Here is a 72,089-nt window from a genome sequence, read left to right as displayed (position 1 = left end):
ATTTAAGGTTTTGTAAAAACAGTTTACAAAAAGCAGATTACTCACATTGCTGTTTTAGATTTTCTGTAAGGATTTCCCCGGGAATTATCTATAAATTACACGACTGCACACGTGTTAGTATAATAACCCATTTTAACATTAGTAATACCCTCCCCGAGACGACATTCCAACGACTACGTCAGGCAGAACCACGACAGCCGTTACGTAACCCTGGATCAATCGGGCAGAGTATCTAATATGTATCCAGGGGTTATGATACTTACAACAAAGCAGAATTTCGTTATTTAGGGGGATATTATACCCGAGTATAGTGCCTACTATCAGAAAATTCGAGAGAGAGAAAGAGTTCGTGAGCGATTTCTGACTGAAGGTCGATGCCCTCTACTTATAGGGCCTGATTTTGGGTTTTACGCGGCCCGCGTAAGACGTAGCAAGAGGCTACGCGGCCCGCGACGTAGGGTAATAGGGCCTAGGGTTGATTAGTCAGCGTTATAGGGTCGACGGGTGTTGTGCCACGTGGCAGCCTGGGGTTGCGCCAGCCGTCCCCCGGTCGCGGCCCGCGTAGGCTATAGCCAAAGGCTACGCGCCCCGCGACAACCTCAATTTTCTTGTTTTTAATTAATTTTTAATGATATTTCATATTTTGGGCTCGGTTTTCACATACGGTGTGTATTTTTAGGAAATATTAAGATTATTTAATATATTTTAGGGCGTTGAAAAATTTAGGAGGGTGTCGGTTTATTTTAGGGTTGTTATATGTTAGTACAAGTCTGATACTGCAGTTAATGAGGAAGAGAGAGAGAGAGATGGGCACGGGGCCGTGCCAGGCGGGCACGGGCCATGCTGAAGCTTCTGATTTCAGCTATAAATAGAAGTGCTTGGTTCCACTTCAACTCATCCCTTGGCAAACCACTTCTCTCTCACTTGCCACCACTCCACCACCACTACAACACCATCATCCACCACCATCATCCATCCAACTGATCGGAATGTCGTGCTCCAGTCAAAGATAATATTTATATGCTCAAATTACCCTTAACAAATAGTTAGTGGTAGCAAGGGGTTGAACCACGAAGAGTATGTGGTTTGCGAATGGATTCGATTGAATTATAACAAATGTCACGACTTATGAAGCTTGATAGAATATCTTTTTGTATTTTTGTTTGGTTGAAAGATATGAATTAGACTAAAAGAATTGATTTAATTGATTAATGACTACGAATTAATGATTGCATGAAAACTTGATTACTAAACGATAATGAGAAAAAGCGTTCACACCCGGTTTCGGTAATTGCCAACCTAGGGTTTCTACAAGTTTTAGATTCAACTCAATTGTATACGATTAGCGGATTTAGTGTACCGTGACTTAGGTGCCAATAACTATCAACGTTTTGAAAAACGGACAAGAATGCACTTTGTAATCAACACAAATAAAACCTAACCAAGACAATGCATAACTACACATAACCATTTCGCAAAGTCATAGCTTTATAATCGCTCGACAATTTACGTATACGAAACAAATGTGAACTATTGTCAATGGTTTCAAAAATCAAAACAAATTGTCACAAAGTTGAATCAAGAACAATTCAAAGCCCTAAATTAAACAACTACCTACACCGGGGTGAAACCAAGGTGATTAGCCGCTCACGGTTGATGAAACTTGATCACCGGATGCTTGGAACTTGAATGAAGTTATCTCAAAGCTTGAAGGATGGAATAATGAGGTATAGGGTTTGTAATGGTGAAAGGTTCAACGGATGAATGGATATTAGGGTTTATGAATGGATTGAAGATAGTGAATGATGATGATGATGATGATGATGATATTCTTGATGATTCGGGTGATATGTGTGATAGGAGATGGATTGGATGTGAATGGTAGGTGGTAATGGCTCCAAGATTGAGATTCAAACTCCAAAACAAAGTGTAACTCCTGGATTAATGGATTGAGAGCCAATAAAAGTCGGTTTTAACTAAAAATCCCAAGAATTTGCGTTTCTGCAAAACACAACCCGTCGCCGACGGCCTGGGACACGTCGGCGACGGCCTTCCAAAAACGGGTTTCTGGCCGACGACCTATATGTCTGGATATGGGTACTTTGCTTACGGGCTTCACCATAGGGCGACGCCGACGACCCCTATAACTTGGGTTTCCTGTTTTCTTGTGTCTTGAGTTCCGGGTTGATCGTAATGCGTTCCGGTTGATCGGTTTTCGTCCCGGTGTCTCATAAAGCTCCCGAAAAGCTCTTTAAACTTCATTAAACATGCAAGAACACAAATCTAATTAAAAGTAGGCTATCCGAAATTAAAACTTATGTAAAAACATCAAGTTATACAATAACGTGCACCGGTTTTCAACCACGTATCACCAACTATTGAACAAACCTCGAACTTCCCTTGTTTCTTTCTAAACGCGGACACATACATAAGTATATATATAACTATATAAACTCGGACATATGGTATTGTATATACATAAATTCAGGCACATCAATAACCTCGGACCCCACACATTCACAAGTAAACTCAGAAAACATGATGAAACTCGGACGCACGTTTTGTTTATATAATCTCCACATCAACTACATGATTAAACTCGGACCATAATATTATATAACCCGGATTCCTTTTATTATCTATAGCCCGGACTCATTATATTAATCGTAAACTCAGAACAAGCAGGACATCATGTGTTAAACTCAGATCAACATAAACTTGGAACCATGTATTTATTCGGAACAATTATATCCGAAACATATATAAATTCATATTCATGTTAACTTGGAACATTTAATAACCTCGGACATGATAATCTCGGACCTTGTGACTTCACAAAGTTTGACAATTATCTCCAGACTAACCATCGCACACTAACACAAAATAAGCAGATATCAATGTAAAAGTTGTAGTTTGCAGTTCTACGATCAAAACCCTAATCAACAATGTTACAAAACAAAACAACAGTTTAGCAATTCTAACATGTCAATAGCATCCTAATATCAGGAAAACAATTACACATTCATTCATAAACCATTGCACATTCAATCAGACATAATTCAACTAAACACAGAGAAATTATTTGGATGTCTAGGGTTTGCATGAAATCAAGTGAACAGAGATATCAATTTATAACATAAAACATTACTGTAGATTTGATCTAGAGTTTGTTCTTGATGGATTGAAAGATCAGAATCGCAAATGATTGTGTGTGAGATTGGTGTAGCCAGAAATGATTAGAGAGAGACTGTCGTACACTGATTATGGGGAATGTTTAGGGTTGTAGTAGTTTTATTAGAGTTTCAATATTAACCCTAAACACCCAAAACTATATCATTATTACACAAGGCACATAACATCTTGCAGTTCACTGTTAAAACACATAATTCACGTATTTGTCATGCAATGTATAAGTTTTGTATAAACCGTCCGTTTATAATCATTATTCGAGTTAGTCACCAACGAGGAATTCACATTCCTGAACGCGTCCCAAAGGACGAGGAATTCTCATTCCTGAACACGTCCCAAGGACGAGGAATCCCTATTCCTGAACCCATTCCCATTCCCACCGGGAATTACCATGCTTTGTAGAAAAGTGTGAACTCACCTCGGTTTGCTTGGTTAGATTCTCAAATATAGCTAACAGTCAAGGTCGGTCAATCACGTCCTAATATGATTACCAGTTAGTCATTTAGTGGTTTCAAATAGAGCACAAAGTTCCTACACGTATCTACTACATAACATGCATTCACTTTAATAGTTCACGCTCATATAAGCATTCCACCTATAGCTACTCATGAACAAGCATACGATATTGCACATATTACTTTCATTGACGTATAACATGTTAGATTATCCTCAAATAACATACTCGACATTTAGACACGCAAATTACTACTTATGTCATTTCAACTTAAATATCCAAAACTGGGCTGTTTTCGGGCATTTTAATAAAATAGTTAACTTAATCCAAAAATTCCCAACTTTTTACAGAAGGTGCTAAAGGATCCAAATATTATTATGTAAAAATTTCGGGACCCAATTCATTACCAATATTTTAAAAAAAAATCATTTACCGGACTGCAATCAGATTCATTACTTTCTAACTGCAGTCCACGGAAATATTAAAAATTCATCGTAAGTCCGATTAACGAAATTCCAGTGGGTGAATTACAGCGACAGCGTGTCCATCTACAATACAAATTTCATGACCTAATTCTACCCAGATTTCAAGTTATGATGAAAAACATAACACATATTTTCTGCAGTAAAAACGCAGCTTGAGCTGCTGTCCAAAAATAGATCTTTAAAAATAGTAAACGAAGTCAAAAAATTATGATTACAGTGCCATTAGAACCGTATTTCGAAATAGCCTGTTATAGACTCCAGAAAATCAATTTTTCGTTAAATATTGACCTGTTTACAGCCAACTGAAGTTGGCTGTAAAAGCTTGGACAGAAGCTGTTTTCAGCTTTTAGCTTTCTAGCTTGTGTTCGATTGATTCCGTTAACATGTTTAGTGATCACAACAACATCAAACATCAATATTTACAAGCAAATCATCAGGTAATCAACAAGAAACAAAACAACTTCATATTAACATCACTTCATCACCTTTCCTTTTTATGTAAACATTATGTTCATGTTTCTAGTTCAAGTTTTTTTGTGTTCTTTAAATTTATCATCATGTAACTTACTTTAACCACTTAAATAACATGAATAATGAACGGATCTAAGTTCTTACCACTAGTTCAAGACTAGGAAAGTTCAAGTGAAGAAATGTGGTGGTTAATAGCAAACGAAGAAGGTCTTTCCACTTCCGAGAACATCGAGCTTCGTTGTATGCCTTCTAACACCTTTGTATGCTTGTAGAATGCTTGAAAGTGATCAAGTGATGGTGGTGGTGGTGGTGCTACTAGGGGGCGGCCGAGACAAGGAAAGGAGAAGGGAGAGAAGTGGTGTTGAATGTGTGGATGGTGAAATGAGGCTTATGTTCACAAGATTACTCTTATAACCATTTCGTGTGTTCATCCATTGTGTAATGTGTCATAGATGGGGGAACAAGATCTTATATAATATTGAAAGAAAATCCAATGGTGGGGGCCATGTTGGGCCGATTACTAGGTGGGGGGGGGTCCTAGGTGTAGGTTGTAACTAAGTTAAATTACATAGTCAGGAATCAAGTAATCTAGTTAGGGATTTAGTTAGTTGTTATTTATATAGTGTGTTATGATGTTTGGGGGCCATAAGTAGCTTAGAAAAATAAAAACAATGCTTCTAGCATTATTTTGGTGTTCCGGGTAATGTCCGGTTGTTCGGTTTGATACTGTTCCGTTAAAGTGGTTAATTAATCCGTAAAGTGTCCTATATATATATTTTTGTAACATTTTTAATTTTCAACACTCAGGAAAGCATACCGGACTATTTAGTAACTTTTCTGTACACTACTAGTTTGTTAACAGCACATGTAAGTATAACACAGAAATCATAGAGCAGTTAAATGATTCAGCACAGTCATCAAGCACTTTAATTATCATTAATAAATTTTACGGATACATGGGATTATGAGGGTTGTTACATTCTCCCCCTGTTAAGAAAATTTCGTCCCGAAATTTAGCACGTGGTTACTAAGGAAGCTAGTTATGTTGCGTTGGTTTCCTGGGGTGTCACATCATCCCCACGTTGATTTGGAATTTCGTCCCGAAATTCTGCAGTAGCTTCAGCCTCAGTAGTGGTTGCACTTTTCTTAAACAGCTGGGGATACTTGAGTTTCATTTGGTCTTCTCGTTCCCAGGTATACTCTGGGCCACGACGTGAATCCCAACGGACTCGAACAAGAGGTATTCTGGTACGCTTGAGAATCTTTACATCTCGATCAGTAATCTCTACTGGTTCCTCGACGAATCGCAGCTGGTCGTCGATTGTGAGTTCCTTTAAGGGAACTATGAGGGTCTCATCTAACAGACACTTCTTCAGATTCGACACATGGAAAACATTTTGAACTCCGCTGAGTTCTTCAAGTAGATTCAACCTGTAGGCTACCTTGCCAATTTTCTCAATGATTTCGAATGGTCCGACATAACGCGGATTGAGCTTACCTCATTTGCCAAAACGAACTACACCTTTCCAAGGTGAGACTTTGAGTAGCACTCGATCCCCAACCTGGAACTCGAGTGGCTTTCTTCGCTTATTAGCATAGCTTTTCTGACGGTCACGAGCTGCCGCCATTCGTTGTCGTATCTGAGCAATCTTCTCGGTTGTATCTACTACAAGTTCTGGGCCAGTGAATTGACTGTCACCAACTTCTGCCCAACAGAGAGGTGATCGGCATTTCTGTCCGTACAACGCCTCGAACGGAGCGGCCTGGATGCTGGTGTGGTAGCTGTTGTTATACGAAAACTCCACTAGCGGGAGGTGCTTTTCCCATCCATTACCAAAATCGATTACACATGCCCTAAGCATGTCTTCAAGGGTTTGGATGGTGCGTTCAGATTGCCCATCCGTCTGTGGGTGATAAGCGGTGCTCATATCTAAACGTGAGCCAAAAGACTTGTGCATGGCTTGCCACAGTTCCGAAGTAAAACGCGCGTCACGATCAGAAATGATGGAGGTTGGCACTCTGTGCCTTGATACCACTTCCTTTAGGTAAATGTCTGCTAGAGTAGAAAACTTATCCGTTTCCTTGATAGCCAGAAAATGTGCAGACTTGGTCAGTTGATCCACAATCACCCAAATGGTATCGTTTCTGCGTTGAGATCTGAGCAGGCCAGTAACGAAATCCATGGAAATTTGCTCCCATTTCCATTTAGGTATCTCTGGTTGTTGAAGTGGACCTGATGGTTTCTGGTATTCGACCTTGACCCTAGCACAAGTCAAGCATTTACCGACGTAGGTTGCTATGCTGGCTTTCATACCAGGCCACCAGTACGTAGTCTTTAGGTCGTGGTACATCTTATCCGAACCAGGATGTACTGAATAACGAGAATTATGTGCTTCATCCATCACAAGCTCACGTAAGTCTCCATAAAGTGGAACCCAGATGCGTCCGTTAACATAGTAGGCACCATTTTCCTTTTGTTCTAGCCGTTGCCTCGATCCTCGTAGGGACTCAGCCCTGATGTTTTCTGCTTTCAATGCTTCAACCTGAGCATCGCGAATCTGAGCGGGAAGGTTAGATTGGATGGTAAGCTGTAACGCACGTACACGCTTAGGTATAGTATCCTTTCGACTGAGAGCGTCGGCCACAACATTGGCCTTGCCCAGATGATACTTGATCGGGCATTCATAATCGTTCAAGAGCTCGACCCATCGGCGTTGACGCATGTTTAACTCCTTTTGCTTGAAGATATGCTCGAGACTCCTGTGATCGGTGTAAATGGTGCACTTGGTACCGTACAGGTAATGTCTCCATATCTTAAGCGCGAAAACAACTGCTCCCAATTCCAAATCGTGCGTAGTGTAATTCCTTTCATGAACTTTAAGTTGGCGCGATGCGTAAGCAATGACCTTGTCACGATGCATCAACACGCAACCAAGTCCTTGGATGGAAGCGTCGCAGTAAACCACAAATTCATCTGTGCATTCGGGCAATGAGAGGATAGGTGCGCTACAAAGTTTATTTTTCAAGTGTTGAAATGTGGACTCCTGTGCATCACCCCAACGATAGGTGACACCTTTCTGAGTCAGTGAAGTGAGAGGTTGCGCAATCTTTGAGAAATTCTTGATAAACCTTCTGTAATATCCTGCCAAACCCAAGAATTGGCGGATTTCTGTTGGTGTGCGGGGTGCAGGCCAGTTCTTGATCGAGTAACCTTGGATGGATCTACATGAATCCCATCCTTGTTTACCACATGGCCTAGAAAGTGGACTTCGCGAAGCGAGAAGTCACATTTCGAAAACTTGGCATACAACTGCTCTTTTCGAAGAAGTTCCAGAATAAGCCTCAGATGTTGCTCGTGTTCCTCCTGACTCTTAGAATAGATTAGGATGTCGTCGATGAACACTATGACAAACTTATCCAGGTAAGGCTTGCACACTCGGTTCATGAGATCCATGAAGACCGCAGGTGCATTCGTTAATCCGAAAGGCATAACTAGAAACTCGTAATGGCCGTAACGAGTTCTGAACGCTGTTTTGGAGACGTCCTCCTCTCGGACTCTCAGCTGATGATATCCCGATCTCAAATCAATCCTAGAGTAATAACTCGACCCTTGCAACTGGTCAAACAAGTCATCAATGCATGGAAGTGGATAACGATTCTTCACGGTCACCTTGTTGAGTTCGCGGTAGTCAATACACATTCTGAAGGTACCGTCTTTCTTCTTTACGAATAACACTGGAGCTCCCCAAGGCGAAGAGCTAGGACGTACGAAACCCTTTTCCAAGGGTTCCTGTAGTTGCATAGACAGTTCTTCGAGTTCTGATGGAGCTAGACGATATGGTGCTCGAGCTACTGGTGCTGCTCCAGGAGCTATCTTGATTTGAAACTCAACTTGGCGATGAGGCGGAAGACCAGGTAATTCCTCGGGAAATACCTCGGGAAAGTCGCGTACAATAGGTATATCTCCTATCATCCTTTCTTCCGTGGATGAATTAGAAATGAGGGCTAGGATAGCGGTGTGGCCCTTTTGCAAACACTTCTGGGCCTTAAGGAAAGAGATGATGCCTACAACAACACCACTCTTGTCGCCACGAATCACGAGGGGTTCTTTACCAGAACGAGGGATACAGATGATTTTCTCCTTGCAAATAATTTCCGCTTGGTGTTGAGATAACCAATCCATCCCAATAATAACGTCAAAACTACCCAGAACGATAGGAATAAGATCGATAGAGAAGGTCTGACCAGCTAGGACGAGGTTACAGCCCTTAACTATGTGTGTGGCTTCAAGACTTTTACCTTTTGCTATCTCTACCGTGTGTTTGGGGTTCAGAAGTGTTGGAGTGCGCTTAAGCATTTAACTAGCTTTTAAGAACACATAACTAGTATCGGCACCCGAATCAAATAAAACAGTAACAAAGAAGTCGTCCAGAAGAAACTTACCCATCACAACATTGGGAACGTTCCTTGCATCACCCTGACCAATCATGAAGGCACGACCTCGGGCGCCGTTGCGATTGTTGTTTCCCCCATTGTCGTTTCCATTCCCCTGATTGTTGTTGTTCTGGTTCTGATTTAGCTAGGGGCAGTCCTTCTTGAAATGGCCCTCAGCACCACATTGAAAGCACCCTTTGTTCTTACCTTGTTGTTGTTGCTGCTGGCGTTGGTTTGGTGGGGTTTGCTGATGCTGTCGGTTCTGATTTGCTGGACGCTGACTCCTGCAATCCCTTGCAATGTGCCCAGGCTTGTTGCACCGATGACAGTTGCCTTTATTACATGGCCCGCTGTGGTGCAAGTTGCAGCGATTACATTTGGGGTGATTCCCCTTGTATCCACCCTGCCCTTGATTTCCAGAAGACTGCTGACCGGGGCTCCTATGGTCCTCAGTCCTTCGTTGCTGAGACTGGGACTGAATAGAGGTAGAGCCTTTACCCGAATTTCCATCCCATTTTCGCTTGTTATCATTGGGGGCATCAGTAGTAGCAGCGCTAATACGCTTGGGTAGGCCTGTTTTGCTCAACCGCCTGATCAGTGACACGATGAGCCAACTTGATGACTTGCTGAATTGTGCCAAGATTAGCTGAGGTCACGTGGCTTTGAATCTCTGGTACAAGACCCTTGAGGTACAACTCAATACTTTTGATGGAAGGGTCCACCATTGTAGGACACAAGATGGCCAACTCGTTTGACCTCTTCGTGTATGCCTCGATCTCAGACCCCGTCATTTTCAAATTGAAAAATTCCACCTCTAGCTTGTGGATGTCGTCACGACCGCAGTACTCTTCCTCGATCAGCTCTTTGAAGTCATTCCATGGGGTGGCATTAGCAACCGCCAGCCCAAGCAGTTGAACCTTTGCTTTCCACCAGGTTAACGCAGCACCTTCGAGTGTTCCAGTAGCATACTTCACCGTACGATCTTCAGGGCATTCACACATCTCAAAAACGGACTCAAGCTTCTCGAACCAGTGAAGAAGACCTACAGCTCCTTCTGTGCCGCTGAAAGTACTAGGTCGGCAATCCATGAAGGTTTTGAATGTGCAGGGGGCTGTGCAGGTTGACCTGTCGTGAGAGTAAGGAAGGACAAGGTTTATCACAAAGGTTGATTTATGAGAGTAGGATCTAAACATCCTATAGGTCGAAATAGCAGGTTATACCTCCTGCAGGGACAGCTGCGAGTGCCTCAGCAACTCGTTCATTGATCAGAGCCGTCAACTGGGCTTGAGTGAGGTTCATACGTCCTCCGCGTCCGCTCATGAACTTCATCACGAAGCAACGTAAGTGAGAAAAGTGTCGCGAAAGTGCGTAAGTGTGGGACGACAGTAGGGTGTAAGCACACAAGGTTCAAATAGCAATTATCACGTTAATTAATGCACAGTGTGGACTATCTAACCGACAATATAACATAAATCATACCACATATTGCGTCGAGTCTTGCACGTGGAGCGAAGCGTCGTTGTGGATCGTTGAGCATTGTGCCGGTTATAGTCTGGTTTTATCAAAAACTTTTCCTTTTTTTTTAAAACCAAGTTCACTATAACCAATGGCTCTGATGCCAATCTGTCACACCCCTAAAATCCACCATGCAGAGTAACACCGCTTGGAGGCGTGACATGACCAGGATCAAGCCACCAATCATATTGAACAACGTATTTACGTAAATATAACCACCCACAATACAATTGGTGACCAAAAGGAAGTTAACCAAGTTTAATTTAAACAGCGAAAGCATAAGACGTTAAACCAAAACATAAGTTCGTAGTTCATAAGTTTACAGACCCAAAACATAAGTTTCATAAGTTCATAAAGTTAATTTATTAAGTACGGGACATATCAGTTCGCATCCCACAACAACCACCTCCATGTGCAAGCCCCATAGCATCTAGTGACCTGGAAAGCATGTAACAACGAGTCAACAACAAAGTTGAGTGAGTTCACGGTTGGTTGTCCATTTTTAGAGTTGTTTCCAAAAATGTAGTTTAATCTTAATCAGCTATCCAGCCGTGGGGTTACCCCATAGTTCGAAAACGTTTATCAGTTAACCATCCCATGTCCACCTTCCCTGGCTATTCAGCCCGGCTTTCCGGCCGTGGGGGTTACCCCATTATTTAAACTACCGGACTCGTTTATCATATCGACTACTAACGAAAATTAATTGTGCCCTACCGTCGGTGTCTATCATCACCGACTTGCCATAGTCCATTAGTACACACCCGTCCGACTGGCACGGTGTGAGATAGCGCTATTAACTAATGATCCGCTCGCCATAGCCTCGGCGATTAAGTCGATACAAAAAGGGAAGGACTTCGCTGATAGAGTTCTAGTCCAGTAAGTCTAAGTACGTCCCAAGGACGAGGAATTCACATTCCTGAACGCGTCCCAAAGGACGAGGAATTCTCATTCCTGAACACGTCCGAAGGACGAGGAATCCCTATTCCTGAACCCATTCCCATTCCCACCGGGAATTACCATGCTTTGTAGAAAAGTGTGAACTCACCTCGGTTTGCTAGGTTAGATTCTCAAATATAGCTAACAGTCAAGGTCGGTCAATCACGTCCTAACATGATTACCAATTAGACATTTAGTGGTTTCAAATAGAGCACAAAGTTCCTACACGTATCTACTACATAACATGCATTCACTTTAATAGTTCACGCTCATATAAGCATTCCACCTATAGCTACTCAAGAACAAGCATACGATATTGCACATATTACTTTCATTGACATATAACATGTTAGACCATCCTCAGATAACATACTCGACATTTAGACACGCAAATTACTACTTATGTCATTTCAACTTAAATATCCAAAACTAGGCTGTTTTCGGGCATTTTAATAAAATAGTTAACTTACTCCAAAAATTCCCAACTTTTTATAGAAGGTGCTAAAGCCAAATATTATTGTGTAAAAATCTCGGGACCCAATTCATTACCAATATTTAAAACAAATCATTTACCGGACTGCAATCAGATTCATTACTTTCTGACTGCAGTCCACGGAATAATTTATTAAAAATTCATCGTAAGTCCGATTGACGAAATTCCAGTGGGTGAATTACAGCGACATCAGTGTCCATCTATAGTACAAGTTTCATGACCTAATTCTACAAAGATTTCAAGTTATGATGAAAAGCATAACACACATTTTCTACAGTAAAAACGCAGCTTGAGCTGCTGTCCAAAAATAGATCTTTAAAAATAGTAAACAAAGTCCAAAAATTATGATTCCAGTGCCATTAGAACCATATTTCGAAATAGCCTGTTATAGACTCCAGAAAATCAATTTTTCGTTAAATATTGACCTGTTTACAGCCAACTGAAGTTGGCTGTAAAAGCTTGGACAGAAGCTGTTTTCAGCTTTTAGCTTTCTAGCTTGTGTTTGATTAATTCCGTTAACATGTTTAGTGATCACAACAACATCAAACATCAATATTAACAAGCAAACCATCAGGTAATCAACAAGAAACAAAACAACTTCATATTAACATCACTTCATCACCTTTCCTTTTTATGTAAACATTATGTTCATGTTTCTAGTTCAAGTTTCTTTGTGTTCTTTAAGTTTATCATCATGTAACATACTTTAACCACTTAAATAAAATGAATAATGAACGGATCTAAGTTCTTACCACTAGTTCAAGACTAGGAAAGTTCAAGTGAAGAAATGTGGTGGTTAATAGCAAACGAAGAAGGTCCTTCCACTTCCGAGAACACCGAGCTTCGTTGTATGCCTTCTAACACCTTTGTATGCTTGTAGAATGCTTGAAAGTGATCAAGTGATGGTGGTGGTGGTGCTACTTGGGGGCGGCCGAGACAAGGAAAGGAGAAGGGAGAGAAGTGGTGTTGAATGTGTGGATGGTGAAATGAGGCTTATGTTCACAAGATTACTCTTATTACCATTTCATGTGTTCATCCATTGTGTAATGTGTCATAGATGGGGGAACAAGATCTTATATAATATTGAAAGAAAATCCAATGGTGGGGGCCATGTTGGGCCAATTACTAGGTGGGGGGGGGGGGTCCTAGGTGTAGGTTGTAACTAAGTTAAATTACATAGTTAGGAATCAAGTAATCAAGTTAGGGATTTAGTTAGTTGTTATTTATATAGTGTGTTATGTTGTTTGGGGGCCATAACTAGCTTAGAAAAATAAAAACAATGCTTCTAGCAATATTTTGGTGTTCCGGGTAATGTCCGGTTGTTCGGTTTGATACTGTTTCGTTAAAGTTCTTAATTAATCCGTAAAGTGTCCTATATATATATATATTTTTGTAACATTTTTAATTTTCAACACTCAGGAAAGCATACCGGACTATTTAGTAACTTTTCTGTACACTACTAGTTTGTTAACATCACATGTAACCATAACACAGAAATTAGAGAGCAGTTAAATGATTCAGCACAGTCACCAAGCACTTTAATTATCATTAATAAATTGTACGGATACATGGGATTATGAGGGTTGTCACATTCTCCCCCTATTAAGAAAATTTCGTCCCGAAGTTTAGCACGTGGTTACTGAGGAAGCTAGTTATGTTGCGTTGGTTTCCTGGTTTTCCTGGGGTGTCACAGTTACAGAAGAGTGAAAAGAAAAAGTTAAGATAACTGTGGGTTTTCCTCAGGTACCACATCATCCCCAAGTTGAAAGGGAATTTCGTCCTGAAATTCGGTAGTCATATTAGTGTTAGGTTCAACGGTTTTGAATAAGTGAGGATACTTGAGCATCATCTGAACCTCGCGTTCCCACGTGAACTCCGGTCCACGCTTTGAGTTCCAACGAATTCTCACAATAGGTATTCGACTGTGTTTACAGACCTTGACCTCCCAGTCCATGATTTGAACAGGCTCCTCGATAAATTGTAACTTGTCATCGATTTTCAGCTCTTGGAAAGGAACCACAAGTGTTTCATCAGACAAACACTTCTTTAAGTTAGAAACGTGAAAGACGTTGTGTACATTACCAAGTTCATCAGGCAACTCAAGTCTGGAAGCCACCTTACCGATTCTTTCTAAAATCTTGAATGGCCCAACATAACGCGGATTGAGCTTGCCTCGTTTCCTAAAACAGACCACACCCTTCCAGGGTGAGACTTTCAATAAAGCACGGTCGCCCAGGCGAACTCCAAGGTTTCCTACGCTTGTCGACGTAGGTTTTCTTGTTGGTGCATATTCTGTGACAACAGCTTAGACAAGGTTTCCTACGCTTGTCGACATAGGTTTTCTTGTTCATCAGGCAACTCAAGTCTGGAAGCCACCTTACCGATTCTTTCTAAAATCTTGAATGGCCCAACATAACGCGGATTGAGCTTGCCTCGTTTCCTAAAACAGACCACACCTTTCCAGGGTGAGACATTCAATAAAACACGGTTGCCCAGGCGAACTCCAAGGTTTCCTATGCTTGTCGACATAGGTTTTCTTGTTGGTGCATATTATGTGACAACAGCTTAGATTTGGTCTTTGGATATCTTGTAATTAGTTAAACGATAAACAGTTAGCGGGTTTAGCTTTGTATTAGTGAATTAATAGAGTTTGGGCTAAACAAAACCCATATTGGGTCTAGGGGACGAATTGGGCTTTGCCCATGTAGCAAACCCTAGTCCAATTAGCAAACCTTGTGTTATATAAACAAGGTTAGGCTTTAGGGTTTAGGTAAATCAGCCTAAACAGAGTTTGTGGGAATTTTGTGAGAACATTACTAGCTTGGATGAATTTGTGAGTGGTTAGGGTTTGATTGATTGTAACTCAGCTTGATTGATAATCAATAGAAACCCGGTTTGAAAGTGAATTGCTGATTTCTGTTTCTACTCATTCTGCTATATTCTGATCAAGAGGATTCCACACTCTTGATTGGATTGACAATTCTGTGAAGATCCATAAGACTCAAGTGGACCTACAATTGGTATCAGAGCATTAGGCTCTTGAAGGCTCGGTTCAGAATTGTGCTTGGTAGATGAACAGGGAAATTTTCGAAATTTTGAAACCTGAAAATTAGGGTGTCGAAATTTCTTGAGTTTTGATAATTTTCAGCGAATTTGTTTGTGTTTGATCAGTTTGTTTGTTTGATTTTGTTGATTTGCAGGTTTTCGGGACAGTTTTTGGTTAATTGTTTGAAGAATTTAGGCTGAAAGACGTGAAGATTCGAAGACTGTTCTTCGGGTTCTTCAAAATTTTCGAATTTTTTTGCTGATTAGGTTGTCTGATTTTGCAGGATTGTGTTGGAGAGGAGATAAAATCTTCAGAATTTTAAAAAAATTGAATTTCCATATTTACTAGCTGGCGAATTTAACAAATTCGCTGACTGGCCTAGCATAATTAACTGACCTGCGAATTTGGGACTCAATATCTCGGTGATCAGCGAATTTAAAATCCAAAGGCGACTTTGGTAACCGTGTAATTGTCCACAGCGAAATTACCACGGTTTTAAGTGATTTTACCAGTCGTCGTAATAGCGAAATTGACCGGCGAACCTGACAACATATTTACCAGCGAATTTAAATGACCCAGCGAATTTAACAGCATAACCAACGAAATTAACAGCATAACCAGCGAAATTAGCAGCATAATTAAAAGGGTGGAAGATTTTTTGGCAAGCGCAAGGAAAAATTAACGTTTTTGTGAATAGAAAGTGATCTGTAGCTCGTTAGAGAAAACCGTTTGCACCTTTGAAATCCTTGCATTTTTAGGACAAAAAAAAAATGTCGAACATGACCAATTTGAATGCACCTAAGATGATGAAGGTGGAGAATTATCTTACATGGAAGGACAGCTTCCAATCCTTCGTTGAATCTCAGGATGCTCGCATGTGGATCTGTATTGTAGATGGGTACACAAACCCAACACACGACTTTGAGGGCAGACCACGTAGAACAGACTATATGAACATGTAAGAGGATGATAAAAAGATGTATGAGGCTGAAAAGCAAGCCTTGGCTGCAATAAAGACATCCTTACCTGATACCATCAAGCATATCTTCAAGAGGTACACAAATTCAAAGGATATGTGGGATGCATTAGAAAAGAGGTATCAAGGAAATGAAGATGTCAAAAGGAATAAAGTTGTGTCACAAGAAGGTTCAAATGATTGTAGTGTTCATCTGGAAGATAATAAGAATGCCACTCAGGCATTCATGGCAGAGATAGTGCAACTTGATGAGGCTGAAACTACTGTGAGTGATGTTGAATCTCAAGTGGAGAATTCTGAAGCAAAAGTGGATGCTGAAGTAGAGAAAGAGAGTGAAGCTGAACAGGTTATTGATGATCAAACTACAAAAGTTCATGAGAAAGAGGTACAATCTAATTCTGTGTGTTTGAGGTGTCGTGAATTACAGGGTGAGGTTGACAGGTTGTCAACACAAAACCAAAGTCTGGTGAGCGAGATGTCTAGCATAAAAGAGTCAAACTTTTTTGCTAAAAGAAATGAATCTCTATACTTGAAGAAGATAAAAGGTTATGAAAGTGAAATCGAAGCTTTAACATGCAAATTAAACGAAAAACTTCAAGTAATAGACTTAGCTCACGAAATGATGGCTGAGAAAACAAAAGAGATTTCTGAAAAATCCAAAGAGTTGTCAGATGCACAACTCAAAATTGTTGAACTTGAACAGAAATTAAGCCAATTCAGAGATTCGTCTTTTGTTATGAAACACATGATGGGTGGGTTAAAGAAGAGTAATGACAAAAGTAGTTTGGGATTCAAAGGCTATAATGAAGTCCCACCTCCTCTTAGTCATGATTATTCATTCCTACCTGATGAAGATGAGCTAACCAAATTTATGTCAACAACACCAAGTAGTTCCACAGCAAGTCAAGGTGATGAGTCTGAGAATGAAGATGCTAAGAAGGATAATAACAACAAACCTGTTTTGAAAAAGAAAACTTCACATCCTAAGAATAAAAATTTAACTCTTGTTAAAAGGATTAATTTTGTTCAAGGAAGTGACATGAAAAACGAAACAGCTGTTATGAAAATGAATCGAATGTAGAGTTTGCTAAAAACAAAAACAAAGAAAATTCTGAAGTTAAGCAAACTGAACCAAATCCTTCTAAGGCATCATCATCACAACCTGAATCTAGTTCAAAGGCTTCAGATAAGAAGTCTTCGAAAAAGAGATCGTGCTTCAAATGTCACACCAAGGGACATGTAGCTAGCTGCTGTCCTAATAAAAAGAATGAAGCACAAGTGAGTGAAAAGAAGAGAGAGAAGTCACCTGAGAAGAAAGGTGACAATGAGGAGAAAGTTGCAAATTCTCCAAAGAAATCTGCTCCCAAGCAACCAGAGAATGTTGATGTTGGTGTAGATAAGGCTGAAAAAGGAACTCCTCAAGTTCCTCGTTTCAAAGAAATCAACCAAGATTTCAGCCTAGATCTCCACCAGGCAGATTTGAGAGACCTAGAAGTTGTTCACCAAGAATGAACAATAATAATTCAAATAATTTCAGAAGTCAAGGTCAATATCAAAATCGATACCAAAATAATGGTGGTCGAACTTTTTATAACAATGGCTTTAGAAATTACAACAATAATGCTTCTTGGAATCAAAATTCAAGGTTTCAAAATCAAAATTTCCAAAGGGTCAAATAGGCCAAATGTATATAGGAACCCTCAGGACCAGAGACCTTATGGAAATCAAAATCAATTTCCATCAACAGGTCTGAGATCCACGACTCCTGTTAGGAGTAATGGATATTGGATGGATGTTCCAGTAGTTGGTGAATTTGGACGACCCAAGACCATTAAGGCTTGGGTCCCCCAATCTAACTAATTTCTTAGTTGGTGTGTGCAGGAGCTGCTAAGGAGGATTATCAACTTATGTTGATAGTGGCTGCTCTAGGCACATGACGGGGGATGTGAGATTGTTGATATATATATATTAAATGATTTAAATTGAAGTTCAAAGTGCTAAGTCGACACAGAAGATAACCTGGCAGATCTTTATACTAAAGCATTTGACAGGGCTCGCTTTGAACATTTAGTCGAACTCAACGGGATGAGGAATCCTGAATAACTGGTTTTTCATAAGAATTTTGTAAATAGTTTACTGCTTCTCTTAAAAATCAAAAATAAAAAAATTTGAAAAATCAAAAACATAAAAAAATAGAAAAATTAAAAATGAGTTATCACTGTGTGAAAAAGAAAAAATGATAGCACATCAGCAAGTTAGACTGTCACACTGAAAATGAAATTAAAATGCTTAAGTGTGATAGCAGCTTCATTATACGTTGTACTGGTAGGCAAAAAGCATGAATTAATCAACTTACCAATGTGATATAAACCTAAATGAACTGAATATGAGTGGGGAACACATTAGTGGTGTATGGTTTAATGACCTTAAATCTTGCGTTGATAGATTGCCAAAATCTGAGGTTTTGGGTCTTTATACTGTTATTTCATCTGGGGATATCAGGGGTGTCCTTCTGCTGCATCCAGATACATGCTGACCTAGACACACCCAGGATATCTTAAAAGAGCAAAAAATGTCAAATCCCATAAATGAAGAAGCTCTCATAGAGAGTCATTCAAATGTGCAAAAAGCATAAAATCGTACCAAAAAATTGGTATTTGTCTTAGCCCTTGATAAGATATTTTGGTCTCTTTGCTGTACGAAAGTACTGACCTGTTCACCAATTATATATCGTTGAAAAATAAAACGGACGAATTCAGTATACTCACCTACTACGATGAATCTTTGTGCATACCTTGACCGCGGGGGTATACCCTGAAGTGGGACACATTCGTATTTCAGTATAATAAAATTACCTTAACGTATCATACGGTAATGGTACTTGAAATGTTCATGCATTTTGTTTAAGTGGACAAACATACTGGTAATCGTCTTGGACTGCTTTTCACGAAAAATTAAATAAAGAATAGAGTGTTTATTGCTTTTGTATGAAACAGTTTGATTGTGCTGATACGATCTTCTTACCAGTGATTCTCACAAAAATAGAGTGTTTATTGCTTTTGTATTTACTTGCTTTCAGAAAATATAAAAAATCCAAAAATAGTGACTTTTTCTATTTATAATTCTTAATGTACGGAAAACTGTTATTCTTGGAGGAATTGTTACTGATAGGGGGAGACGGTGTTAGAAAGTGAGTTCAAAATTTTAAATCAGACAGGGTCTTGTGTGTTGGACAAAAGTTTTTCGTGTTGGTGATAAAATTGGAAAATGCTTAATCTGTGATACAGTTTAACTATCTCTTGAAAAATAATAATTTATTTAACTTTGTTGAAAAATTCTTATGGTTTCTCGAGATGTTTGTTTTATAGTATACAGATTGAAGCAGTATGTTGCTGAGAAGTTGCTGAGAAGATGAGAGTTTGATTGGATGCATGGTAGAACCTCCTTTCTATATTGCAGACAAAGTTGAAGAGTTTGAAGATTGCTGTGCAAATGCTAAACTGGAGTTTACTCAAGTGCTAACGTGTTGAAGATTTGGTGATTGGATGCATCAGCTTAGGGGGAGTCTGTTGCTGACAGAAGCTATTGAAGCTGAAGCTATCCAAAGACCAAAGACAGTGCAAGACTACATGAAGATTGCAAGAAGACTGAAGACAAAGTTTTTATGAAGCTATTGTCAAGGGGGAGTTTGTTGGTGCATATTCTGTGACAACAGCTTAGATTTGGTCTTTGGATATCTTGTAATTAGTTAAACGATAAACAGTTAGCGGGTTTAGCTTTGTATTAGTGAATTAATAGAGTTTGGGCTAAACAAAACCCATATTGGGTCTAGGGGGACAAATTGGGCTTTGCCCATGTAGCAAACCCTAGTCCAATTAGCAAACCTTGTGTTATATAAACAAGGTAGGCTTTAGGGTTTAGGTAAATCAGCCTAAACAGAGTTTGTGAGAATTTCGTGAGAGCATTACCAGCTTGGACGAATTTGTGAGTGGTTAGGGTTTGATTGATTGTAATTCAGCTTGATTGATAATCAATAGAAACCCGGTTTGAAAGTGAATTGCTGATTTCTGTTTCTACTCATTCTGCTATATTCTGATCAAGAGGATTCCGCACTCTTGATCGGATTGACAATTCTGTGAAGATCCATAAGACTCAAGGGGACCTACATTTCTGGTGATCACGAGCTGCCACCATACGATTTCTGATTTGGATAATCTTCTCAGAAGTTTTGAGTACGAGTTCTGGACCCGTGATTTGGCTGTCACCAACCTCAGCCCAACAAAGAGGAGATCGACATTTTCGCCCGTATAGTGCTTCGAACAGAGCTGCCTGGATTCTAGAGTGGTAACTATTGTTGTAGGAAAACTCTACCAAAGGCAGATGTCTTTCCCAACCGCTACCAAAATCGATAACACATGCCCGAAGCATGTCTTCAAGAGTCTGGATGGTTCATTCACTTTGACCATCCGTTTGAGGATGATAGGTTGTGCTCATGTCTAGACGTGAGCCAAATGATTTGTGCATACCCTGCCATAGATCAGATGAGAAACGCGGGTCACGATCGGAGATGATGGAGGTCGACATCCCGTGCCTAGAAACTACTTCCTTCAAGTAGATGATAGCAAGTCGTGAAAACTTATCAGTTTCCTTGATCACAAGGAAGTGAGCAGACTTGATCAAATGGTCAACAATCACCCAAATAATATCATTTCCATTTTGAATTTTGGGAAAACTGGTGATTAAATCCATGGAAATTTGTTCCCATTTCCACATAGGCAGTTTTGGTTGTTGAAACAAACCAGACGATTTTTGGTATTCCACCTTGACTTTCGTGCAAGTCAAGCATTTGCTCACATACGTCGCTATGTTAGCTTTCATGTTTGGCCACCGGTACAGGATTTTCAAAACCTGATATATCTTATCAGAACCCAGATAGATAGAGTATAGACTTGTGTGCTTCATCCAACATAAGCTCTCTTTGGTTTCCGTGCAAATGGACCCACTTTCCCTCCATGAAATAGTGAATACCATCATACTTGGTTAAAAGTTGCTTCTCCATGCCCCGCATGGATTCAGCTTAAAGGTTCTCATCCTTCAATCCTTCGGTTTGGGCAGAACGAATCTGGTCAGGAAGGTTAGAATGAATAGTAAGCTATGAAGCTCGAACGCGTTTAGGTTTGGTTTCCTTTTGACTAAGGGCGTCAGCTACCACATTGGCTTTGCCTGGATGATACTTGATTGCACAATCGTAATCGTTCAAGAGTTCAACCCAACGACGTTGTCGCATGTTCAACTCTTCTGATTGAAGATATGTTGAAGACTCTTGTGATCGGTATAAATAGTACATTTGGTACCGTACAAGTAATGCCTCCAGATTTTGAGTGAAAAGATTACGGCTCCCAATTCCAAATCGTGAGTCGTGTAGTTCTTCTCGTGAAGTTTCAACTATCGGGAAGCATAGGCTATCACTTTCTCGTGATTCATTAAAACACAACCAAGACCTTGGATAGAAGCGTCACAGTACACCACGAAGTCATCCGTACCCTCGGGTAAGGACAGTATCGATGCACTGCAGAGTTTTTGTTTCAAGAGTTGAAAGGCATTCTCTTGGGTCGCTCCCCACCAGTAAGTAACACCTTTCTGAGTTAAAGCGGTAAGAGGTTGAGCGATTTTTGAAAATCCCAATAAATCTACGATATTACCCGCGAAACCAAGAAATTGTCGCACCTCCGTAGGAGTCTTAGGTGTTGCCCAATTCTTGATAGATTCGATTTTAGTTGGGTCAACATGTATTCCTGCCGAGTTGACCACATGACCAAGAAACTGTACTTCTCTAATCAAGAAATCACACTTAGAGAATTTCGCGCAGAGCTGCTCCTTCCCCAGGAGTTCCAAGATAAGACGCAAGTGTTGTTCATGTTCCTCCTTGCTCTTAGAATAGATTAAGATGTCATCGATAAACACAATGACAAAGTCATCAAGACATGGTTTGCATACTCGGTTCATGAGATCTATGAAGACTGTTAGGATCTGAATTTGATTATTGTGACAGTTTAAGATGGAAACAATAAATGAAGATAAACAAATATGGAAATTGCAGCGGAATAATAAACTTTTCAATCACAACAATGAGAAGATTGCTTTCATCATCATGCTTTATAAAGATTGCCATTACAATGATTACGTATGCATGAGAATTACAAACTCCCCCTTAGCCTAACACTCTTATTTGTTCGTACAAAAATGTCAAGAGGAAAGTGATGAATAGAACAGTACAAGCACTGTTCTATTTATAGTACAAATCAAACATCTGAAACATCTAAGTTGATGTCACCTAGACAGCGACATATAAGAGGCTAACAAACTTCTAACATCTGCTATTAGCCTAAGCACTGTTACATTGATAAACTCTGTTGTGCAACATCTGTTAAATAGTCATCTGTTGGTCTTTAACATCTGTTGAGCCATGGCAGACCTTAGCTTCTTCAAACTTTTCTTCATTCGCAATTGATGATCAGTCCTTTGCTTCAATAAACTTTGTCTTCTTCAGCAGAGGTTCGATGTGGCAGACCTTTGAATCAGCAGACTTTGTCTTCAAGCAGATGTTCTCTTTGGCAGACCTTTAGATCAGCAGACTTTGTCTTTAAGCAGAGTTTCTCTTAGGCAGACTTTAGAGTTAGCAGATATTGAGTCTTTTCCATTGTGGGGGGGGGAGCAGATCTTCAAAGCACTGTTATTCATTGATCAGATGTTGTAGACTATTTTGGCTTTTCAATCATCTGTTCTTTTGTGGAGTCTACTAGATCCAACAATCTCCCCTAGAACAGATGATGCCAAAACACTTCTTTATTTCTGATCTTAATTCCTCATCAGCATCTCCCTAATTTGGTCTTTGAATTGGAACTCCAAGTTCATGGATACCATATCTTCAAAATCCCTTTCAAGTTCAAGTTTCAACAGATCTTGGAGGTCATCTGTATCCAGACCATATGCATCCTCCATTTTCAGCCACTGAACACTACCATCTGATATGAGCAGAGTCAATTCATGGGTATCTAAGGATGACTTCCACTTAAGAATTTTTGGATCAGATGGTTTTCTTAGGTAAAGAGTTATTCTAGATGAGTTGGGTGATTGTGGCCTGCTAACAAGTTTTGTAGCTGTTTCTTTTAGTTTGTCATTTGTAGGATCTGTGTGGTATAACAGCTGATTTTTTATTCCCTCTTTTCTGTAGTAATCATACATCTGTTCATCAGCCTCAACCATCTGCTTCTGCCTTTTTGCATGATTCAAGGCAGCTATGGACAAGCAAGATGCTGAGGGCAACTTTTTAGATGTAAGGGTCTGTTAAGGGACAACCATTGTTGGATATACTAGCATTTTGGGAACTGTAGGATCCTTTGCTCTTAGTTGTTCCAGTCTTTTGTATGTTTCAACATTTTTTTATTCTGGCCATCTAACAACAGACCTTGCATTACGACAGTTAGCCGCAACCAGCTCTGCTCTCTTTCTCTTCAGCTTCAATACCTTGTTTTGATCAATTTTTAGCATTTCTTTCAGTCTGGTGGAGTTGGCTTTTGTGAAGGATCATTGAGCATCTTTTAAATTCTTTCAATTTCTTCTTTGAGAGCATCTGTTGACCAATCTTTGAATTATGCTCTGGTTGCCTTGTATGGTTTATGTTGTATTATGTGATCAAGGTAATCCTGTTTCAGTTCTTTATCAAGCTCAGCATTGATTAGCTTCTCAGACATGGACTTGCTCAGGTCCATAGCATAATCTTCAATCTTGCTTACCTTGCTAAGTTCTAGTGAAAAGATTCCTTGAAAAGTCCTCTCATCCATCCCTTTACACTTCTTCTTACCAATATATTCATCCTGTCTAGCCTTTAGCTTCAAGTATTCATCTAAGTTTCTAGGCTTTGTTGTATAAAATGATCCAGTTTCACCTTTAATCACATGAATCTCCAGAGGATACTGAGCAGCCAGTGGAATGATTGATGGTTGTGGTGCCATGGGTGGAAGTGAAGTGGATTTGAATAGAAATGATGAGAGTGGTGTGGCTTGAATGGGGGCAGTTGATAAGGAGATTGGTGGTTGAACCTCCTCATCATCTTCTTCCACAACAAAAGTTTTTCTTTTACGTGTGAATTTGATTTTAGGTGAAGGTGGGCGTGTTAGAATTCTTGGTGGTGCGGGCAGTGGTTGAGTTTTTGGTGGTGTGGGAAAAATGATCATGGCAGTTGTTTGGGTAACATCTGCTGATACAACTGTTGTACCAGTAGTGGTTATGGAACATCTGCTGATACATTTGTTGTACCAGCATCTGTTGGTTATATTGGTGATGGTGGTGGTGATGGTTTTTTTATTTCTTTTGTGATGGGTTTTTTGGTGAGGGTTTTGTTTTGGGTTCAGCAGAGGATACACCTTTTGTAGACTCAGTAGTGGTTTTAGGAGGGGTGAAGATTGGCTGTCTAACTTTTCTTATTGACTTTCTACTTTATGAAGTGCCAATATCCTTTTTTTCCTCTGCTCTGCCTATTCTTGTTCAATTAAGCTGGAAGCTTTGGCTTCAAGTGTATCTTGCTTCTTCTGCTTTTCTAAGGCAATCTCTTCATCTTTCTTGTTCAGGGTCTCATCAGTCCCTTTTTCCTTTCCAGCATTTGATGCCTTTGTAGATGTTTTTTTTGAAACAGACTATGGCGTTTATTGTTGCCCTTTGGTTTTGCTTATGATGAAAGCTACAACTTTCTTAACTTATCATCCTCCCCTTTTTGGCATCATCTTCAACTTCTTCTTGAAGTACTGTTGGAGGGGCAGAGCTACTAGTCTTTAACAAATGTTCCCTGATGGCCTTAATATCTGCTTGTGTAACCTTATATTTGGCCTCAACCATATTTCTGATTAATTCCATGTGAGTGCTATCGTTGATATCAGCCAAATTCCTTTGAGCTTGGATAATTGGCTGCACTGATTTCCACAGCTCATTGGCAATTTGTTAAGTAGAGGGTTAACTTTTAGAATGCTCCATCATCTCTTCCATCGTGTTTTTCATTTCAGCCATTGAAGATTCCATGGAAGTCATTCTCTTCGTCAATTTTTGTATCTTAATTCATCACTTAACTTAATAGGATCATCTGAATCTCTACCAGATGTAGTTGTATTTGGTTCTTTAACAGGAGAATTCTCCAAACTATCAGGACCAAATTCCCCTTTTATCTTGGTACTAGGGACTTCCAATTGGAACAGAGTTTACGATTGTACCCTCAACAGTTGTTGCCTTCAAGGAAGACTTATAGATGTAGCCACTGTCCAACTGAAAAATTGGTGTTTCATCAGTTGTAGTGGCTGCTTCACTTGAACTACCACCAAGAGTAACATGTAACTCATGGGGTGTAGCCGCCTCAGCTGTTTGTGGGCTAGCAGATTGATTTTTCTCAATCTCAGTCACATATGGAAGTGTGCTCTCTTTAACAGGTGAATGAGAGGGACTAATTTGTGTCTGAGTTTCAATTGCATCAAACAAGGTAAAATTGTTGGTGGAATTTGAGTGGAGGGTTGTGGAGTAGAAAGAGACATAGCCCTGGGAGAGGGGCTTAGAAACAGATTTTCAAGTGAAATGTCTGCCTCTTGATGAGGTGTCCATGTGCTTACAACTTGGTCCTTTTGTGAGGATTCAAGAGGAGTTTGGATGGGTGAATATCTTTCCAACTGTTGTGAGGAAGTAGCAACAGTGGTTTCTAGTGGCTTTTGTTTTACCACAAGGTTATCCTTTGGGATCTCATCTTCCAAAGGTGCCTTTTTATGTTGTTTTGATTTAGTGGGCTTTTTGGCTGTGAGGGGTTTCTTTTTTGGGTTTTTCTGGTGTGGGTTTCACAACACTGGTTGTGGTGTCATGATACCAGGAGCAGTGGGCTCAACAACAGAGGTTTGAGCAACAGATGTGGACTCATCTATAACAGGTTCATCCACCTTTGTTTGTGTTTTGGAAATTTTTGACTCTTTGTCCTACATTCTTGTAAAAGTTTCATTTGTGAGACTTTTCATTTGAAAAGCTATACCTTGTTGAAAATCTTTTTGATATACTTGTTTTTGAAGGTAATAGCTTAAAAGTCTTGGATACATAAGAAATGCATTATTTCAGACCTTTTTAATAGAATTCACATTTGCCACCAAGTCCGAGAACAATTCCTAGGATGAATTATAATCAAGTTTTTGTCAAAATTGCATATCCCAAGTATTGAACTTTTTGTGGAATCTCATTGAATGAGGTGGATTGAATGAGGTGGATTGAATGAGAGACATATCAGGAGGGTATGGAAAAAATATCTCATTTCAGCAGGAAATTTTGGTTTGAAAAAACTATAACTCTTGTCAATTGACCCTCATCCCCCCTTTCTATGAACTTGGTGTGAATTTTCTGTTTTTTCAAATGAAGTTTTGCCTGCCTGGTCGTTTAGAGAAAATACTGTAGATATTGAAGATGGGGAAATTTGAACAATGGTGCCTCCGAATTTTGACGTTATACCGAAGGGCTTCTTATTTTGAGATTAAACTTCAGCATTGGCCCAGAATTGTCGGAGGGTATCCACATGTATTGGTGCATCAGCATTTAGGATAGTTTTGTATTTTGATGATGTCAAAACGTCAATTATTGAGTGGAAAGGTGTATTTTTGTTGGTTTTCTCAAAGTACAAAAGATAGTTATGGGGAGTTTTTATTTGCAGAGCCATGATCGAAGATGAAAGATGAGTAGGGTTAATGAAGATGATAGTGGAAACCGCTTTGATGAATTTTGAATTCGAGACGGCAGTGTAAGCTCTGTTTGGATGGAACAGAGGTATTTATACTGTGAAAAAGTGAAAGTTGACATGGCATCTGTTTCAAAGATCTGATGGCTAACATCTATCCACGTGGTAACCTCTGTTGTGGTTATGGAAACCAACAGAGGTTGGGAATAGTGGATATGAACAGTGGCCGAATTTTAGTCTATAAGTGGATGGACATCAGAGGTTATGAACAGTATAACAACCCTAAACTAAACCGACACCCTTGAAATATTTTTCGACGCCCTAATGTATATTAAAATGTCCCAATATGTCTTAAAATACACCCCGTATGTGAAAACCGAGCCCAAAATATGATTTAACATTAAAAATAAAATAAAAACAGAGAAAATAAAGTTTACGCGGGGCGCGTAAGCCACCCAATGAGCTTACGCGGGCCGCGAGCCATCGTCAAACGCGGCGAAACCCGGTGCAGACACGTGTCATCAACGTGTTGAACCTATACGTGACCCGGATCACGTACGGCCTAGACCCTCTACTAAGCGGGCTGCATAGCCTATTGCTACATCTTACGCGGGCCGCGTAAAACCCCAAATCAAGCCCTATATAATGGGACTCGGGGTATCTGTTTCAGTCGCTCAAATTTCGACTTTCTCTCTCAATTTCTTAATAGTAGAAGCTATACTCGGGTATAATATCCCCCTAAATAACGAGGTTCTACTTCGTTGTAAGTATCATAACCCCTGGATACGTATTAGATACTCTGCCCGATTGATCTAGGGTTCCGTAACTGCTGTCATAGTTCTGCCCGACGTAGTCGTTGGAATGCCGTCTCGGGGAGGGTATTACTAATGTTAAAATGGGTTATTATATTAACACGCGTGCATTTGTGTAATTTATAGATTATTCCTAGGAAATCCTTACTGAAAACCTAAAGACAGCAATGTGAGTAATCTCCTTTTTGCAAATTTTTTTTACAAAACCTCACACAAATAATTATATATTAAACAGTTATTGAGTATTTGTAAAGATAAAATTATCATCGGTATGTTGGGGTTTTGTATACAAAATTTGTTACGACCTTGCGAGGGGTAACATTTCCACAAGTCGGGTTTGACTGTACCGTGAGTGGTAATTGGTATGACTTGGAAACAAATGTAATTGCGAGACCGCCCTCAATACTGTACAATGGTTTTCATTTGAACTTGATTAAACTGGGATTCACTCACCAGTATTTCCCACTGACAAAATATTTTTAAATGCGTTTCAGGTAACAAAATGTGAAAGCCAAATAGAAGCCAGCTGGACAGCACTGAAGGCTTGGAAAAGTGGCAATAAAGTTACCTAAAAGAAATACATGTTTTTATTAAATAAAAATAGGATTTGTTCCTATGAAAAAGTGTGCACATAAAACTTGGGTTTTATCCCATGTGTTTAATGTTATGAAAGAGTGGTATTTTACTCTGATAAAATATTTCCTAACTACGGTCCTGATGAAATTTCCGCTGCCAAAATTGATAAAACACCAGATAGCACCGAAACTGGTCGCGGCCGCCCGTTCCCGGGTTAGTAGGGGACGGGGGTTGTGACAAACAGTGGCTGATTTTAGTCTATCAGAGGATAGACATCAGTGGTCAGGATAATCAGAGGTGATAAAAACAGTGGTTTTGAACAAACTTTAAGGATTGTTGAAAAATTTTTCAATCAAAGCTATTTTTAAGGATGGAATTTTGATTTTCTGAAAACATATAAATGCTTTTTATTCATGGAAAACAAAATTTTGCTTTTAATCCATGTTTAGCATGCCAATCCTAGAGATCAAGCTTTCAAAGGTGGATGTGTATAAAGCTTTTATCAACACATCTGCCAGTTGATCCTTAGTTGGAACATGATGCAGAGAAATCAAACCTTTTTCATAGTTATCCCTCACAAAGTGATGTCTGATGTCAATGTGCTTGGTGGTTGAATGAGAAACTGGATTTTTAATGATGTTTTCAGCTGCTTGACTATCCAACATGAGAGGAGTCTTTAAAGCAGTCACACCAAAATCTAGCAATTGATTTTAATGCCACATGAGTTGGGATGTACAGCTTGCAGCAACAATGTATTTAGCCTCTACTGTTGATGTTGAAACAGCCGCTTGCTTTTTGCTTCGCCAAGAAACTAAGAAATTTCCTAAAAATTGGCACCCTCCTGAAGTAGACTTCCTTGTGGTATGACAACTAGCAAAATCACTGTCTTAATAACCTGAAAGCTCAATATTCTCATTAGCAGGGTACCAGATACCAAGTGTGGGAGCACCTTTTATGTATGTCACACCCTCAAAATCCACATGCGGAGTATCACCACAGGGAGCATAACTGACCAAGATCAAGCCACCAATCATATTGAACAATATAAGTAAGTAAATAAAACCCAACACAAACAATATAATTGGTGTCAAACAATTTAGCAAAGCCTAAGTTAACAGCGGAAGCATTAAATTCAAAACCAAAATATAAGTTTAAAGTTTCATAAAGTTTCTCATGAACACACAGCGGTTCATGTCCCACAACGACTCTTTCTCCAATGCAAGCTCCAGCAAATAACCTAACGACCTGCAAAGCATGTAGTAACGTATCAACAAAAATGTTGGCGAGTTCACAGTTGGTTGTATGTTTTAAGGTTGTTCCAAAAACCATAAGCTGTTAAGTTGTTTTGAAAACCAAAAGTTATCCAATTCCATGTTCCCATAACCATATCCCATGGGGGCTACCCCATGTTGTAAACCACTAGACTCGTTATCGTATCGACTACTAACTTAAGTCATGTTTGAGTGCCCTGCGTCAATGTCTATCATCATTGACTAAGTGCCTAAGTACATTAGTCCACTCCCGTCCTCTGCGGCACGGTATGAGGCTTGTCAGACCTAATAGCGCTATTTAACTAATGACCTGTTCGCCAATGGCCCGGCGGTTAAGTCGATATAAAAATGAGGGACTTCATGATAGAGTTGCTGTCTAGTAAGTTTAAGGCTGTGCTACACAAGGAGGACCGAGGTACGTATTCTACCCAAGGAGAATGCACAGGTTACATCCCACCCAAGGGGGATAGTTGTTGTTCCTTAACCCATTCCCAAACTACGAGAATCCCATGCTTTGTAGAAAAGTGTGAACTCACATTTGGTTGCTCGGTTGGACTCTTAAAAATAGCTAACAGTCAAGGTTGGTCAATCACGTCCTAGTATGATTACCATTTAGTCCATCAGTGGTTTCAAATAGAGCACAAAGTTCCTACACGCATCTACCACATAACATGCACTCACTTTGACAATTCACGCCCATATATACATTCCACCTATAACTACTCAAGAGCAAGCACACGATACTTCACGTAACACTTTCGTTGACATATAACAAGTTGGATTATTATCAGATAACATAACCGATATTTAGACACGCAAATCACTACTTATATTGTTTCAGCTTTAACATCCAAAACTGGGTTGTTTTCGGGTATTTTAATAAAATAGTTAACTTGTTCCAAAAATACCCAAAATTTGAAAGAATGTTCTAAACGGTCCACGTATCATTGTGTAAAAATCTGGGGACTCAACAAAAATGTTGGCGAGTTCATAGTTGGTTGCAGTAACGTATCAACAAAAATGTTGGCGAGTTCATAGTTTGTTGTATGTTTTAATGTTGTTCCAAAAAACATAAGTTGTTAAGTTGTTTCGAAAACCAAAAGTTATCCAGTTCCATGCTCCCATAACCACATACCGTGGGGCTACCCCATGTTGTAAAACACTAGACCCGTTACCATATCGACTACTGACTTAAGTCATGTTTGAGTGCCCTGCGTCAATGTCTATCATCATTGACTAAGTGCCCAAGTACATTAGTCCACTCCCATCCTCTGCGGCACGGTGTGAGGCTTGTCAGACCTAATAGCGCTATTTAACTAATGACCTGTTCGCCAATCGCCCGGGGATTAAGTCGATAAAAAATGAGGGACTTCATGATAAAGTTGCTGTCTAGTAAGTTTAAGGTTCTCCTACCCAAGGAGGACCGAGGTACGTATTCTACCCAAGGAGAATGCGCATGTTGCATCCCACCCAAGGGGGATATATGTTGTTCCTTAACCCATTCCCAAACCACCGGGAATCCCACGCTTTGTAGAAAAGTGTGAACTCACCTTTGGTTGCTTGGTTGGACTCTTAAAATAGCTAACAGTCAAGGTCGGTTAATCACGTCCTAGGATGATTACTATTTAGTCCATCAGTGGTTTCAAATAGAGCACAAAGTTCCTACACGCATCTACCACATAACATGCACTCACTTTGACAGTTCACGCCCATATATACATTCCACCTATAACTACTCAAGAGCAAGCACACGATACTTCACATAACACTTTCGTTCACATATAACAAGTTGGATTATTATTAGATAACATATTCGACATTTAGACACGCAAATCACTACTAATATTGTTTCAGCTTTAACATCCAAAACTGGGCTGTTTTCGGGTATTTTAATAAAATAGTTAACTTGTTCCAAAAATAGTTAACTTGTTCCAAAAATTCCCAAAATTTTACAGAATGTTCTAAACGGTCTACGTATCATTGTGTAAAAATCTCGGGACTCAATTCATTACCAATTATTTTATAAAAATCATTACCGGGCTGCAATTAGATTCATCACTTTCTCATTGCAGTCCACATAAAAATTCATTTAAAATTCATCGTAAGTCTGATTGATGAAATTCCAGTTGGATAATTACAACAACACCCGTGGCCATCTACTGTACAAATTTCATGACCTAACTCTATCCAGACTTCAAGTTATGATGAAAAAGATAACAGACATTTTCTGCAGAAAAAACGCAGCTTTTGCTGCTGTACAAAATGGAACTTTAAAAGTAGCAAACAACCTCAAAAAAATATGATTCTAGTGCCATTTGAAGCTCAAAAAGTGTAATTTAGACTTCAGAAAATCAATTTTTCAAATTATAACGGTCCGGTTACAGCCAACTAAAGTTGGCTATTTTCGTCAATCAGCATGCTGCTTCACATTTAAACGACACCAAAACGTTTGTAAACGATCCCGGCTCATCCTAATAACAACCAACAGCAGGCTAACCATCAATTATCATCTAACCATATCAAAATGACAAAAACCTAGATATAAACATCATGATTTTCATCAGGAAACGCAGCCAATGATCATTCATGCACACATGTCATCAATTACTTCAACCAATCGCATACTCAAACGAAATAAATCATGTAACGTCAAAACCCTAGCATGTCAACTAAAAATCATAGCCATGTTTTTCACAAAATCACACCATGAATCACAATCCAAATCAAGAATACTAAGATTGGAGCAAGAGAAGGGATTACGATGAAGAAGGGGGCGAATCAAGAAGCTGAACAAGAGCTAGGGTTTGCGCAGAAAAGGGGGGTCTCCTGGTCGACGCACACAAGGGGGGGGGGGAGTTTAGGGTTTTGATTTTGATTTCTTATTCCCAAAGTTAAATGCATAAAATTAAAATACAAGGAGGTTGGGCTAATGGGCTACAAGGAACAATAAAGTGTGGTCTTGGGCTTAATATTTCGAACAGGACATGGGGTGGGGGTTTGGGCTGGTTGGTGGCGCAATGAGAGAGGAGTTTGGGCTTGGGTTGGATTTACTAAAGGACGGTTTTGCAAGTTTCGTGAAATAACTAATTAAACTCTTTCGTATCGCAAAACAATATATTACAACGCTTCGTTTCACAAAATAGCGTATTCCAATATTTCAGTTTCGGGTTTCGGTTTCACATAATTCACATTACACATTACCAAGCACATAATCGTCCTAACAAAATAAATCACCAAATTCAATTCGTTTAACGTACAAGAAATTACATAGTAAAACGAAACGTTCATGAATTTACACGAGTTGTCACCTCATCCCCAAGTTGAAAAAAATTTCGTCCCGAAATTTAGCACATAGTCACTGGAGAAGCTAGTTGTGTTGTGCGTTTTCCTGGGGTATCACATCATCCCCCCGTTGGTTTGGAATTTCGTCCCGAAATTCCGAAGTAGCTTTAGTATTGGACTCACCTTTCTTAAACAACTGGGGGTACTTGTGTTTCATCAGGTCTTCTCGTTCCCAGGTGAACTCTGGGCCCCGACGGGAGTTCCAACGAACTCGAACAATAGGTATCTTGGTACGTTTGAGAGTCTTGATTTCTCGGTCCATAATTTCCACCGATTCCTCGACGAAGCGCAACTGGTCATCGATAGTGAGTTCCTTGAAAGGAACGATGAGGGTCTCATCTGATAAACATTTCTTCAGATTCAACACGTGAAAGACGTTGTGAGCACCACTGAGCTCTTCAGGCAGGTTCAATCTGTACGCCACCTTGCCGATTTTTTGTGATTTTCGAAAGGTCCGACATATCATGGATTAAGTTTGGCCCGTTTGCCAAAATGGGCCACACATTTCCTCGGTGAGACTTTAAGTAGCACTCAATCCCCAACCTGGAACTCGAGCGGTTTCCTACGCTTACCAGTGTAGCTTTTCTGACGGTCAAGAGCTACCATCATTCATTGTCGAATTTGGTCAATCTTTTCCATTGTGTCGATAACTAGTTCTGGGCCAGTGATTTGGCTGTCGCCCACTTCTGCCCAGCATAGAGGTGATCGGCATTTCCGCCCATACAAAGTCTTGAACGGAGCAGCCTTGATGTTGGTGTGGTAACTATGTTGTATGAAAACACCACTAAGGGTAGATGCCTTTCCCAGCCGTTACCAAAGTCGATAACACATGCTCGAAGCATGTCTTCTAGAGTCTGGATGGTGCGTTCAATTTTCCCATCCGTCTGTGGGTGATAAGCTGTGCTCATGTCGAAACGCGAGCCAAAGGATTTATGCATCGCCTGCCATAAATTAGACGCAAAGCGTGGGTCTCGATCAGATAAGATGGAAGTTGGCACTCCATGCCTAGCGACCAGTTCCTTCAAGTAGATGTCTGCGAGTGTAGAAAACTTATCTGTTTCCTTGATTGCCAGAAAGTGTGCAGACTTAGTCAGTCGATCAACAATCACCCAGATGGTGTCGTTTCCTTGCTGGGGTCTGGGTAAGCCAGTGACGAATTCCATGGAAATTTGCTCCCATTTCCATGTTGGGATCTCTGGTTGTTGAAGTAGTCCTGACAGCTTCTAGTATTCAACCTTAACCCTAGCACAGGTCAAGCATTTACAAACATAAGTCACTATGTTAGCTTTCATGTGGGGCCACCAATAGTGAGTCTTGAGATCCTTGTACATCTTGTCAGAACCAGGATGCACCGAGTAACGAGACTTGTGTGCTTCATCCATCACAAGCTCTCGTAAGTTTCCATAGAATGGAACCCATACACGTTCCATGAAATAATAAGTGCCGTCTTCCTTGAATTCTAGTTTCTTCTCCATGCCCCGTAGGGATTCTGCATTGAGGTTCTCTTCCTTGAATGCTTCAATCTGAGCGTCACGAATCTGGGTAGGAATACTGGAGTGGATAGTAAGCGGTAACGCATGCACACCTTAGGTTTGGTTTCCTTACGACTGAGGGCGTTAGCCACAACGTTGGCTTTGCCTGGATGATACTTTCTTGCGCATTCGTAGTCGTTAGGTAGTTCAACCCATCGATGCTGTCGCATGTTCAACTCCTTCTGATCCAAGATATGCTGGAGACGCTTGTGATCGGTGTAGATGGTGCACTTGGTACCGTACAAGTAATGTCTCCATATCTTGAATGCAAACACTACTGCTCCCAACTCCAAATCATGGGTAGTGTAGTTCTTTTCGTGAGCCTCGAGTTGGCGTGATGCGTAGGCAATGACTTTCTCACGTTGCATCAGCACACAACTAAGTCCTTGGATAGACGCGTCACAATAAACAATGAAATCGTCTGTGCCTTCTGGTAACGAAAGAATGGGTGTACTACAAAGTTTCACCTACAAGTATTGAAACGCGGATTCCTGAGCAACCTTTCGAGTTAGAGTTGCGGGGGTTTGTGAACACGATCAAGAAAAGCGGTCTTTACAACATCAAAATTCGTTCGTTGGAAACTAAGCATAAGGTTGTTTGTGCTGTAGGGGCTCCATGGTAAGGTGTGGGTATCGTTCGGATTCCTACTAGTTCTTGGAGTTGTTTCAGATGTCGTCAAAGAAAACAAGTGGCATATCCGTCAGGGTGGGCTAAATTCGAATGTCGTGACTGGGAACCTATCTCGGTCGTATCGAGTTCTAAGGACAATTCTCGTGATACCTCCATATCTGTAATATTCATGGCCCATTACTCCTAGAGTATCGTTCGTAGAAAGTAACTCCTCCAAGCGAGAGTTCGCGAAGAATGTTGTTAGGATAAGGATCATAGGATTCGAGAAGTATATCATGAATGGATGTGGAAACACGCAAAAAGGGTAGTCGCAATCGATGCGTAGGCGTTTAAGAATCCGTAGCAGGGGTTTACCTGTTGTCGAGGGTATAGCCGGTCGTACACAAGTTGCATAAAGTTAAAATGAAGAACACCGTTTGTCGAATAGAGGTGCCACGTTGGTATATTAAGCATAACAAGAATTAACCAGAGAAGAATGGTTGTCGCACAAGTTTGTAGTGTTAAGGTTCGCTGAAACTTCCGTCAAAGTTGTTGGGCTCGCCCACATGCGAAGGAGGAATAATTCACCTTGATCCATGAACTTAGATGACTTTGCGATTTATCGAGCCGGTAAGCAACCAAATTCGGAGGATTTTCCTTAAGTCGTGTGAATGAATCTGAAATATGCCTGTGTAGTCAAGAGGTTTCAAAGAAAGGACGCGAAAACATGTTCAAGAGATCGTATCAACAATACATCACCATCCTCAGGGTTTCAAGAAGTGATCACCAATGATCGAAAGTCGAGCCTTCCAAGTTCTCTAAACTAGAGTGAGTTCATATTAGTGTCTCTGCATGGAGAAGTGAGAACGTAGTGTCACTGTGATAAAGGAATGATGGTTTTGTCTAAGTCAATAGTAGAAATTAGGCATTGCATTAATCAACAAGCATAGGTCGGTACAAAGGCTAGCGAAAAGATTTCACATAATTAAGATAAATTATCGTAGGATCAAAATGCGACTCTTGTAGTGTAAGGGGGAAAGATGTGAGGTAAATGTGTAGTTCATCATGTCCGTATGTAGGTTGAGTAATCCGTATCGCTGTCCTCGAATGTCCCGAAGACTATCCCATCATTAGGAGGCATCCACTTGCTAAGTTGGGTATACGAAGGTGTAAATCAAAGTAGAATAATAATTAACCACTCAACAGGGTAATGGGGGGGGGGGGTAATCTTGTGATCGGTTGAAATCGTGGTATCGTTGTTAGCGTTTCGTTATATCGGTTGCGGATCGAAGAAACAGGAGGTTGGTGATGTTCATACGAAGAATTAAGCGAAAACAAAATCCAACAAATAACCGAAGAATTCAACCAACTATTCTGTTCTCCAGAGGCAGTTCTAGTAATGGTAGATGGCGGCAACGACACGAAAGGAAAGTTCATTGCCTCATGGTCACGTGAGTATATCATTGGTCCAAAACGGAGTTTGGATAATAGGGTTTCGATTTGTACAACAACAAACGCGTGTAACTGTGACCGCTTCGTTTCGGGTAACGAAGGCTAGTGGAGATGATGGGGTTTGTTGACATGGACGCGTGGGTACACTGTTCTCCTAAATCTGAGTTCGTTTGGGCCGGCTCTGGTCTACGTGAGTGTTGTCGTGCAAACCAAAGTACAGAGGGTCAGATCTGAATTCTTGCTGTTACGGTAATGTCATGTCGAGACAATCGTATGAATAGATAGAACGCATAAAACAGTTGTCGTAGTGGGGTGAGGTGAAAACAGGAAAAGAATGATCACCACACGTCAAAATTCAAGTAAATAGTTGGGTGTCATAAAGAGCACATTCGGGCAAATAGATAACATGCTACTATGTTAACTAAGCATACCATGAGCATCACACCATGCAAATGTAAACTAACAAGTAGGCAACATAGACATAAATTATACCATCTAAAGTGTTGAGCCTTGCACGTGGAGCAAAGTGTCGTTGTGGATCGTTGGGCACTAAACAGTTTATAGTCTGGTTTTGTCAAAAAGATTTTTCCCCTTTTTCAAAACCGAGTTCACTATAACCAATGGCTCTGATACCAATCTGTCACACCCTCAAAATCAACATGCGGAGTATCACCGCAAGGAGCGTGACTGACCAGAATCAAGCCACCAATCATATTGAACAATGTAAGTAAGTAAATAAAACCCAACACAAACAATATAATTAGTGTCAAACAATTTAGCAAAGCCTAAGTTAACAGCCGAAGCATTAAGTTCAAAACCAAAATATAAGTTTAAAGTTTCATAAAGTTTCTCATGAACACACAGCGGTTCATGTCCCACAACGACTCCTTCTCCAATGCAAGCTCCAGCAAATAACCTAACGACCTGCAAAGTATGTAGTAACGTATCAACAAAAATGTTGGCGAGTTCACAGTTGGTTGTATGTTTTAATGTTGTTCCAAAAACCATAAGCTGTTAAGTTGTTTCGAAAACCAAAAGTTATCCAATTCCATGTTCCCATAACCATATCCCGTGGGGGCTACCCCATGTTGTAAACCACTAGACCCGTTATCGTATCGACTACTAACTTAAGTCATGTTTGAGTGCCTGCGTCAATGTCTGTCATCATTGACTAAGTGCCTAAGTACATTAGTCCACTCCCGTCCTCTGCGGCACGGTGTGAGGCTTGTCAGACCTAATAGCGCTATTTAACTAATGACCCATTCGCCAATGGTCCGGCGATTAAGTCGATATAAAAATGAGGGACTTCATGATAGAGTTGTTGTCTAGTAAGTTTAAGGTTGTGCTACACAAGGAGGACCGAGGTACGCATTCTACCCAAGGAGAATGCGCAGGTTACATCCCACCCAAGGGGGATAGTTGTTGTTGCTTAACCCATTCCTAAACTACCGGAAATCCCATGCTTTGTAGAAAAGTGTGAACTCACATTTGGTTGCTCGGTTGGACTCTTAAAAATAGCTAACAGTCAAGGTTGGTCAATCACATCCTAGTATGATTACCATTTAGTCCATCAGTGGTTTCAAATAGAGCACAAAGTTCCTACACGCATCTACCACATAACATGCACTCACTTTGATAGTTCACGCCCATATATACATTCCACCTATAACTACTTAAGAGCAAGCACACGATACTTCACGTAACACTTTCATTGACATATAACAAGTTGGATTATTATCAGATAACATAACCGACATTTAGACACGCAAATCACTACTTATATTGTTTCAGCTTTAACATCCAAAACTGGGCTGTTTTCGGGTATTTTAATAAAATAGTTAACTTGTTCCAAAAATACCCAAAATTTGAAAGAATGTTCTAAACGGTCCACGTATCATTGTGTAATAATCTGGGGACTCAATTCGTTACCAATTATTTTATAAAAATCATTTACCGGGCTGCAATCAGATTCGTCACTTTCTGACTGCAGTCCAAGGAAAAATTCATTTAAAATTCATCGTTAGTCCGATTGACAAAATTCCAGTTGGAGGAATTGCAAAAACACCCGTGGCCATCTACTGTACAAATTTCATGACCTAACTCTATACAGATTTCAAGTTATGACGAAAAACCTAACACACATTTTCTGCAGAAAAAACGCAGCTTTTGCTGCTGTACAAAACAGACCTTTAAAAATAGTAAACGACTTCAAAAAAAATATGATTCCAATGCCATTTGAAGCGTTTTTCAAAAACGTATAATATAGAGTTCAGAAAATCAATTTTTTCGAATTATAACGGTCCGTTTATAGGTAACTGAAGTTGGCTATTTTTGTCAATCAGCATGCTGTTTCACATTTAAACGACACCAAAACGCGTGTAAACGATCCCGACTCTTCCAAATAACAACCAACAGCAGGCTAACCATCAATTATCGTCTAACCATATCAAAATCACAAAACTCTAGATATAAACATCATGATTTTCATCAAGAAACGCAGCCAATGATCATTTATGCACACATATCATCAATTACTTCAACCAAACGCATACTCAAACCAAATAAATCATGTAACATCAAAACCCTAGCATGTCAACTAAAAACCACAGCCATGTTTTCCACAAAATCACACCATGAATCACAATCCAAATCAAGAATACTAACCTTGGAGCAAGAGAAGGGATTACGAGGAAGAAGGAGGCGAATCAAGAAGCTGAATAAGAACTAGGGTTTGCGCAGAAATGGGGGGTCTCCTGGTCGACGCACACAAGGGGGGGGGGAGTTTAGGGTTTTGATTTCTTATTCCCAAAGTTAAATGCATAAAATTAAAACACAAGGAGGTTGGGCTAATGGGCTACGAGGAACAAGAAAGTGTGGTCTTGGGCTCAATATTTCGAACAGGGCATGGGGTTGGGGTTTGGGCCGGTTGGTGGCGCAGGGGGAGAGGAGTTTGGGCTTGGGTTGGATTTACTAAATGACGGTTTCGCAAGTTTCGTGAAATAACTAATTAAACCATTTCGTATCGTAAAGCAATATATTACAACGCTTCGTTTCACAAAATAACGTATTCCAATATTTCAGTTTCGGGTTTCGGTTTCACATAATTCACATTATGCATTACCAAGCACACAATCGTCCTAATAAAATAAATCACCAAATTCAATTCTTTTAACGTTCAAGAAATTACACAGTAAAACAAAATGTTCAGGAATTTACACGAGTTGTCACAATGTATCTGAATATCCTTTTCACAGCTACAAGGTTGGACTTTCTAGGTGCTGACTGGGATCTTGCACAGACACATGTTGCGAACATGATGTCTAGCCTTGATGCAGTTAGGTACAATAAATACCCAATCATGCTTTTGTATAGTGTTAGATCAACCAAGTCGTCTTTGTCATCAATAGTGACCAGCTTTGTGGTTGCCATGGGTGTTAAGAGTTCTTTGACAAATTTTCTTTGATGAATGAATGTACCATTTTGCAATTGCTTAACTTGGAGACCAAGAAAGCATTGAAGTTCACCCACGGCACTCATCTCAAACTCTGCTGTTATGAGTTCTCTAAACTCTTCACACATGGAATTGCATGTGGATCCAAAAATAATGTCATCCACATAAATCTGGACAATCATCAAATCTTTTCCTTTCCATTTTAAAAACAGTATTTTATCAATTTTACCTCTTGTAAAGCTTATGGATAACAGAAAGGTGGATAGAGTTTAATACCAGGCCCTTGGTGCTTGTTTCAAGCCATACAAAGCCTTGTTAAGCTTGTAGACATGATCTGGATAAATGGCATCTTCAAAACCTGGAGGTTGGCATACATATACCTCTTCCTGAATCTTACCATAAAAGAATGCACATTTGATATCCATTTGATACACCTTGATATTGTGGTTATCAGCAAAGGCTAAGAACAATCTGATGGCTTCCAATCTTGCTACAGGAGCAAATGTTTCATCATAGTCAATTCCTTCGTCTTGTCTAAAACCTTGAACCACAAGGTTAGCTTTGTTCTTGACAACAATGCCCCTTTCATCTGTTTTATTCTTGAAGACCCATTTTGTGCCAATTGGATATACATCATTAGGCAATGGTACAAGTTCCCATACTTGTTGTCTTTTGAACTGTTGGAGCTCTTCTTGCATGGCCTCTACCCAACTATTATCTTTTTGTGCCTCTTGGTACTTGACAGGTTGTGTAAGTGATAGAAAACCAGCAAAAAGACAAATGTTTTGGGATTTACTTCTTGTGAGCACCCCTTCATTGACGTTTCCAATAACTTGGTCTGGTGGATGACTTTTAAGGTAGATTAGATCTCCCTTATATGGAATGATGGCATTGAGAGATGAAGGCTGTAGATGTGAATCATCTGAGCTAACATCTATTGGCAATTTTGAAGAGCCAACATCTATTTGGAATGGAGGTGGAGGTATGGGTGGAATGGGGCTAAAAATGGGTTGACTTTTATCCACAGAGGATGGACTTTTGTCAGCAGTGGTTTGACTAGATGAGGTGGCAGAGGTTTGAGGATCAACAACCGTTGATGTAGAAGTGGTAGAGTTTTGACAGCTGTTTTGAACATTTGTTTCTCTGGTGGTGGAAGTGACTTTATATTGTGGGATCATAATGTCAAATACGTTATCTTGATGGGAAGACTGTGGTGTACCTGCATGGTTAGTCTTGACAGACACATCTTCAAATGTAAATTTATCTAAGTCAAACAATTCAGCAGGATTTGCTGGGATTTTCAAAGAAGAAAGTTCATTGAACTTTACATTCAAAGTCTCTTCTACACACCTAGTCCTTGTGTTAAACACTTTGTAGGCCTTGGCAGTAGTTGAGTATCTTAGAAAATAACCACAGTCTACTTTGGCTTCAAATTTTGAAATTGAATCTTTTAAGTTTAAAATGAAGCATGGGCAACCAGAGATTTTGAAATAAGAGATCAGTGGTTTGATCTTGAACAGAGTTTCATAAGCAGTCTTTTGATGTTTGGGGTTGATTAAAACTCTGTTTTGCACATAGCAAGCAATGTTTACAGCCTCTACACAAAAAGAAATGGGTAAACCTAAATCTGCAAGCATTGTTCTGGCATCCTCATTTGTAACGCCTCGTTTTTGTAACTTTCCTTATTTAGAAAGGTTGTTATATATTTCTAATTTCGGAAACTTGTTTCTCTTGTAATCGCATTTCGTTTCGTATAACTCGAGGCTTCGATCATAATAAAGTTGTTTATTTTATGAGAAACACACATTGTTTATTCAAGTTTGCATATACGTTAATTCATCTATACTTGACATATAATTCATGATACTCGAAAACGTGTTAAACATACGAACAACCATCGTATATATGAGACTTCATACATTTCACACATTCATATACATGCATATACATCATTTTATATATATAATACTTAAGTTGTCCATTAATATACATTATACACCTATTTGTGTCACACCCTGGCTTTTGCGGAAGCGTGGATTATCTGGGTGTGACTTCTTAATACCATAGCAACAAATCATAACAATGCTATACGATAAAACACAACATGTTCATCCATTCATTAAGTTAAAACAAAATACCACAACGACATTGTTTGAAAATGTTGACACATAAATTAAGTTACAACCATGACATGATTAACAGAGTTCACAATGACTCATCAAAAGCATGTAATTAAAAACCCAAGTTTAGAATTGTGCATCCCGTCCAGGAAAGGGATCCACCTCCTACACTCGACGACTTGGATGACATCTTTATTCACTATGCAGCCCTGACACAACGCATACTCCTCTAGATCCACTAATTTCCTGAAATACATGTAATTTGAAAAATCAACAAAAGTTGAGCGAGTTCATGTGTATGTAAGTGTGTAAAACCTTTAAAAAAATATGTTTGTAAGTATAAAAATCCCTGATATGTAGCAATTAAGGAAAAAATGATCACCAATGGGTTACAAAGCCAATGCTATGTGTGAACTGGTCTTGTTTATCTTTTAAAAATCGTTGGAATCTCTAATTGTCTTAAATGAGATATACATTAAATTAGAGATAACCCAAGGGTTTTTCAAAAACTCTATTATGCTATATCAAACTTGTTTTTTCTACTTCTTGTGAGCACCCCTTTATTGATGTTTCCAATAACTTGGTCTGGTGGATGACTTTTAAGGTACATTAGATCTCCCTTATATGGAATGATGGCATTGAGAGATGAAGGCTGTAGATGTGAATCATCTGAGCTAACATCTATTGGCAATTTTGAAGAGCCAACATCTATTTGGAACGGAGGTGGAGGTATGGGTGGAATGGGGGTAAAAATGGGTTGACTTTTATCCACAGAGGATGGACTTTTGTCAGCAGTGGTTTGACTAGATGAGGTGGCAGAGGTTTGAGGATCAACAACCGTTGATGCAGAAGTGGCAGAGTTTTGACAGCTGTTTTGAACATTTGTTTCTCTGGTGGTGGAAGTGACTTTATATTGTGGGATCATAATGTCAAATACGTTATCTTGATGGGAAGACTGTGGTGTACCTGCATGGTTAGTCTTGACAGACACATCTTCAAATGTAAATTTATCTAAGTCAAACAATTCAGCAGGATTTGCTAGGATTTTCAAAGAAGAAAGTTCATTGAACTTTACATTTAAAGTCTCTTCTACACACCTAGTCCTTGTGTTAAACACTTTATAGGCCTTGGCAGTAGTTGAGTATCCTAGAAAATAACCACAGTCAACTTTGGCTTCAAATTTTGAAATTGAATCTTTTAAGTTTAAAATGAAGCATGGGCAACCAGAGATTTTGAAATAAGAGATCAGTGGTTTGATCTTGAACAGAGTTTCATAAGCAGTCTTTTGATGTTTGGGGTTGATTAAAACTCTGTTTTGCATATAGCAAGCAATGTTTACAGCCTCTACACAAAAAGACATTGGTAAACCTAAATCTGCAAGCATTGTTCTGGCATCCTCATTTGTAACGCCTCGTTTTTGTAACTTTCCGTATTTAGAAAGGTTGTTATATATTTTTAATTTTGGAAACTTGTTTCTCTTGTAATCGCTATTCGTTTCGTATAACTCGAGGCTTCGATCATAATAAAGTTGTTTATTTTATGAGAAACACACATTGTTTATTCAAGTTTGCATATACGTTAATTCATCTATACTTGACATATAATTCATGATACTCGAAAACGTGTTAAACATACGAACAACCATCGTATATATGAGACTTCATACAATTCACACATGCATATACATCATTTTATATATATAATACTTAAGTTGTCCATTAATATACATTATACACCTATTTGTGTCACACCCTGGCTTTTGCGGAAGCGTGGATTATCTGGGTGTGACTTCTTAATACCATAGCAACAAATCATAACAATGCTATATGATAAAACACAAGATGTTCATCCATTCATTAAGTTAAAACAAAATACCACAACGACATTGTTTGAAAATGTTGACACATAAAGTAAGTTACAACCATGACATGATTAACAGAGTTCACAATGACTCATCAAAAGCATGTAATTAAAAACCCAAGTTTAGAATTGTGCATCCCGTCCAGGAAAGGGATCCACCTCCTACACTCGACGACTTGGATGACATCTTTATTCACTACGCAGCCCTGACACAACGCATACTCCTGTAGATCCACTAATTTCCTGAAATACATGTAATTTGAAAAATCAACAAAAGTTGCGCGAGTTCATGTGTATGTAAGTGTGTAAAACCTTTAAAAAAATATGTTTGTAAGTATAAAAATCCCTGATATGTAGCAATTAAGGAAAAAATGATCACCAATGGGTTACAAAGCCAATGCTATGTGTGAACTGGTGCAGGAAGACTCATACCTAGCAAATTTGTCTCCGGTATGAAGACATAGTCACCACTATGGGCCGCCCCGGCCTCACGGGTGTGGGCTCGCTACACCCAAATAGATCTATCACTCATGTCCCTTGGTCCAACAATGAGGATTAATGGCCTTATGTGTCATGCCCACCCTCACATGATCGCGTAGTAAAAACCCTCCCTAAGCTAACCATACCATGTAAATAAATGTCTGTAATAATTGTAGCTTGTATTTCACCCCCGAAGTATAAAACTGAAAACAGTTAAGAGAAAAGGGGGACATGAACTCACAGAAGTGCGTCTCCTGTATCGTAACGTCAATCTCAACCTTGATCAGTTACCCGGCGACCTACAACGTACTAATGTCTATTAGACGCACGGGCCGTGCCTTGGCTTAGGGTTTAATGTTTTGAGTTACGATACTTTGATATTATACCCAGTTTGTGACTTCTTGTTAAAATAATAATAATTACTTTAACTTAGATTCTGTTTTTAGGAATAATAGTTAGGCAACTATTTCGTATCCACACTTCTCAAGTATTTTATATGTGTATTTCCTTCCCAAGGATGGGGCTATTTATACATGTACATTTGTAATTCCAAAAAAAATATATTTTAAGTCCCACTTAGAAAAATATATTTAAATTATTTGTCTAGAACATCTTAATTCAAAATATATATATTTTTCCTAAAAATATTATATTTTATTTCATAAATTTCCAAAATAATATTTTACCAAAAATGTACGTGTCAGAGTATTTTCTGGAATATTACACAGGTTACGTTTTAGCGTTTCGTATTGCAATAACAATTGTGTAACTTAAATATTTATTTCGTGAGAGTTTTGGTATTATTCTGGAGTCGTAATATCATGGTATTCATAAGTTACGTTATTTTATCCTAAAAATAATATAACTAGTTCACAAAATAAACAAACAATCACACAAGAGTTTTAGTATAAAATATATATTCTAAATATATATTTATCAAATTTTATTTATGAAAATCAACCTCCGGCACTTGGTATTTTTGTAATAAAAATCATGGCGAAGTTTATTTTGAAAACAAGGTTAAAAATATGTTTGTAAACACTTGCTAGAAAAATATTTTCCAAGTGTTGGAATTTTAGAAAAATTTCTCCAGGGTTTCCTTTGTAAATGGAGGTACCCATGCTTACTAACATATCATTTTCTTTTCAAAAATTTATTCAAACAATTCTCAATCAACAATATACAACCTCTACTTACCAAACTTGTCAAAAACAAGCATAAACTATAAACTCATGAACTTGAAAAATTATAAAAATGTGTAGTAACTTACTAGTGTCCTTAGTAAGTCTTGTTACCTTTTAAAATGTGATTAGTTCTTTAAAAACTATATTTTTAAAGAGTTTGTGTGTTTACAACTTCCAATCTTATTTTCTAAAAATATTTCTTCGTGAAATTTTCTTGTCATACAAGTGTTTCTACACATGTTTATCCACCAAAAATGTGATTAGTTTATGTTAGATCCAAGTTTTAATGAAACTTATATTTTTCACTTGGTTCTTTCGAAAAACCACTCTTGAATCTTTAGATCTACATGATTATAACCTACTTTGATCTTTATTTTTCAAGAAAACATTCATTCATTCAAGTTCATAGTTTATGTGTGGATGATTCCATCATCCTACAACATTTTTACTTTCTCATCTTGCTAGATCATGTTTTTTATTCATGATCTAGCAAGACCATAAGATGATCCATATCAACTACATGAGTAAACAATAGCCAACAAGCATCACAACACATGAAAATCATGATTTCTTAATCATTTTAACAATACTTCATCACCAAGTTAGTTTATGTTCAAGACTTTGTTTATGGTTTTTAGTATTTCTTGAGATTTCATCATACTTTAACTATTAACCATCAAAAACATGAAGTGGATGAAGATTCAAGAGACTTACCACTAGCTCAAGGCTAGGGGAGTTCAAGTGATGAAATGTGGTGGTTAAAAGAAAATAAGAGAGGTCCTTGAGCTTCCGAACACACCGAGCTTAGTTGTATACACTCTATCACCCTTGGATCACTAAAGATTGCATGAAATGAAAATTAAAGATAATGATGATGGTGGTGGTGCTCTCGGCCGAGCAAGAGGGAGAGAGGGAGACTTTTGGTGTGTTGAGTTTAGTGAAGATAAGAATGGAGGATGAACTTATGGTTAATTATATAATCTTCCAACATGCTAATATCCATTAGATAAAATGCCCCCTAAGTACAAAGCATACATAATAAACTAATCAAGGAAATCAAGGGTGGGACACCACCCTTGTAACCGTCCCAAGGGGGGTGTCTAGTTGGGTTGTAATGGATGGTTAGCGATCTAGTTAGAAGATAAGTGAAATAGTTAGTGGTTTATGTGTGTTAAGTAATATATAGTGTGTTAGGGTGTTCGGGGACCCTAACTAGCTTAGAAAAATAAAAACAATGTATTTGACAATATTTTTGTGTTCCGGGAATGTCCGGTTGTTCGGTTCAGTATTGTTCCGTTAAAGTGCTTAATTGTTCCGTAATGTGTCTTTTATATAGCTTTTAGTGACACTTTTAATTCCCGACACTTTGGAAAGTATACAGGACCATTTTGTCAAGTTTTTGCACATTACTAGCATAACTAAATGCTGAATTTTGTTATTAAGTGCAGAATTCTGCATTTAGAGTGTGTTTTTGGCACTTCCCGGCACTATAACTATCACCTAGTGATGCAGTTTTATGGTCCTCACTTCCCTACACTCCGTACTAGTCTAGTACTCTGTCTCTGGCTCATACTGGCCTTAAAAACATTGTCTGTAGGTGCTGGCATTGTCAGTATATCTCTAGGCTATCCGCTCAGTGTGCTAACTGTGCTTTGTGCATCAAGTTTGTCACTAGAGTGTGTGTGAAATATATGAAGTGACAATATGAAATGTGATTCATGTATATGTATGTAGCAGAAGTCAATAAACAGTTTAAACAACAGTTATAATCAAGCACAGTCATTATGCACAAATTAAGTATTAATTAAGTGTACGGATACCCGTAATTGTGAGGGTTGTCACATTCTCCCCCCGTTAAAAAAATTTCGTCCCGAAATTTTAGGTTCTGCTTCTAGCTGCAGGGGTCTTGGGGAATAAATGTGGGTACTTCTCTTGCATACGATCCTCACGTTCCCATGTGAATTCTGGGTCGTGTCTTGCATTCCATCGAACTTTGACGAGCTTGACACTGCTCCTGCGTGTTTTGTTAACTTTCCAATCAGTGACCTCAACTGGTTCTTCAATAAAGTGGAGCGTGTCATCGATATGAACTTCGTCAGCAGGGATGACCACTGTCTCTTGTGTTGGACTCTTTTTCAAATTTGGTACATGGAATGTATCATGAACACCACTAAGTTCAGCAGGTAGGTCCAACTTGTATGCTACAAGCCCAATCCTTTGTAGAATTTTGAATGGCCCAATGTAACGTGGATTCAACTTCCCACGCTTCCCAAAGTGTGCCACACCCTTCCAGGGTGAAACCTTCAGTAAAACCATATCTCCTACCTCAAATTCCTGAGGTTTCCTTCTTCGGTCCGCATAACACTTTTGACAATCACGAGCCGCTTTGATGCGTTCCCGGATCTGGAAAATCTTATCTGTTGTTTCTTGTGCCACATCCGGACCAAATAACTGTCTATCTCCCGCGTCGGCCCAACAAATCGGTGATCGACATTTGCGTCCATAGAGAGCTTCGAACGGTGCGGCTTGAATACTTGCATGGTAACTGTTATTGTATGAAAATTCAACCAACTGTAGGTGAGTGTCCCAACTTCCACCTAAATCCATTACGCAAGCTCGCAACATGTCTTCTAATGTTTGAATCGTTCGTTCGCTCTGTCCATCTGTTTGCGGGTGAAAGGTAGTACTCAAATTTAACTGAGAACCAAATGCTTCTTGAAAGGATTGCCAAATCCTTGACACGAATCTTCCATCTCTATCAGAGATGATTGAGAGAGGCACTCCATGACGTGCAACAATCTCCCTCAGGTATATCTCGGCAAGTATGCTCGCGTTGTCTTTTTCCCTGATTGGCAAAAAATGCGCAGATTTCGTTAAACGGTCTACTATCACCCAAATCGTATCGTGGCCATTGGGCGTCCTTGGCAATTTCGTTATGAAGTCCATTGAAATCTGTTCCCATTTCCATTTGGGTATTTCAGGTTACTGCAGTAGACCTGAAGGCTACTGGTATTCGGCTTTCACCTTGGCGCAAGTTAAACATTTACCAATGTATACCTCAACATCGCCTTTCATTCTCAGCCACCGATAGAAATCTTTAAGATCTTGATACATCTTATCCGCTCCTGGATGAATCGAGTACCGTGATTTGTGAACCTCATCAAAAATAACCTTTCTCAAACCACCAAACACAGGAAACCAAATTCGTTTCATAAAGCACAAAGTCCCTTCCTCGTTTGGTACCAACTGCTTGTGACAACTCGAACCTTAGACTTACTTTGTGTAACGATACGTGTTTACGAGAACGTTATTAATTGAATGAATACTTGATATGTTATGTTTATGTGCATTATGTGTGTATGTATGTTATGTGTTGCACGAGCTTAAATCACACACCATAACCGATCGCACAAGGCTCAACCGGTCACAAGCCCATTCGGGCCACTTCTTGAAATCGGACCAGAAGGGGCAGCCGTGATGGGCCGGCCCACTTCTCTTCAACGTGAACAAACAAACACCCTAAGGGTGTTGTTTCCCATTTGTTACACAAGAACTCTAACATACACAAAACCCTAAGATCTCCTTCTCTCTCTCTCTCTTGGAACCGAAGGCAGCCCTCTCTCTCGAAGCCCTTGTTCTTTCGAAGCCCTCTATTATCTCGGTTAGTGTTATGTTATCAACTACATGCTAATATGTGTAACTATGTGATATTGTTAATAATTGGACTTCATGATCGGCTAGGGTTTATGCTAGTAACTTGTTTGATATGTTGTATGATATGTGTATGCATGATGACCGGATTTAAGTTGCTATCCTTGTTATTGTTCTTGTTGTAAATCGGATTGCATGATTTAAAACCGAATGGATATGTATAATCGGCTGAATGCATATGATTGTGTTAAGAAATCCGTTTGGAATGATAAAGGTTGCATAATAGTTTATGAATTTGATTATCACATGACCCGATCTTATATTCGGTACAAGATTGATTAACTGTTCTTGAATTGATGATGAATATGGTGCTATGAACATGATTGTGAATAATTGCCATTTGATCCGATTTGTGAAACTGCCAATGTGTTAGCTGAAATCACGAAAGTAAATTGTCTAAAATCATGGAAAGTTGTTAGATGCCTTGTTGCGACACGGATTGCGAGTCGGTACCTCACCATCCCGACTTGAGACCAACAACAACATCAGCCGAGACCAGCGTTGCGAGTTCCGGATTGCGACTCGGAACCAGACCACAGCAGCACGAGCCGCAACCACGGTTGCGAGTCATGTTGCGACTCGTAACTGGACCAGGACGAGCCGAAACCACAGTTGCGACTCGAAATCTCCCGTTGCGACTCGAGACCAGTTATGCACGTACACTGTTTTGGGCCTACACTGTCACGGCCCCAATCAATTGGGCCAAATAATTGGACTTATGCAATTGACTGATTAATGTATTGGGCCATATGTATATCCGGTTGGACTGCTATAATTATTTGGACCGGGCTTTATGGGAATTTCACAACAGGTTGGGCCGGTTAGTATTGGGCTTACTTGTTTAAAAACCGTACAAGTTGTATGTATTGCTTAACTGTCAAATGTTGCCATGATTTATACGTGATTAGTAACGTGCTAGACTATGTGAAACAAACGTGTATTATCTAAGTCAAGACCTGACTTGTATTATAACCATGATAGGACGTGGTTGACCATTTACTAGCTTATCTGTACTCTTTGTGTATCTGCCGAGCAAACCAAGGTGAGTTCACACAGCCAAGGCATGGGATTCCCGGGTTGGGAATTGGGTTGGATTATTAAAGTTGAATAGATTCATTCGGATACCATTACTAGACTACCATACCATCGTCCTCGGTTGTGCAGGACACGTACGTAAAACCTATGTACACATATGCTACTCGCTATCCTCGGTTGTGAAGGATACTCGCGTAAAACCTGCGTGAACGGATATTCACTACTGCCTCGGTTGTGTCAGGCACTTACGTAAAACCTACGTAAACCCCCACGTACCCTATCCTCGGTTGAGAAGGATACTTACGTAAATCCTGCGTAAACTTGTACGTATTACTGTTCTCGGTTGAGAAGAACACTTATGGTTACGCATAGTCTAGTGGATTAATAACATGGGAAGCCCCCACCAATAGAAACCTATACTGGCCCAGTAGAGCCACTTGATACTCGTGAACTTACTATTACGCACTTACTTTCTGTGAACTCGCTCAACTAGTTTGTTGATTATTTGCCGCATGCCTTGCAGGACCTTAGGTACTTTATGGGAGCTTGCACAAGGAGGAGCAGGTCGTTGTGGGCAACGGATTGATAAACACTTATTACGTTTCAAACAATTATACTTCTGTTGAGTTTTACATAAATGCTTCCGCTACACTTACTTATGTTGGTTTTGATAAACACCTTTCGTATTGATTTTTATTACTTAATTACATGTTCAATATGATTGGTGGCTTGATCCTGGTCATGTCACGCTCTCAAGCGGTGATACTCCGCGTGTGGATTTTTGGGGGTGTGACAGATTGGTATCAGAGCCATTGGTTATAGAGAACTAGGTTTTAATATGGGAAAACGTTTTTATTAAAACCAGACTATAACCAGAACAGTGCTCTCAACGATCCACAACGACGCTTCGCTCCACGTGCAAGACTCGACATCCTAGGTAATAAGGTTTATGTTTATTGCCTGTATGCTAGAACTGCTTAGAACTTTGCTCGCATTACTCTTAGATACACATGATCCTATTACATGAGAATACCTATGTGCTTACGCTTTTCTGTCATCGCCCTACTCGCGAACCACTCTCACTTACGTTACTTTTACTATGAAGATCATGTCTGGACGAATCAACATGACTCAAGCCCAGCTAGAGGCTCTCGTTCAAGCTCAAGTTGCTGCGGCACTTGCAGCTGCTCAAGCAGGTAGTATACCCTGCAGTATAGATTCATACTAGGATCCTTAGATCCTGCATTAACTCTCGTATTTAATCTCGTCCTATTCGTACACAATAGGTCAACACGCGCAGCAACCTGTCTGCACTTTTAAGAACTTCATGGACTGTCGTCCAAGTACCTTTAGTGGCACTGAAGGAGCAGTTGGACTCCTCCACTGGTTTGAGAAGCTAGAGTCAGTATTCGAAATGTGCGAGTGCCCTGAGGCACGCAAGGTCAAGTATGCAACTGGCACCTTGGAAGGGATAGCATTAACCTGGTGGAACGCCCAAGTTCAGATCTTAGGGTTGGCAGCTGCTAACGCCACACCCTGGAACGATTTTAAGGAACTTATCAAGAGGGAATATTGTACTCGTGAAGATATTCACAAGCTGGAAGACGAGCTGTATAACCTAAAAATGGTTGGGTCAGAGATTGAAGCGTATACTAAACGGTCTAATGAGCTAGCCGTGCTGTGCCCAACTATGGTAGACCCTCCATACAAGCGCATCGAGATGTATCTCAAGGGGTTGGCGCCAGAGATCCAGAGCCATGTTACTTCGGCTAATCTTGATAACATCCAGGAGATTCAACGCCTCGCTCACCGCATCACAGACCAGGCAGTGGATCAGAACAAACTGCCTAAACGTATCAGCGCTACTGCTACCGTTACTACTTCAGTTACTCCTGCTACTCCCAGTGACAGTAAGAGAAAATGGGATGGGGATTCCAGCAAGGGATCAGCTACAGTTCAGTCTCAGGCCCAGCAGCGGAAGACTGACAGTTATCAGAGTCCCAGTCAGCATTCTTCGGGTAATCACAGGCAGGGCGGATATCGAGGGAACCTCCCAAAGTGCAACAACTGCGGTAGACATCACGGTGGCCAGTGTAACAAGGGTCGCTGTCAAAGATGCCTCAAGATGGGTCATGAGGCTAAGGATTGTAGAAGCCCTCGTCCTGCGAACCAGAACCAGCAGCAGCCACAAGCACAGCAGAATCAGCAACAGGGCAACAAAGTATGCTTTCAGTGTGGGGCAGAAGGTCACTTCAAAAGGCACTGCCCTCAGTTAAACAGGAACCAGAGCAATAACAACAACAATAACAACAATCAGGGCAATGGCAACAACAACGGGGGAAACAACAACGGCAACGAGGCAAGGGGACGTGCATTCGTACTAGGTCGAGGCGACGCAGTGAACGATCCCAACGTAGTTATGGGCAAGTTTCTCCTCAACAATATTTACGTTACTGTTTTGTTTGATTCGGGTGCGGATACAAGCTATATGTCTGTGAAAATGTGTCAACCGCTAAAACGTGCACCAACACTTTTACCCACCAAACATGTAGTAGAGTTAGCTAACGGTAAAAGTCTAGAAGCCACGCACGTAATTCAGGGTTGTAATCTTATCCTAGCTGGTCAAGCCTTCTCTATTGATCTCATTCCCATAGTATTGGGTAGCTTCGACGTCGTGATTGGGATGGATTGGCTATCCCAACACCAGGCAGAAATCTTATGCAGTGAGAAGATAATTCGCATTCCACGCTCTGGTCAAGAACCTCTCGAAGTACAAGGCGACAAGAGTGGTGCAGTGGTTGGCATCAGCTCTTTCTTAAAGGCGCAGAAATGTTTACGAAAGGGGCACACTGCCATTCTGGCACTCGTTACAGACGCATCAGCAAAGGAAAAGAAATTGGAAGATATTCCAATTGTACGTGACTACCCTCAGGTGTTTCCTGAAGACTTACCTGGCTTACCGCCTCATCGTCAGGTCGAATTTCAAATCGAGCTCGCTCCAGGAGCAGCACCCATAGCTCGCGCACCATACCGTCTAGCTCCATCAGAATTGGAAGAATTGTCAAAACAGCTGCAAGAGCTCTTGGAAAAGGGCTTCATTCGTCCAAGCTCTTCGCCATGGGGAGCTCCAGTACTTTTCGTGAAAAAGAAAGACGGTACGTTCAGGATGTGTATCGACTACCGTGAACTCAACAAGGTAACGGTGAAGAACCGTTATCCTCTTCCGCGCATCGACGACTTATTCGACCAGTTGCAAGGGTCGTGCTACTATTCCAAGATAGACTTGAGGTCAGGGTATCATCAGCTGAGAGTCCGGGATGAGGACGTCTCCAAGACAGCCTTCAGAACTCGTTACGGCCACTACGAGTTTCTTGTCATGCCGTTCGGGTTAACGAACGCGCCTGCTGTATTGATGGACCTTATGAACAGGGTGTGCAAACCCTATCTTGACAAGTTTGTCATAGTATTCATCGACGACATCCTGATTTACTCCAAGAGTCAGGAGGAACACGAGCAGCATCTTCGCCTGATATTGGAACTCCTTCGGAAGGAACAGCTGTACGCCAAGCTTTCTAAATGCGACTTCTGGCTTCGTGAAGTCCACTTCTTAGGCCATGTGGTGAACAGGGATGGGATCCATGTCGATCCATCCAAGGTAGATTCGATCAGAAACTGGCCTGCACCGCGTACACCGACAGAAATACGCCAATTCTTGGGTTTGGCAGGTTACTACAGACGGTTTATCAAAGACTTCTCCAAGATCGCGCAACCACTTACACTACTGACACAGAAGGGTGTCACCTACCGTTGGGGCAACACGCAGGAAACTGCTTTTCAGTATCTAAAGGATAGGCTTTGCAGCGCACCTATTCTCTCATTGCCAGAGGGCACGGATGACTTCGTGGTATATTGTGACGCATCAATACAGGGTCTGGGTTGTGTATTGATGCAGCGGGATAAAGTTATTGCCTACGCCTCTCGTCAACTAAAGATTCATGAACGGAACTACACGACGCACGATTTAGAGCTGGGAGCTGTGGTTTTCGCGCTTAAGATATGGCGACACTACCTGTACGGTACCAGGTGCACGATTTACACCGATCACAGGAGTCTCGAGCATATTCTTAAGCAGAAGGATTTGAACATGCGTCAACGACGATGGGTTGAACTACTGAACGATTACGAATGCGCCATCAAGTACCATCTAGGCAAAGCCAATGTTGTGGCTGATGCCCTCAGTCGAAAAGACACACTACCTAAGCGCGTGCGAGCGCTACAGCTTACGATTCAGTCTAGCCTTCCAGCACAGATACGAAATGCTCAGGTAGAAGCATTGAAACCCGAAAATGTCAAAGCTGAAGCCTTACGCGGCTCACGACAACGAATGGAACAGAAGGCAGACGGCGCCTACTATGTAACGGGGCGTATTTGGGTCCCACTTTATGGCAGTCTACGCGAACTTGTGATGGATGAAGCTCACAAGTCTCGTTACTCGGTACATCCAGGGTCGGATAAAATGTACCACGACATCAGCACTACTTATTGGTGGCCTAGCATGAAGGCCCACATTGCTACTTACGTCGGCAAGTGCTTGACCTGTGCGAGAGTCAAGGTTGAATACCAGAAACCAGCTGGCCTACTTCAGCAGCCTAAGATACCGCAATGGAAATGGGAAGAAATTTCCATGGATTTCGTTACAGGCCTACCTAGATCCCAGCGTGGGAATGGTACCATATGGGTGATCGTGGATCGACTCACCAAGTCTGCACACTTCCTACCTATAAAGGAAACGGATAAGTTCTCCACTCTCGCAGACGTTTATCTTAAAGAAGTTGTTTCGAGGCACTGAGTGCCCACTTCCATCATTTCGGATCGGGATGCACGATTCACGTCAGAGCTATGGCAAGCGATGCATAAATCTTTCGGCTCACGATTAGACATGAGCACAGCATATCACCCTCAGACGGATGGGCAGTCTGAGCGAACGATTCAAACACTTGAAGACATGCTTAGGGCATGCGTTATAGACTTCGGCAACGGCTGGGAAAAACACCTCCCTTTGGTGGAGTTCTCGTATAATAATAGTTATCACACCAGCATACAAGCCGCTCCATTCGAGGCATTGTACGGACGTAAATGCCGGTCACCTCTCTGTTGGGCAGAGGTGGGGGATAGTCAGATTACGGGTCCAGAGATTGTAGTGGACGCCACAGAAAAGATAGCACAGATACGACAACGCATGGCGGCAGCACGCGACCGTCAGAAAGCCTACGCGGACAAGCGTAGAAAGCCTTTGGAATTTCAGGTCGGGGACCGGGTATTATTGAAAGTCTCACCCTGGAAGGGTGTGGTACGTTTTGGCAAAAGGGGCAAACTAAATCCGCGGTACGTCGGACCGTTCGAAATCATTGAGAAGATAGGCAAAGTAGCCTACAAGTTGAACCTACCAGCTGAACTCGGAGCAGTTCACAATGTCTTTCACGTGTCGAATCTGAAGAGGTGCCTATCAGATGAGACCCTTATCATTCCTTTCAAAGAACTCACTATCGACGAGCGGTTGCAGTTCGTCGAGGAACCAGTCGAAATCACGGACCGGGATGTGAAGGTCCTCAAAAACAAGAGAATCCCTCTTGTTCGAGTACGTTGGAACTCCAAACGTGGCCCAGAGTACACCTGGGAACGCGAAGACAGGATGACAGAAAAGTACCCCCAGTTATTCGAAACCAATACAACCACTACTGAGGCTGAAGCTACTACTTCGGAATTTCGGGACGAAATTCCAGATCAACGGGGGGAGGATGTGACACCCCAGGAAAACCAGTGAACGATTGAACTTACCTAGCTTCCTCAGTGAGTGCATACCAAATTTCGGGACGAAATTTCCAATTAGTTGGGGATAATGTGACAACTCGAACCTTAGACTTACTTTGTGTAACGATACGTGTTTACGAGAACGTTATTAATTGAATGAATACTTGATATGTTATGTTTATGTGCATTATGTGTGTATGTATGTTATGTGTTGCACGAGCTTAAATCACACACCATAACCGATCGCACAAGGCTCAACCGGTCACAAGCCCATTCGGGCCACTTCTTGAAATCGGACCAGAAGGGGCAGCCGTGATGGGCCGGCCCACTTCTCTTCAACGTGAACAAACAAACACCCTAAGGGTGTTGTTTCCCATTTGTTACACAAGAACTCTAACACACACAAAACCCTAAGATCTCCTTCTCTCTCTCTCTCTCTTGGAACCGAAGGCAGACCTCTCTCTCGAAGCCCTTGTTCTTTCGAAGCCCTCTATTATCTCGGTTAGTGTTATGTTATCAACTACATGCTAATATGTGTAACTATGTGATATTGTTAATAATTGGACTTCATGATCGGCTAGGGTTTATGCTAGTAACTTGTTTGATATGTTGTATGATATGTGTATGCATGATGACCGGATTTAAGTTGCTATCCTTGTTATTGTTCTTGTTGTAAATCGGATTGCATGATTTAAAACCGAATGGATATGTATAATCGGCTGAATGCATATGATTGTGTTAAGAAATCCGTTTGGAATGATAAAGGTTGCATAATAGTTTATGAATTTGATTATCACATGACCCGATCTTATATTCGGTACAAGATTGATTAACTGTTCTTGAATTGATGATGAATATGGTGCTATGAACATGATTGTGAATAATTGCCATTTGATCCGATTTGTGAAACTGCCAATGTGTTAGCTGAAATCACGGAAGTAAATTGTCTAAAATCATGGAAAGTTGTTAGATGCCTTGTTGCGACACGGATTGCGAGTCGGTACCTCACCATCCCGACTCGAGACCAACAACAACATCAGCCGAGACCAGCGTTGCGAGTTCCGGATTGCGACTCGGAACCAGACCACAGCAGCACGAGCCGCAACCACGGTTGCGAGTCCTGTTGCGACTCGTAACTGGACCAGGACGAGCCGAAACCACAGTTGCGACTCGAAATCTCCCGTTGCGATTCGAGACCAGTTATGCACGTACACTGTTTTGGGCCTACACTGTCACGGGCCCAATCAATTGGGCCAAATAATTGGACTTATGCAATTGACTGATTAATGTATTGGGCCATATGTATATCCGGTTGGACTGCTATAATTATTTGGACCGGGCTTTATGGGAATTTCACAACAGGTTGGGCCGGTTAGTATTGGGCTTACTTGTTTAAAAACCGTACAAGTTGTATGTATTGCTTAACTGTCAAATGTTGCCATGATTTATACGTGATTAGTAACGTGCTAGACTATGTGAAACAAACGTGCATTATCTAAGTCAAGACCTGACTTGTATTATAACCATGATAGGACGTGGTTGACCATTTACTAGCTTATCTGTACTCTTTGTGTATCTGCCGAGCAAACCAAGGTGAGTTCACACAGCCAAGGCATGGGATTCCCGGGTTGGGAATTGGGTTGGATTATTAAGGTTGAATAGATTCATTCGGATACCATTACTAGACTACCATACCATCGTCCTCGGTTGTGCAGGACACGTACGTAAAACCTATGTACACATATGCTACTCGCTATCCTCGGTTGTGAAGGATACTCGCGTAAAACCTGCGTGAACGGATATTCACTACTGCCTTGGTTGTGTCAGGCACTTACGTAAAACCTACGTAAACCCCCACGTACCCTATCCTCGGTTGAGAAGGATACTTACGTAAATCCTGCGTAAACTTGTACGTATTACTGTTCTCGGTTGAGAAGAACACTTATGGTTACGCATAGTCTAGTGGATTAATAACATGGGAAGCCCCCACCAATAGAAACCTATACTGGCCCAGTAGAGCCACTTGATACTCGTGAACTTACTATTACGCACTTACTTTCTGTGAACTCGCTCAACTAGTTTGTTGATTATTTGCCGCATGCCTTGCAGGACCTTAGGTGCTTTATGGGAGCTTGCACAAGGAGGAGCAGGTCGTTGTGGGCAATGGATTGATAAACACTTATTACGTTTCAAACAATTATACTTATGTTGAGTTTTACATAAATGCTTCCGCTACACTTACTTATGTTGGTTTTGATAAACACCTTTCGTATTGATTTTTATTACTTAATTACATGTTCAATATGATTGGTGGCTTGATCCTGGTCATGTCACGCTCTCAAGCGGTGATACTCCGCGTGTGGATTTTTGGGGGTGTGACACTGCTTCTCCATCCCACGGAGATACTCATCCTCAATATTCCTTTCTTTCAGTGCTTCTCTCTGCGCGGCGCGAATGCGCAATGAGAGGTCTGTTTAAACAACCATTTCCAAAGCCCTAACCCTTATGGGCTTGATCCTTTCCTTTCGACTTAGGGCATCGGCGACCACATTCGCCTTCCCTGGATGATACTTGATCTCACAATCGTAGTTGTTCAATAGTTCAACCCAGCGTCTTTGCCTCATGTTAAGCTCTTTTTGATTGAAAATATGTTGTAGACTCTTGTGATCTGTGTAATGTGCAGCGCGTGCCATATAAGTAGTGTCGCTAGATCTTCAATGCAAATACCACCGCGCCTAACTCCAAGTCGTGCGTGGTATAATTTTTCTCGCGGACCTTCAACTGGCGAGAAGCATATGCTATAACTTTCTGTCACTGCATCAATACGCAACCCAAACCTTGACGCGAGGCGTCACAATATACCACGAAGTCGTCCGTGGGTAGCGATAAGATCGGTGCGTCACAAAGTTTGTTCTTCAACAACTGAAACGCTTCTTCTTGTTTGTCTCCCCAATCAAACTTCTTGTCTTTCTGTGTGAGGGAGGTCAAAGGTTGAGCATTTTCGAGAAATCCTCGATGAACCTTCGATAATAACCAGCCAAACCTAAGAACTGTCGAATCTCGGTTGGCGTCTTTGGAGTCTCCCAGTTCTTTATCGCTTCGATCTTTGTGGGATCCACATGACTCCATTTCCATTAACCACAAGTCCAAGAAATTGGACTTCGCGTAACCAGAACTCGCACTTCGAGAACGTGGTATACAATTTCTCCTTTTTAAGTAGCTCCAAAATAGCTCTTAAATGTTGTTTGTGCTCATCCTTCGTCTTCGAGTAGATCAAAATGTCATTGATGAACACAATCACAAACTTGTCGAGGTACGGCTTACAAACTCTGTTCATCAAATCCATAAAAACGGCTAGCACATTTGTCAACCCAAACGGCATCACTAGAAACTCGTAATGTCCATATCGAGTTCTAAAAGCAGTCTTGGGAATACTTTCCTCTTGTATCCTTAACTGGTGATAACCTGATCGTAGATCGATCTTTGAATAGAAACTTGAACCTTGCAACTGATCGAATATGTCATCAATTCTTGGCAAAGGATATCTATTCTTGATAGTCAACTTGTTCAGTTCCCGGTAGTCGATACACATGTGGAAACTACCATCTTTCTTCTTAACAAACAAAACTGGAGCTCCCCAAGGTGAGAAGCTTGGCCTGATGAATCCCTTGTCTAACAATTCCTGAAGTTGCGTTGACAACTCGTGTATCTCCGAAGGCGCAAGTTGATAGGGTGCCTTAGCCACAGGCGCGGCGCCTGTGTGACAACTCGAGTTTCCAAGATTCCATCTTCGCATCAATTGCACGTTAATTGTTTAGTTTGCTTACACGACTTGTTTGCCTTGTAATTGTACACGTGTTTGTTATATGTTGAGACGTTTTGTGATTGTTGCATCTATATGTTTGTTGATATAACATGTAACCTGTTTGAAAAACTTAAACTATTTAAACCTGAATGAGTTCGACGAAACAGGGCGTCTCGCCATAACCCACTTCGACGAAACAGGAATCGACGAAACAGGGAGAGTTTCGTCATCTACACTCCGACGAAACGGAGTGTTTCGCCGGCCCAGTGTTACGCCGAAGCCCATTAGGGGCCCAGTACGTTACGTGTATATTTATTGCGTATTGCTGTTTCATTCGTCACACTTTTAGCAGAATTGAAAACCCTAGAACCTCTCTACCTCCCTGCGGCAGCCATCACCTCTTACCATCATCTCTTTAGGAAATTCTTGTGTTTCATCTTAACCGGTTAGTCACGTTTATCGATTCAATCTACTTGTTGCTTTATGTGTAAATAGATATTGTAATGAAACAATGACTTCTGAATGGTTTGACTATGATTAATGTTTAGATTGAGAATCATGTGATTAGGGTTTTACTATTCTTATGCAAAACGGTTGTTTAAGAACTATGTGATAGTATCTCATGAGATTGCATTCGTTTATGTTTCTGCCGATATGGCGGTTGACGTGACACTTGTGTTGAACATATCTTATCATTGAAATACATACGGGTTGCGATCTAGATTGTATAAGGTTGTTTTGTGAGTTAGGGTTCATGCTAGATGTTATATGCCATGATGAATGAGTATGATAAAATTTGTTGTATGATTGTATGATTTCCGTAGTTACACGACGTAACTGGTCTAAGGGACGAAACGCCAATATCGACGAAACGGGTGAGTTTTGCCGGGGTGGTAATATCGACGAAACGGGTGAGTTTTACCGAGGGAAATCACGACGAAACGGGTGAGTTTCGCCGAAAGTATGCACGACGAAACCAAAGGGTTTCGTTGAAGGAGTTCACGACGAAACAAGTATGTTTTGTCAACTATAAATCAGGCACAGTAACTTGGTTAACTCTGTTAGTAATTAACTAGGTTAGTGAAGACTATGTTAACTGATAAGAATAGTACAAGTAACTGGTAATTGCAAAGCATGGTTGCATGAGCTTGTATAACTGATAAATGCTATGTGTTAGTTGTTACTTGCATGTACGTGATGATCTTGCCTGTTAGTCGAACATGTGAATGTCAACTGATTCGTGTGTATGTGCAAACTATAGGCTTTGATTGAATTAATTGTGCACAAGTAATTGAGCATACCGAGCAAACCAAGGTGAGTTCACACTTTCTACAAGGCATGAGATTCCCAAGGGTTGGGAATGGGTTAATAAACTAAAACGGAACATACATATCCTCCTTGGGTAGGATATGTACGGCCATCCTCCTTGGGTAGGATGCCACTATAAATCCTGCGTATTCTCCCTGGGTAGAACTACGTACGTTCGTCATCCTTGGGGAGGACAACAACCTTAACTTACTAGACAAAACTCTATCATGAAGTCCCTCCTCTTTATATCGACTTAATCACCGAGGCTGATGGCGAGCGGGTCATTAGTTAATAGCGCTATTAGGTTTAACAAACCTCACACCGTGTCGTTCGAACGGGCGTGTACTAATGGACTATGGCAAACTGTCAGTGATGATAGACACTGATGTAAGGCACAACTTATATTTCGTTAGTAGTCGATATGGTATGGACTAGTGGTTCACAGGGGAAGCCCCCCACTGATTATGGTTATGGTTTTGGAAACAAAGGTACTGGTTAACTTGTGGTTTACGAAACAACTTATGATTACAAAACAAACTGGTAAAACTAAACAACCAACTGTGAACTCGCTCAACTTTGTTGTTGTTGACTCGTTGTTACATGCCTTGCAGATCGTTAGGTATTTCAGGAGCTTGCACGAGGAGGCGTGGACGTTGTGGGACATGGATAGTCATATGCCATGTTAAACATTTATCATACTTGAAACTTATACTTTGGTTTTAAACATTATGCTTCCGCTTACAACTTAAACAATGTTTTGTTTGGACACCAATTATATTGTGTTTGGGTTTTGCATTTATTTATATGCTATGTTCAATATGATTGGTGGCTTGATCCTGGTCAGTCACGCCTCCAAGCGGTGATACTCCGCATGTGGATTTTGGGGGTGTGACAGCCTAGAACTAAGTCAATGTGGAACTCGACTTGTCTTTGAGGTGGCAATCATGGCAAGTCTTCTGGAAAGACTTCAGGATATTCTTTTACTACTGGAATGTCTTCTATCTTTGGTTCAGCGGCCTCTTTATCAACGATTTGTGCCAAGAAGGTGACACATCCCTTTTTCAAACACTTTCAAGCCTTTAAGCAGGTAATGATCCTCAGTGGCGTATCGCGCTTCTCTCAGTGTACTACGATCGTTTCTCCATTCGCCATTGGGATGCGAATGGTCTTCTCGTGACAAACAATCTCGGCTTTGTTGCTCGATAACCAATCCATCCCTACCACCACATTGAAGCTTCCCAACTCGACTGGTAGTAGATCTAGTGTAAACTCGCGTTCTCCCAGCTCAATTACGCATCCTCTGATGACTTCATTGGTTTCAACTAGCTTTCCATTAGCCAGTTCAATCGAGTATGGAATGTCTAACTTACTAGCAGTTAACCCAAGCATATTCTTAAATTCTAACGATACAAAGCTATAGTCGGCACCAGTATCAAACAGAACATATGCAAACCGTTGGTTTATAGGGAACGTACCAGTGACAACGTTTGGATCCTGGCGCGCTTCCCTTCTTCCAATGTTGAATACCCTTCTACGAGCTTGATTCAGTTTTAGGCATTCCCTCTTAAAGTGCCCAACTTCTCCACAATTGAAACATCCTGATCCTCGACCATTCCCACTTCCATTTCCACCTTGATTGGCATTCGCTCCCCGGTTACCAGCTTGATTCCCAACATTTTCACGGTTTCCATTCCCGCCATTTCCTCCCTGTTGGCGGTTCCCGTTCCCAATTCCATGACCTCGTTGATTCCCAGGACCAACATCGGTACCAACCCAGCATGCTTCCTTTAAATGGCCAGTCTTCCCGCAAGACTCGTATTTCCTGAGTCTGCACGGGCCGGGATGATGGTACTGGCATGTATCACACTTGGGCAGAGTGCCCATGTAACCCTTCCCTTGGTTTTCGACACCGGTTTTGGCCCTGTCCGGTGTGCTCGACTCACCCTTCTTGCTCACACTGCGGGTTCCTTGCTTGAAGTTGGAAAATTTCCGTTTGTTGTCACCAGACGACTCCACATGAGTCTCCTTCTTCTTCGGTTCAGAAATTGAAAACTTGTTCAACCGAATGGCTTCTTCTGTAAGTGCCACACTTAGATTGATGGCTTTAGTAATCATTGAGGGCTTGGATGTGGTTACCATGCTCATGATCTGGGGTGCCAATCCCCAGATGAAGCGCCCAACGCGTTTAAATTCGGGCGTGACCATGTACGGCACCACATGGGACAAATCATGAAACCTCTGAACATATTCTGCAATCTTAGGACCCTCCATTTTTAGGTGCCAGAACTCAGTTCCTAGCTTCTGTATTTCAGCCCGCGAACAATACTTCTTCCTCATGAGCTCCTTCAGCTCATTCCATGTTAACGCATATGCCGCCGCTTCTCCCAAGGTTTGCACTTGCAGATTCCACCACGATAGGGCACCATCAAGAAACAGCCCTGAGATGTAGGTAACTTGTTGCTCAGGAGCACACTTGCTCATCCTTAGGACAGAATCTGTCTTTTCTGCCCACCTGACGAATGCAACAGCACCTCCAGTGCCGTTGAAATTTGCGGGCTGACAGTCAAGGAATTGTTTGTAGGTGCACCCTGCACATACGTTAGAATTTACAGATGGTATTAGTGGATGTGCTAGAAATATCCAAATGTATCGTAATATGTCTCAAGCGACTTGGACAATACCATTGGGTGGATTGTTGTTGTTGTTGTTGTTGTTGTTGTTGTTTGAATTATTCCTGCTTGTTTCTGCTTGGGAGGCCGCATACTGTGCTATAGCTGCGGCAATTATCCCCTGGAGTTCCGCCTCAGTAGTAGGCATGCGTGCGTCTCGTCGTGGAGGCATCTTCTAAAAGATGATCATATTGGTCAGGTCATAGTAAGTATAATAAATATGCATATATAGTAACATCCATCAACCACATAACATCCCATGCTATAATATAAAACAAATAATTCAATAAAGCATGTAGTGAGAACGTTGCCATTGAGCTTTCATTAATCACGACCGCAATCTAGTTTTACAGTACATATACATCCAAAATAAGATCATAGGGTTACATCACCCTCAAAATACAAGTAAGTCTACACATATCATATACAAAAGTGTGGTCTTCCAAAAGTCTTCATATGCTAGCCCAATTGCGACTTTCTCACCAAAATGATCTATCTGCATCAAACCAAAAATATCTATGCTGATGGCGGAGGAGGAGGAGGAGGAAGAAAGAGAAAAGCAACCGGCGCATGTGCACCCAATCCTCCTCTAGGGCATGAATGACGCGCAGTAAATAGGCAATCTGCTGCTCAGATGTAAGGAAATGAACATCCGAATCAGGGAAAACGGAAGGGGAGTGTGCGGTGCGGCAAAAGGAGTCTGACAATGATATGGAGGACGTGGTGTCCTCTCTAACTCCTGAATGCGACGACTAAGTGCATCCTGCTGTAACTGAAGGGAGATGAGTATGTCCTCTGTCGTGTACCCCACATGAAAAGGGTGGTACGGGTCTGATAACGGCATAACATTGAGCGAAGCCCACAGAAACGGCTCGCCCGAAGGTATAAAAGATGGTGTAGTATCAGGGAACTGGGACATGAATGGAACAGATGACGATATAGGTGGAACAAAAACAGGTGGCTACCTCGATGAGCCCTCCCCAGGACGAGGTGGCGGAATGTCCTGGAGGAATGTGATGGGAAGGTCGGTGCGATGAACATCAGAGATGTGTGGGTGGTAAAATGGAACATCAATAGGTGCGGAAATAGGTGCTACGGGAGGAGTGACGGGTAGTACAAAAGGTGGGTAGTCATCATCATCCTCGATCCACCCGTTACGGGTGTCAGCATAACGAGGATTAATGTGAGTGGCAAACGGTGCATGGTCAGCATGCACAGGGGCTGAAACAGGTACTACCGGTGCAATAATGGGTGCATCAATAGCAGAAACATCAGAAACCGATGGTAAAACGACGGGCGCAACAATGACGGGTGGTGTTATGTCTGGTATAGCGACGTGATCAGGCTTAGGTAAAGTGTCTGGAAAATGTGCAACAGCTGGGGCATCAATGGGGTCATGAGCAACGACCGGCTCCAGACCAACTGGAGCAGGCTCATCAGGTAAAACCTCGACCTCCGGATCTGGGTCAACGTCGAGGGGAACGAGGGGCGCAACAAACATCGCCATGTCTGAGTTGGAGTCAGAGGAATAGAGTTGTACGCCCTGGGCGTGTAGTGAAGCAGACGCTACAGACTCGAAAGAATAAGGACCAAACGGATCAAAAGGAGCCTCCTCAATGGGAGCCTCGACTGGAACAACAGGATCAGCAATGTGCACATCAGCAGGAATCTCAGCCAGGGGAACGACAGGGTCGACAACGGGATCATCAGCAAGAGGGACATCGGCATCCATGAGGGCCACACCATCCTGGTCACCCTCTAGGGGACCCTCTAGGAACAAATCGATGTCATCATCAGCGAACTCATCAGGTGGCAGATCCTCGAGAGGAACTGCGGCGAACGGTAGAGGAGCAGGGACCTGAATAAGAGGTAGGTCCTCGCCGAAAGGGCCATCAGCAATAGGAATATCATCCCCAAAATCAGGAAGAGCAAACGGCTGAAAATCATCCTCATCTGTGCCAGTAGTGTCTGAAGTGTAAACCTCTCCCTCGGATGGTATCTCATCGTCTGATACGACCGCCATGGGGTCCAATGTGTCTGATACTCCCGTGTCGGAAGAAGAAACCATAATGTCTGTAACACAACCACACACAAGCACATATATCAACATATAATCAAGTAAACATGTAAGTCACAATAATGCAAGCAAGTAATCCTCCTAGTCTCCCCAGACTATCCCTCCCAGCCTCTCAGACTGAACTCCCTAGCCTCTCAGACTAACTCCCTGGTCTCTAAGACCAACCTCCCAGTGTCTAAGACTAAACCTCCCCAATCTCTAAGATTGAAACCCTCAGTCTCTAAGACTGAACCTCCCTAGCCTCGAAGGCTAAACTCCCTCAGTCTCTAAGACTGAAATACAAATTTTGAAAAGTGAATTTGTGCCTTTTTGTTTGTCAAAATGTCTGTACTCTGGATCTGGACGTTTAGTGTATGCAATGTAAAAATGTTTTCGTGAGAGCCCTAGTTCGCTATGATCGAGGCTCTGATACCAAGCTGTCATACCCTGGCTTTTGCGGAAGCATGGATTATCTTGGTGTGCCTTCTTAATACCATAGCAACAAATCATAACAATGCTATATGATAAAACACAAGATGTTCATCCATTCATTAAGTTAAAACAAAATACCACAATGACATTGTTTGAAAATGTTGATACATAAAGTAAGTTACAACCATGACATGATTAACAGAGTTCACAATGACTCATCAAAAGCACGTAATTAAAAACCCAAGTTTAGAATTGTGCATCCCGTCGAGGAAAGGGATCCACCTCCTAAACTCGACGACTCGGATGACATCTTTATTCACTACGCAGCCCTGACACAACGCATACTCCTCCAGATCCACTAATTTCCTGAAATACATGTAATTTGAAAAATCAACAAAAGTTGAGCGAGTTCATGTGTATGTAAATGTGTAAAACCTTTAAAAAATATGTCTGTAAGTATAAAAATCCCTGGTATGTAGCAATTAAGGAAAAACTGATCACCAATGGTTTGCAAAGCCAATGGTATGTGTGAACTGGTGCAGGAAGACTCAAACCTAGCAAATTTGTCTCCGGTATGAAGACATAGTCACCACTATGGGTCGCCCCGGCCTCACAGGTGTGGGCTCGCTACACCCAAATAGATCTATCACTCATGTCCCTTGGTCCTACAATGAGGATTAATGGCCTTAAGTGTCATGCCCACCACTCACATGATCGCGTAGTAAAAACCCTCCCTAAGCTAACCATACCATGTAAATAAATGTCTGTAATAATTGTAGCATGTATTTCACCCCCGAAGTATAAAACTGAAAACTGTAAGAGAAAGGGGGACATGGACTCACAGAAGTGCGTCTCCTGTATCGTAACGTCAATCTCAACCTTGATCAGCTACCCGGCGACCCACAACGTACTAATGTCTATTAGACGAACGGGCCATGCCTTGCCTTAGGGTTTAATGTTTTGAGTTGCGTTACTTTGATATTATACCCAGTTTGTGACTTCTTGTTAAAATAATAATAATTACTTTAACTTAGATTCTGTTTTTAAGGAATAATAGTTAGGCAACTATTTCGTATCCACACTTCTCAAGTATTTTATATGTGTATTTGTTAGTGCATTATGTCTATTGACTTCGTTTTGTATCATGTAATAGAATAGGATAGGATAGGATATCCAGTGCATGAGGTTCGAGAAACGAAAGTTGGTGGATTAGCAAGTAGGTCCGCTTATATGGACATTGTCCATAAAAGCGAAACACAAGCTAATAGGTCCGCTCATATGGACGACCATATAAGTGAACCTACCACTACTATATATAGTGCACATATTGTTCATTTGGTAACTTCTGAAACTTGTAACGAAGTGCTGCCAAATTGCTTTCAGGTTGTAAACGTTGTTATATAAATCAAAGAAAGCATTATAATTAGTTTGAGCGTCCGTTTCATTGATTCCGCCTTTGAATCGGATAAACAATTCTTCTGATTGACTCATTTGGGGTCAACAAAGATCCTACAAGTGGTATCAGAGCACAGGAGGAAGAGTTTAGCTCAATTGAATCAGTTTTCAGTCTTCTACACCTTGTTTTTCGATCTGGAGAAATTTCCATGGTTAAAATCGGCCAAATTTTTCACAGAATGTGTATTAGTGGATAATATCAAACCCTTGAAAGTTTCATATCAAAATTCAACCTAAAAATGGTCGAAATAACCTTCGGATGTGGGTCCGCTTATTCGGACAGTAGATAGGTTCGCTCGAAAGTCACATAGGTCCGCTTTTATGACCATATAGGTTCGCTTAAGTGTCACAATATTTGAGTAGATCCGCTTCAGAGGTTCGCTTATTGGGTCACATTCTGAGTAGTTCCGTTCGAAAAAGCTAGATCCGCTTGAACGAACAAGCTCGTTCCGCTCGAACGGACAGTTGGTTTCGCTCTAGATCCGCTCGAACGGACATCAAGTAGATCCGCTCGAACGTACATTTTAGGTTCGCTTATCCATACATTGAGCAGCTTCGCTTATTCAGACACAAGCAGTTCCGCTTATTCGGTCCAATAGGAGATCCGCTTATTTGGTCCAGTAGGAGATCCGCTTGTTAGTCCAATAGGAGTTCCGTTTATCTGTCCAACCAGATTTCGCTCATTTGTCATTAGCTAGTTTCGCTTATACAGATAACTTGGGTTTTGCTCATACGTTCGATCTGATTTCGCCCGTGTATCATATTTTGTTCGAAAGAGAAGTTTATCGTGTTGAGATCATTTCGTGTCGATCAAGTGTCATTCAGTTTCAGTTTATTTGATATTGATTGTACTGATTGTTTGTGTTTGTTTGATTCTTTCAGGTTTGAAGATTTAAGTGAGAGATTCAAGAAACATTTTAAAGATGTCGGATTTTGGCGAAGAGTTTTACAACACGTTTTATAACGCGTTTACTTCAGAAGATACACCAATTACTCCAAAGAATGCTACTAAAGTGATATCAGAAAGTTTGAGTTACGATAACGTGTACGGAAATCACCAGAGACCACCAAAGCTCATGAATATCGAAGATTATCATTGGTGGTATGAAAGATTTGAAAATTGGGTGCAAGCTTATGCGTATGATAGCTGGATTTGTTTGACTTTGGGATATGTAAAACCAAGAAATGAAAGACGTGAATTGATCACACTGAAAGATTTCACAGCTGATGATAAGAGAGAACATTCAGCAGAATTGAGAATGAAAACTCTACTTCAACAATCTATCAGAGAGGATATTTTCTCACTGCTTCAGTATGGTGAAACATCTAAGTCAATTTGGGAAGCATTAAAATTGAAAGCTGAAGGAGGGAAAGATATCAAGAAAAACAAAATATCGTTGTTGAAAAAAGAGTTTGACATGTTTAGTTGCATGAAGAATGAAACAGTTCGTCAAATGATTGAACGATTTTGTCATATAAAGATTGAGCTGGAAAGATTTGAAATTAACAAAGAGAGAGAAGAAATGGTAGATAAACTTGTTGAAGCTTTACCACATGAAGATGATTGGAAAACATATGTGATTGTGTTGAAAAATGATGCTAATTTTAATAAACTGACATTAGATCAATTGATAGAAAAAATAGAGGGGCATGATCTGTTGATTCAAAAACAAAACAAGATGTCAAGTTCTAACTATCAACAAAATGTTGGTTTGTACTATCGAAGAGGATTGTTACAAAACAATGAGTCTCCAAGGATCAAAACGGGTTTTACGGCAGAAAAGACCAATGAGTCACCAAAGAATACATCTTCAAGTTATGATCCGGGATATCATGCATCATCTGCATCTGGATCGTCAAATTCAAATTCCAACCTTGATTGGAAGAATTCTCCATTGCTGAACAATGAATTTGCTCAACAACATATGAGCTTTTTAGCTTCCATTCTGGTATCTTACGAAGGTTTAATTGCAGGAAAGATCGGAAATCCTAACATGACAAAAGAGGATTACGATCAGGTGGATCCAGAAGAAATGGAACTCATGGATATCCGCTGGTGCATGGCAAGTGTCATTCGAAGAGCTCAACGATTCTTGGAGATCACTGGCAGAAGATGTTTGGAAGGACCTGAAATGAAGATGGGTTTTGACAAAAACAAAGTTACTTGTTTCAAGTGTAAAGAAAAAGGTCACTTCAGGAGAGAATGTCCAAACAACAGAGCTAATGAAAGTGTAAATCCGTTCAATGATGATTATTACAAGAAGGCTATCTATCACAAGAACAAGGAACAGTCAACCAGAAAGCAAATTGTTGGAGGATCATCCAAAGAAAAGAGAGCTGCTTTGTCATTTTGTGATCAAAATGTGGATAGTATGGATGATGATTATGAAAGATCTGTACAATCTATAGTTCAAAGTTATGATTGGGAAAAAAGTTTGAAAGAGTCAGAAGGGCCCAATTTCATAATCTATGATGATGAGGGTTATGATTGGAGCCAACATGATGAAGAGGTTGTCGAAGTGGAAGCTAAAGCAATGACTGCTGAAGTAACACTTACTCGTGAAGAAAGACATGCACGTCTCAGATTGGATGATGTATATGATGCTTACAAAGAAGCAACACGAGCAGGCAGGTGGAGCAAAGAAAAAGAATGTTATGTTGATCCTCAAGGAAACCCGACGGTTGATCCGAAGACGGTTGATCTTGATGCATTAGTTGCTGCTATACCTACTGTGAGTGTTTGGTGCAAAGGCCTTAGGGAGATTCCAAGGTACAAAGAGCAGGTTGAAGAAGGCATTCGGAAGGTGATATTTTCTAGTCTGGAGAAAAAGAAGAAGAAGACAGTTGAAGAAATTATGACTGACAGTGAGAAGATGGTAAATGAAGTGAAGAAGGTTGAAGAGAAAGTCGAGGAAGTTGTTGAAAAGAAATTGCAAGTGGCTGAAGAAGATAAGACTCAGAAAGCAGAGGAAACCACAGTGCCAGTCATTGAGGTAATTATGCAAACTGATACTTCTGATAAAATTGATGATGAAGCTGAAAAACAATGCAAGAAGTGCATGCAAACGTGCAATGCTTGTATTGAGAGAGATGAAAAATTCAACAACAGAGACATTGAATTTACTAAAAAAGAAAAAAAAATTCAAAGAAAAATGTCATGAGATGATTGAATCTGAAAAGTTTTTGAAACAAGAAAATGAAAAATTGAAACAGAAATGTGATGATCTTGAAACAGAAAACAAGGTATGAAAAGAAAAGTGTTCAGCTGTTTGCAACGAATGTGTTCCAAAAGACATCAAAATTCAAGAGTTGCAAAAAGAATATGATGTAATGAAATTGTCATATGATACTGTAAAAGAAGCATATGAAACTTTAAAAAGTAAAGTCAAAAGTCTAGATGATAGATTGTGTGCTTGTCAAAGAAACACTAAATTTCTTGAAGCTAGATTTGAAGATAAACAAAGAGTGTTAAACCAATATATTGATGATGTTGCTAAGCTTAAACAAGAATTGGCACACAAAGAAAAGTTGGTCAATAAATTGCAAAGCTATCATTCATCTTCATATATTCTGGAACGGATTTTCAACATCACACCCGATGAGAAAGAGTCTGAAAAGAACAAAAAGGGAATAGGGTCTGAATACCATCAAGTTCCACCACCGTTGGAGAATAATTATACATTCTATGATGGCGAAAAACTGGAAAAAGTAATCAACATGGTTGATCAGTTACCCGATAACATCGATGTGACTTACACCAAATCTGATGATATCAGTGATTCAGGGGTGGTAGGTAAGGTTGTTGAAAGTGTTTTCAAAGAAGAGTCGGTTGATACAGGTAAAACTGAATCACAAGATGAAAATGAAGGAAATTTTCATGATGGATATCTGAAAAACACAAAATCCGAGAAAAATTTGAATGATGATTCAAAGGGATTGGTTTATACCATGATTGGATCAGACAAATTATTTTTGGATGTTGTATTCTCGATTCAGAATGTGATTTCAGAAAAGGTTGATCAAGTTTTCAAAATGGTTGAGATTGAAAAATCTGAAATTTCAAAGTTTGTTGGTAAAGATCACAAAACTTTTTATAACAAACCGGGTGGCAAAAAGAAGAACATGAAGGCTGGGTTGGGCTATAAAAGGAAACAAAATTGGAAGAAAAATGTGACGCCAAATTATCAAGAAAAAATGAGTTTTGTTCAAGGAGACAGTTTGGCAAAAGAAAAAGAACTTAAATTTGGACGACAGTCTAATTCTGAGGTTGATGAACAAAAGAGAAAGCAACAACCACAGGTCAAAGATGTGTCCATGAGAACATGTTTCAAATGTGATCAAAAAGGACATCTTGCACGCAAGTGTCCAA

At 40.6% G+C, this 72,089-nt stretch overlaps 2 protein-coding genes across 2 annotated transcripts; both read right to left on the bottom strand.

The window, feature by feature from the left end:
* Positions 1-25,224: 25,224 nt before the first annotated feature.
* On the bottom strand, positions 25,225-42,839 carry LOC110925082 (transcription factor SFL2-like). Its single transcript, XM_022169050.1, has 3 exons — positions 42,458-42,839; positions 40,604-41,085; positions 25,225-25,581 (listed from the first exon to the last, which is right to left on the bottom strand). Exons 1-3 carry the CDS (start codon positions 42,837-42,839, stop codon positions 25,225-25,227), a joined length of 1,221 nt encoding a protein of 406 aa, XP_022024742.1.
* Positions 42,840-64,738: 21,899 nt separating this feature from the next.
* On the bottom strand, positions 64,739-65,845 carry LOC110925081 (pollen-specific leucine-rich repeat extensin-like protein 3). Its single transcript, XM_022169049.1, has one exon. The coding sequence runs from the start codon at positions 65,843-65,845 to the stop codon at positions 64,739-64,741; it is 1,107 nt and encodes a 368-aa protein (XP_022024741.1).
* Positions 65,846-72,089: the final 6,244 nt, after the last annotated feature.

Source organism: Helianthus annuus, chromosome 17, assembly GCF_002127325.2.
Source record: "Helianthus annuus cultivar XRQ/B chromosome 17, HanXRQr2.0-SUNRISE, whole genome shotgun sequence".
NCBI lineage: Eukaryota > Viridiplantae > Streptophyta > Magnoliopsida > Asterales > Asteraceae > Helianthus > Helianthus annuus.
The sequence above is the reverse complement of the archived record's forward strand: the minus strand, read 5'-3'. Positions and strand labels throughout refer to the sequence as shown.

Excerpts from the sequence above, each read along its gene's own strand:
- LOC110925082 (XM_022169050.1), bottom strand. The coding sequence starts at position 42,839 with ATGATCCCACAATATAAAGTCACTTCCACCACCAGAGAAACAAATGTT. Across the intron at positions 41,086-42,457 it reads TAAAGGGGTGCTCACAAGAA|CAAATCCTGCTGAATTGTTT; the intron begins GTAGAAAAAACA and ends TGAAAATCCCAG. Across the intron at positions 25,582-40,603 it reads TTGGAAACGTCAATGAAGGG|GGCTATGTCTCTTTCTACTC; the intron begins GTGCTCACAAGA and ends CCCCTCTCCCAG.
- LOC110925081 (XM_022169049.1), bottom strand. The coding sequence starts at position 65,845 with ATGGTTTCTTCTTCCGACACGGGAGTATCAGACACATTGGACCCCATG.